At 32.3% G+C, this 72089-nt stretch overlaps 3 protein-coding genes across 7 annotated transcripts in view; 2 read left to right on the top strand and 1 right to left on the bottom strand.

The window, feature by feature from the left end:
* LOC134710093 (palmitoyltransferase ZDHHC22-like) overlaps positions 1-1743 on the top strand; it is a 5204-nt gene extending 3461 nt beyond the window's left edge. Inside the window, exon 2 of the mRNA XM_063570283.1 lies at positions 780-1743. Coding sequence (XP_063426353.1) covers positions 780-1334 — 555 coding nt within the window. The 3' untranslated portion in view covers positions 1335-1743. The remainder of the gene's footprint in view (positions 1-779) is intronic.
* A 15344-nt stretch (positions 1744-17087) lies between these two features.
* LOC134710092 (UBX domain-containing protein 1-like) lies at positions 17088-29672 on the bottom strand. The gene is made up of 11 exons (XM_063570282.1): positions 29508-29672; positions 28565-28618; positions 27920-27999; positions 27093-27219; positions 25986-26117; positions 24939-25058; positions 24270-24341; positions 23664-23715; positions 21825-21932; positions 18671-18851; positions 17088-17212 (listed from the first exon to the last, which is right to left on the bottom strand). Exons 1-11 carry the CDS (start codon positions 29561-29563, stop codon positions 17169-17171), a joined length of 1026 nt encoding a protein of 341 aa, XP_063426352.1. The 5' UTR covers positions 29564-29672; the 3' UTR covers positions 17088-17168.
* A 3952-nt stretch (positions 29673-33624) lies between these two features.
* Positions 33625-70927, top strand: LOC134710089 (filaggrin-2-like). Of its 5 annotated transcripts, none has more exons than XM_063570279.1 (13): positions 33625-33686; positions 43661-43745; positions 44774-44887; positions 45785-45877; positions 46763-46879; positions 49822-50457; positions 52762-52941; positions 56932-57107; positions 57509-57549; positions 58441-58503; positions 59877-61700; positions 63686-63742; positions 67996-70927. In XM_063570279.1, exons 2-12 carry the CDS (start codon positions 43734-43736, stop codon positions 63721-63723), a joined length of 3294 nt encoding a protein of 1097 aa, XP_063426349.1. In that variant the 5' UTR covers positions 33625-33686; positions 43661-43733; the 3' UTR covers positions 63724-63742; positions 67996-70927. The 5 variants fall into 5 exon arrangements, with proteins under 5 accessions (XP_063426349.1, XP_063426347.1, XP_063426346.1 ...); XM_063570277.1 differs by having other exon boundaries at positions 49753-50457; positions 58441-58497; XM_063570276.1 differs by having other exon boundaries at positions 49753-50457.
* Positions 70928-72089: the final 1162 nt, after the last annotated feature.

The following is a 72089-nucleotide window of genomic DNA, read 5'->3' as shown; positions in this document are numbered from 1 at the left end:
CTTTTACAAAATCTCCACTGAAACTACTAGGCCACAATCATCTTTGGGGTATCTAGTTTGAAAAATGTGTCCGATGACCTGGCCATTCAACCAAGATGGCCGCCACGGCTAAAAATAGAACATAGGGGTAAAATGCAGTTTTTTGCTTATAACTATGAAACCAAAGCATCTAGAGCAAATCTGACAAGAAGTTAAATTGTTAATCAAGTCAATATCTATCTGCCCTGAATTTTTCAGATGAATTGGACAACTGGTTGTTGGGTTGCTGCCCTCCAATTGGTAATTTTTAAAGAAATTTTGCCGTTTTTGGTTATCTTGAATACTATTATAGATAGCGATAAACTGTAAACAGCAATAATGTTCAGCAAAGTAAGATCTACAAATAAGTCAACATGACCTAAATGGTCAATTGACCCCTTAAGGAGTTATTGCCCTTTATAGTCAATTTTTAACAATTTTCATTAATTTGGTAAATTTATGTAAATTTTAACCAAATATAGTTCTCTGTTACTAATGGGCAAAGTTCATGATAGATATAATTGTAAGAAGCAAAATCGTTCAGTAAAGTAAGAACTTCAAACACATCACCATCACCAAAATACAATTTTGTCATGAATCCATTTGTGTCCGTTGTTTAATATGCACATAGATCAAGGTGAGCGACACAGGCTCTTTAGAGCCTCTTGTTTTTCAAAATTGAGAAAATATACCGAGGGTTTTTGTTAACTTCAGCCTTTATTAAGCTTCAAGTATATTTTAAAATCTTTATTGTATTTCAGGTTGATGTCCCACCAAGATCGTTCCACTGCAAGTACTGTAACAAATGTGTTCTGAAAAGAGATCACCACTGCTTCTTCACCAATTCCTGTATTGGATTCTATAATGAGCGATTCTTCATTATAATGTGTATATCATTAGTCTGGTGCAATGCATTCGCCTCGTTTCTACAAGTTTCCTACCTCAACCAATCAATACCGCTGTCTCTTTTTGATATCCTGAATTACTTTGCGCCAGTTGCATTTTTCCAGATGTTATTCGGGAACATGACATTTTTCCAGTTTTTCTTAACACTTCATTTATTTTTCACGGTTGGATGTTTTTTCAGTGCTATATTTTTCACATATTATCATTTGTTCCTGATCTGTTACGGTATGACCTCGTTTGAGAGTACTAAGAAAATGAACATTTATTCACACGATACCGTCTTGGATAATTTAAGATCTGTATTTGGCGCATTGCGCTTGATTCCTCTGCAATTCATTTTTCCGTTTAGAGTGGATCAAATTGACGATGGCGTGAATTGGAACATCAGGAAGCGAGTCAAGGGGAATTGACCTTCGGATAAGTCAGATAACTCTTAAAATTCGTCGATGCGTTTGTGTCGACCATTCTCAGAACTTTATTTATTGTAAGCTTCTAAGTAACGTAGATTATGTTACTGCTGTTTCATATATATGTTTAGAAGCATAGAGAAACTGCCTATTACAAGCGCATAAATGATTGCAAGAGTTATCTCCTATTTACCTTTGGCTTTCCCCTTAAAAAACACTTTGCTCAGCGTCAAGTACATTGTGCATAATATGAATGTGTTCGAACAGTCCCAATATGGCTCATTTCGACAGTCGTGTTCAGCTATGAAGTCATTGACCATTAAGGATGTACTATTTATTTATCAATCTGTTTATATTATTTGTTCGTACATTTTCATATTTATATTTTGTTAATAAACACAATGAAAATATACGTCTTAATTTTAAGTTGCACGGTTGCCAATGGAGCTAAGTACTATCTGACATAAACCAAATTACGTCTATGTTAGAAAAGACATATGTCACCAAATGACCTTTAATAATATCAAGCAACTCAAGGCCCGGTAATGACAAAATGCACTAAGATTGAACAATTCAAAAGAAAGAACCGATCGCTGACGAGACTGATTTATGTACATAGCAACAAACGCTAAAAGAAATATGTCATACAGCAACTAACAAATGTCAATCCCTGAATTACAAGTTCTAGGTAAAAGCATAACGTGGCGGGGTAAACACTATTTGCAGTGCCAAAAGAGGGGCGAAAGCTACCAGAGGGACATTCAAACTCATAAATCGAAAACAAACTGGCAACGCCATGCATGGCCAAAAAAGAAAAGATAAACATAAATAATAGTACACCAGACACAACATAGAACAATAAAGACTATGCAATCCTCTTACGATCAGGGTAAGTGGTACTGCACTGAAAATCCGTTGAAAAGCACAAAAAAAGTAAAAATTAGCAAAAGGACAGTGCCATTCTGAGAGTACTCAAAATTACTACAATAGCTTGTTCAAAGTCAATAACAAGGGGTACAATCAAAATACACACACCGGAAGTAACAGTCGAGCAGACCGCTTAAAAGGTTAGTAGTCGTATGTACTTGTTTATATCAATAAAATTTAATAAATAAGGTAGTGCATCGAACGTTGGATACTATCTAGTTTTGAAATACACAATTATCCTTGCTGGAAAGCGTGCAGTTAATGCTAACACTTCGACACGAAAATTTGGAACTGTGTCGAAGTGTTTGCAATAACTGCACGCTGTTTAGCAAAAACAATTGTGTATTTTAAAACTACATACTATCCGACATTCGGTGTGCCAACGTATTAATCAAAATTTAATTGATATAAACAAGAAAATGCAACTACTAACCTTTCAAGCGGCGAGTTCGACTGTAACTTCCGGTGTGGGTATATCCATCACGTGATGTTGATTGTACCCCTTGAATAACAAGATGCAAAAAGGCATATTTCCGAAACAAACAGCAATCTATACACATCTGATGGACTCGTAAATATTTCCTAACATTCCGAGAAAACCATGACCAAAAGTCCACTGCTCGAAATTAAATGCGATAGTTACTTTTTGGTAAAAGATGTCAACCCTTACCGAAAAATAAGCCCTGCGGCAAACATTTGCCGCAAGTTTGCAGCAAACATTGCCGCAAGCTTGCAGCAAACGTTTGCTGCAAACTTGCCGCAACCATTTTACCATGCAAATGAAGTTTGCTGCAAGCTTGCGGCAAACATAATTATGCAAATTAGATTTGCCGCAAGCTTGTGGCAATTGTTTGCTGCAAGCTTGCGGCAATTGTTTGTTGCAAACTTGCGGCAAACTTGCAGGAACCACACATATATACCAATGTCGTGTGTGTAGACACATTCAATTTTTTCTCTTTCAAGTTACACAGCAACATTTTAAAAAGTCAATTCCTGTCTTTATTCAAACAGTCATTGAAAGAATTCTTGCAAACTCGTGAGATTGAAGGGAATACATACATGTACATGCATATGAGTTTTGAAAAGTGGCAGAAGTCATTCTCAAATGACATTAATATACCTGTATTAAAAAATGAAAAAGGTAAAATCTTAAACGTGTATTGAGTATAAAGCTAGGTAATAATTGCATTAATTTACAGAATTTAACTTAATCTTAATAAACATGATCATGATGGTGCAGTACATCAGTTACAAATTCAAACTCATAATCGCTTAAGTTTTTCAATAACACATACATACATGTATATAAAGTTGCTTACTTAATTATGTATGATGATAACATCAATTAATTTATTAAAACATGCAGTTCTATGAATCATTTGTACTTACACAATTACATACTGATTATCCCATATATTACTGAACCATAACGCCTCCTTAATCTCTTATATATGAAATGCATTTCCAAACACAACCAACCTGACCTAGCCACAATTTCAAATTGTTAGCATCCAGGAAGTGCCAACTAGGCATGCCCAGTCAATATTGTGTAATTCCTGCAATGTTCTGGCAAACATATAGCATGGTCAAAGTTTTCTGCAATCTTGCGGCAAACATATTGAATAGTCAAAGTTTTCTGCAATCTTGCGGCAAACATTCTTTATTATTTTAAACTTTCTGGCAATCTTATGGCAAACATTGATGTTTCTGCAAACTTGCCGCAAGCTTGCAGCAATGTTTGCCAGAAGTTTGCAGCTAGCGGCAAACATCTGCAAACACTGTTTTATGTGTTCCTGCAAACTTTTTGTTTGCCGCAAGCTTGCAGCAAGTCTGCTGCAAGTTTGCGGCAAACAATTCAGTTTCATAAGGGAACTGAACTGATGAACGAATTGTGTCACACCTGTAAGTAATATTGTCAGGACAACATTTAAATGTCATGTAAACAAATGTATGCAAGCTATGCAGAAATTAATGTTAACCTATAATGACTGGAGACGTTGCCAACCGATATCCATGGAAACGACATGTGCCATCGTTAAGGAAAACATTAACTTGCCGTCAGTGTTTCTCTTTAAAATTACAAAATCACAAACGTTGACATCTAAACTATGGAAAAATTTCGAGTCAATGAACCATGGCTGACGGAAGCGGGCCAAATAATATCCATAGTTACAAAAATGTATCTCAACTACATAAAGCCACACGGTTAGTACTGCGTTTGAGACCACACGGTTAGTACTGCGTTTGAGACTCACACTATTGACCCTTCCAATATATCCGAGTTCAATTCGGTTTTTTTGTTGTTGTTAGAATTTGACCATTTTTATATGTGTTCGTTTTTGTTCATACTTTTGACTAATTATTTACTGTCATATCTTTGCTGGGCCAGGCTTTTGACTTATTCTTGAATTGTCGTTCTTTTCGGGGCCATGCTCTTGACTTTGATTATTGGACTATGTTTTTTTGTGCTTGTCCATGCTTTTGATTGTAAATAAAAAACTGTCGTATTTGATTTTCGTATTGTTTTTTTGTGTTTGTCCATGCTTTTGATTGTAATTAAAAAACTGTCGTATTTGATTGGTCATGCTTTTGACTGTAATTATTTGATTTTCGTATGGTCTTTTTGTCATGCTTTTAACTGTAGTTTAATACTGGATTTTGTTTTCTTGTCATGCTTTTGGTTGTAAAAATTGGATTTTGACTGTAATAATTAGGGTTTTCGTATTGTTGGGTTTTTTGCCATGCATTTAACTGTAATTACTCGATTTTCGTATTGTTTTGGGTTTTTTCTATGCCCCACCTACAATAGTACACGGCCGACAATCGGCTTACCGAGAGATAGGTCAATTAATCTATATTGAGTATGCGGCTATATCGGCGGTGGGTCTGTTAATCGGGTTGGCTAAAGTCTGTTAATCAGGTGTTATCGTGAAAATCAGTGCAAGGTCAGCATGTTTCACTGTTTAACTTTTTAATTATATTAATATCATAAAAACTATTCATGTCTGACAAAATGATTTGGAGTACTGAATCCAGTGGTGTAATTATTATTTTTCTAGCTTCAATAAACGATCTATAAAATGAAAAGGCGAGTTACTCATCAGTAAATTAATACACATTTTACACACACACAATGTATACAAAAATGACAAGTTGGTCGAGTTTACTTGCATGCAATCTTTTGAACATCAAAAAAAGACAGGCATTATGTTTGTTTACCATATTAACATCAATATGTGAAAAATCTACATGAAAACTGTATTTTGGTGACATAAATCAATTTTTGATAAAAAAAAAAAAAAAATATGGTCTGTTAATGGGTCGGATGTATAAAACTCGGTCTGTTAATTGGTCTGTTAAGAGTTATGAATGACATTACAAGTATAATTTAATTGCTATATGGGGTGTTATCTGAATAAAGATATAGGCCCAAGATTAATGGCTAGAATAAATGGAAACAACACACGAACAATGAAAAATAAATTTAGACAATGGAATCTGAAAATTGAAAGAAATGGTTTTAAAAAGTGTAAAATCAAAGTAATATTAATTTCATCAAAAAATGGTCGCATATATCATGTGAATTCTGTTTCATTTATATGAATGGCACGAATTTTCTCATTTACATAGCTAACAAGTACATTTATAAATCAGAGATAAACTTCGTTATGTTTTGATTTTTTTTTATCAAATGAACTGAAATATGTTTATAATGCAAACAAATATAGACAAACCTTTCAACATCAACCTTTCTCTACACCACCTCGAAGGTCACTCAATAGAAAAACAAGCACGTTTGTGGACTGCGAGTCGGCTAAATGACTTACGATATCAATGAAATACAGCATTACTCGAAAAATAAAATTAATATTATGCATTTATTGTGATTTACAGGAATATAAAATTGTCTTGTTGTTACATATGAAATCAGCACCCAACACTAATATAAAAAAAAACTTACTAGTGTCTATTTTTTGTTTAGAACCACGGTTTAGAACTTGGTACAGACATTTTCTTAGGCGGCAGAAAATGAGAATGATGACTCGGTACAAAAGGAAATACATACCGGAAATAAACTCTTCATAGATACCAGGATTGAAATTTGATATTTACGCCAGACACGCGTTTCGTCTACAAAAAACTCATCAGTGACACTCAAAAAAAATGTTTAAAAGGCCAAAAACAAAGTTGAAAAGCATTGAGGAAATATGGGCGTACTAGAAAGCGTATCTAAGGCTTTAGCGTTTATCCAGCGTTCAAGAAACGTATGTTGGCGTATGTTGTATGTTTTTATGCTGCATACACATTTCCTCGGGTTGTAGTGTTCATCAAACGTATTTACTTATTTGCAGTGGCTAGAGGTATAGGGGGAGGGTTGATATCTCATAAACATGTTTATCCCCTCCGCAATTTTGCGCCTGTCCTAAGGCAGGAGCCTCTGGCCTTTGTTAGTCTTATATGATTTTTAATTTTAGCTTCTTGTGTATAATTCGGAGTTTATTATGACGTTCATTATCACTGTACTAGTATGTATATTTTTTAAGGGGCCAGCTTAAGGACGCCTACGGGCGCGGGAGTTTCTCTCTACATTGAAGACCCATTGGTGGCCTTTGTCTGTTATCTGTTCTATGGTCGGATTGTTGTCGCTTTGACACATTACCCATTTCCTTTTTCAATTTTATCTTTGTATTTTGACGTACTTCAAACTTATTCAACGCGCTTTGAACGATGGCTAAGCGTTCCTATGGCGTGCAACTAACGTATACCGACTTTTTCAGTTTTCTCTGTACGTTTGGTGCACGCTCACGCCTGGTAAACCATCTAATCTCAACTAAAATGTTGAGACGGAAAAAAGTATTCTGGCACTTCCTGTTGAGTCTTTCTGGTTCAAAATATTCAAAATAAACACAGGGTAGGTCGCCTTTTCGTCAAAATACTGAAAATCGATGAGTTTTTTTGTAAAATAGGAGAATGTCATGCCATAGATAATTGAATTAGGATTTGTTTCGTGTATAACACGGACCAATATGATTTAAAATGACATCGGAATTACTTTTCTCCTGCAGGTAACTGTGGCCAGTGCACTCAGCTATTGACAAAATGACAGTGAAATCATTGATAAAACTAACGTATATATCAGTAAATCAGTATTTTTCTAAAACCTTATAAACATAAAATTACAGTTTGCTCTTTTTCTTTACTAATATAATTTCATTAAGCTAAATATGTTACAAAGTAGATCATGTTGAGATTTTCTGGTATCGGTTGAGATATTCTGGAACAATGTTGAGATCTTCTGGTGATTGAAATTTTCAACTAGCTTAGTATCAATTATACATACAAATGTACAACCGCCAAAATTCATAAACTTGCCGTATACTGTTTGACATTTCAACTGTCATTTTTTTTATCGTGTCTGTATAGTTATGGCAGCAGCTTCTAAAGAGACCTTTGGTTGTAATAAAGTGAATACTGGTAGTGAATAGTGAATAGCTGTGTTTTTTCTGTATTAAAGTTCTAGCGCTGGAGATTAATAGTCTAGCGCTGAAGATTAATAGTCTAGCTCTGAAGATTAATAGTCGAGCGTTTGAGAAGCAGTTTTGCACAGAAGCTAGAAAGTCAATAATGTTGTAATTGATATCTCCAGCGCTAGAACTTATTCCTACATAGCTTAACTTGACATCCCAATAGCTATCTTTTCAAAATCTACATCGCTATACTTTACATTGCAGTGCTGGGGTTTACATCAGTACTAAACTTTATCTACAGAACTGAGTTTTAAATCTGGACAATTTGCATCCCCTGTGCTATATTTACATAATCAGTGCTTAACTTTGAATCTTCAACACTAAACCTTTATTCTGCCTCATACCATGGTAAATGATTCCTTCTTTATAAAGAATACATAGACGTACCGTAGGAATGGGTCTCTTTATTCATAGATTGGTAAAATTATATCAACTGGTAGCAATTTCATAAAGTAAAATGTCAGTGGGTCAGTTATTTTTCTATTACGTTTTTTTCTATGTTTATAATCAACATGAACAGGAGTAAAACAGTGCAGATTGTAGTATTGATGTTTTAATGAGTCATTAAAATACTCATTGTCTAACTAAATGCATATGCAGGACGAGTACATGAAATGTAAACATGAATGTTATATGAACATAAACCCTCCTTTGTACTAGATTGACAAGCCGTGTGTGCTTTTGAAATGAAATTGATATATACGTCCACTTGTATTTTTGTCAATCTGATGAATTAAGCATTTTCCAACTGATTTTTATAGTTTGTTCCTATGTAGCACTGTTATTCTACTGTCCAATGTTAGGGGAGGGTTGGGATCCCGCTAACATGTTTAACCCCGCAATATTACGTATGTATGTGCCTGTACCAAGTTAAGAGCCTGTAATTCAGTGGTTAACAAGGTATTATCCCGCAGTTAAGATTTGTACGGACTCGTCGGATTTTTATTACAATACTCGTCCGTTCTGTGTTCGTTTTGTATCTGTTACTTGTCCGTTATACATCCGTAGGAGGTCCGGTAGACAGGTTCACTAACGGATTTTATCGGACATATAAAGGATAAAACGGATGTGAGACGCACATGAACAGAAGGATAACAGAACGATAATTGATTATAAAACGGATACATACCAATTGAAAATCGCGTCAGAAAAAAACAATTATTGGTATGTTGGTTTTCTTTAGTATCATGAATATTTATGGCTTTTTATAGCTGACTACATGTATGCTGTATGGGCTTTGATCATTGATGAAGGCTGTATGGTTACCTATAGTTGTTAATTTCTGTGTCATGTTGGTCTCTTGTGGAGAGTTATTTCATTAGCAATCATACCACATCTTCTTTTTTATATGATCTTCTAAATCATGATCAGGCAAATTTATTGGGTTTTTTTTATCTGACATTTGTTTTCTTATTTCTTTTTCTATCCTACCATTTCTCGGAATACTACACGTCCGTTTAATTTGTTCATTACATCGCGGACTCCTAACAGATGAAAATGGTGTAAATTGAAAATTTTGGACATCCTTTCGGTGTCCGTTCGAGCTATCTGGTAAAGTGTGACCACAGTTTTAAGCAGAACTTGCATGCTAAGCATAGACACACACACATATGTTTAGCCTTTTTCTGTATCATTGGAACAAAAACATACTAGTAGAAGTAGTAGTAATATATATATATATAGTGGTAGAGACAGATGTCCTCGGGCGTTATTCGCCTGATCCAGTAAAAATGTTGGACCGACCAATCCAACCTGAATCACAACATATTGCTGGTCAATGTAGATTTGTTTTAATGAAAGATAGTGGAAATGACACAATGAAATGTGTAATGCATGGTTGGGCCCATTGGAAAAAAGAGACATGAGGACCAACGAGGTCCAAAATACATATAAACAAAACCTGGAGAGCTTTTATATCTTCATGTGAAAATGACAATGAGCGCGACTATAGAGCTGGAAATCGTCGTAGTAATATGATCGCAGTCAGGTCTTAAGAAGACCGTGATGAGGACACCGGGCTTGATCGTACTAGAATCGACTTTTGTAAAGGATGCGGTCTTGAACAGCTAAGCATAACCGTAGAATGGTCGTAGTGGTTATGTCGCATTATTAAGGTATAGTCTAGTGTTTGTATTAAGGTATAGTATAGTAACATCGAGAATTACATGTGTCTGCGACTTGAATCGCGCTCAAGATACGATGGCACAGCAATATTTGTGGACTACGACATTAACGCGCTCCTACTTAGACATGATTTTGCAACGACATATCACGATTGTCTTGAACATGTTGGCTACTCTCAATACGAACTACAAGACCTCAAGACCGTATACCACGACAATACTGCGATCTACACAATCACAGGGGCGTGTTTTGTTGGTCTCTTCTGTACATCACCAGAATGTCTTCTGGTGAAGATTTCAAAAAAATGAACCTGGACCTCTTTTGGAGATATTCTGCGGAAGATCAATAGAATAAAAAAATAAATTGCCGTCGAATACAGCAGGTTCTTGTTATGTTGGATGAATTAAAACTAAGTTAACGATTTTTTTTTAGAAAATTAACATACGTCCAGTAGACATGACTGTAAAATTGTGCTCTGTTCGTTACAATGTTCTTTATGATTTTCTTCAATTCAATGTTTCTAAACAAATCAGGCTTCTGTTCGTTACAATGTTCTTTATGATTTTCTTCAATTCAATGTTTCTAAACAAATCAGGCTTCACCCCCCTCTATTTGATTTTTAAGAATAATCTTATCCTGCACAATAATGTGTTAATATTTGTCTGGAAAATGACTCGGATCAATTTACAAAAAGGACATCTTAGTCTATCCAAGGATTTGTATAGTCTAACTATACAAATCCTTAGGTTATTTATTCATTTTTTTTAATGTAACCGACCTGGATTATTTTTGTTTAAAGCAAAGCTTTCAAAAAGTTCTCAAAATCGTTTTTTTCTGGTGGTCCTTGGAGAAAATCTTCTCAGGTCCTAACTATTATTTCTAATGCAAAATTTCGATGATCAAAGCCTTCGGACTACCACTTTTCAAATGCTTTCATTATACATCGATCCATATGTTAGTATGCAACGTAAAACAGACGTTTCCTGTACTTTTCTCTTTAATAAATGTTATCAGTTGGTTGTGTACTTATGTCTGGGAGAACAAAATTTATTTCAGAACTAGTTGCAACTTGCTTTGAACAAACTTCCAGTAATTGCAAATACTCTTAGTTCGATGTTTTGAGTCTATGGTCTTACTGTTAGTTGGCCGGTTTTTGAGTATCTCGTATCGATCTTTCCAGTTAATTAAATTGCAACTGATCTGCACAGGTTGTTCTTATATTGTACTACTAGTCTACTACACTACTGTTTCAGCTTCGAGGAGGATCGAGCGCTCACAAACTAGGAGTTGTACTATTAAATCACTGTCCCTGGTGAGGAAATGGTTGGGATCCCGCTACTATGTTTAATCCCGCCACATTCTGTTTGTATGTGCCTGTCCCAAGTCAGTAGCCTGTAAGTTAGTGACTTACAGGCTATTGACTTGGGACAGGAACTCGGTGGTTGCCGTTTGTTGCTGTGTTACTTCTTTGTTTTTCGTTCACTTTATTTTATTAATTAATTAGGCCGTTAGTTTTATCCTTTGCATTGTTTTACATTTGTGATTTCGAGGCCTTTTATAGCTCACTATGTGGTATTAGCTTTGCTTATTGTTAAAAGCCGTATGGTCAGGTGACCTATAGCTGTTAATTTTTGTATCATTTGGTCTCTTGTGAAGAGTTGGCTCATTGGCAATCATACCACATCTTCGTTTTTATATGAACAACTTCTGCCAGATTCTTTATGAACCTGTCCCAAGTCAGCAGCATGTAGTTTAGTGTTTGTCGTTGGTTCATGTCTCATCTTATATTTGGTATTTTTCAAATTGTTTTGTTTTGTATAATTTATATAGGCCGTATTAGTTTTATCGTTTGAATTGTTTCACACTTTCATGGCGTTTTATAAACGGCTTAACAGTATCGTTTTTTTTTTTATTTTTGAAGGCCTTACGGTTTCCTATTATCGCTTCCATCCACTACTTCATATTATGATAGTTGCGTCATCAGCAATCATATCGCATCTCTTCGTTTTAACATTATATACCCGACTTTTTCTCTCGTGTTTTCCTGAACATGCATGAAATATTTGTCACTGGGCGTTTAAAAAACATCTGATATATATTTATTTGTTTGGATGAGGGACAGGAGATTTTCGTTTATGAATATGGTTGCCTGGTAAGAGCAAAACAAAAATAGGCATGATTAGCTACAAATTAAAATGAATAATGATGTCCTCTTTCCTTCTTCATTCCTCATCTATTGATTTAAACTGACTACTAGCCCAATCAAGAGTGTTGAAATTAGCGTTAAATTTGATTACGGAATCGAAATCATCTAAATAAAAACATAATAATAAATAAATATAATAAAACAATCTTATTTATACTCATAAAGCATACATTTTTCTATCGGCAATTCTAGAAATTGTATCAGTATTTAGATTTTAACTTATATCAGGTTAACCGCAAAAAGGTAAACTCGAATAGTACCGCTCACTGATATAGTTTCGTTGTTCATTTTGGGAAATAACTTTATTTTTACAATAGAAATTACATCTAATTATTTAAATTAAACTTTAGCATAGCTGTTTTAGCAGTTTTTTTTCTGTATATAGTTATATTGCACGCGTGTTGGATTGCTAGTCATAGTTAATTTGAACTTTGAAACCTCAGCGCCTATATTTTAACAATAATATACTTTATGACACAAAATAACCAGAATGTCTCAACATTGTGACAGAAAGACTCAACCAGTACCTGTATATCTCAACCATTTAGAATTTTTCATTTTCCTGCTTAGAATAGGCTTGACAAAAGATATTTTTGCAATTAACAGACGTGGTTATCGTAAAGCATAAAAAAAAACACAAATAATTGACATATTTTCTTGCTAGGTCATTAAAACCATAGCAGTTTTATCGGATTCAAAGAAAGTAAACATGATAATCCGTAGGAGAAAAGTGATTGTGACTTAAATTTCAGATATTTTGAACCAAACAGAGACATATTAGCTACAATTATCATTTATCTATGGCATGACATTCTCTTATTTTACAAAAAAGTCATTGATTTTAAGTAAATTGACGAAAATTCGACCTACCCTATGTTTATTTTGAATATTTTGAACCAGAAAGACTCAACAGGAAGTGCCAGAATACTTTTTTCCGTCTCAACATTTTGGTTGAGATTAGATGGTTTACCAGGCGTGACGCTGGTCTATCCGCCAATGTGTGACGCCGGCATAAGGTAATATATTCTTAATGTAGAAAAGCCTTAGTATTCCAAAGAAAACGCATGGAATTTAACCAGCTGAATTGCAACACATGACAGATTCATAGATGTTACAGACTTTGAATAAACAAAAAAATAAGGCTGATTGATAACTTGGCGTAAATAATAAATTCATGCGAATTCGAGCGGCCAATCAGTCCATATAACGCTAATTTGAAGTGACACACCCTTTTAATGAAATGCAGAGAAAAAATAAATAAGATAAAAGTGCTCTTTCTATAAGGATAAAAAACAAGAGGCTCTCAAGAGCCTGAATCGCTCACCTTAATTCTTTTGGTTAAATCTCTCATCGATGATTATTTTGGCTTATCAATTTATTTAAATCGTCCTATTTTCTTCAAAAGCCAAAAAAAATAATCATTTTCTCTTATGTTCTATTTTAGCCATAGTAGCTATGTTTCTTGACATACAAGGAAATAAAATATAAAATTTATACTAGATACTCTGAAACTCATTTAGCCTAAGTATGGCTAAGTATGGCTAGAAATTGATACAGCAGTTTCAAAGGAGAAGATTTAAAAAAAAAAAAAAAGTCTTTAAAGGGCAATAACTCCCTAAGGGGTCAATTGACAATTTTGGTCAAATTGACTTAATTGAAGATCTTACTTTGCTGAACATTATTGCTGTTTACAGTTTATTTCTATCTATAATTATATTCAAGATAATAAACAAAAACAGCAAAATTTCCTTAAAATTATCAATTCAGGGGCAGCAACCCAACAACAGATTGTCTGATTCATCTGAGAATTTCAGGGCAGATAGATCTTGACCTGATAAACAATGTTACCCATGTCAGATTTGCTCTAAATGCTTTGGTTTTTGAGTTATAAGCCAAAAACTGCATTTGACCCATATGTTCTATTTTTAGCAATGGCGACCATGTTTGTTGATAGATCATAACTTCGAATACAATTTACAAACTAGATACCCTAAGGAACATTCAGTTAAAGTTTGGAAGTATTTGGCCCAGTAGTTTCATAGGAGAAGAATTTTGTAAAAGATTACTAAGATTTACGAAAAAAGGTTAAAAATTGTTTATAAAGGGCAATAACTCCTAAAGGGGACAACTGACCATTTCCGTCATGTTGACTTATTTGTAAATCTTATTTTGCTGAACATTATTGCTGTTTACAGTTTATCTCTATCTATAATATTATTCAAGATAATAACCAAAAACAGCAAAATTTCCTTAAAATTATCAATTCAGGGGCAGCAACCCAACAACAGGTTGTCTGATTCATCTGAAAATTTCAGGGCAGATAGAAATTGACCTTATAAACAATATAACTCCAGGTCAGATTTGCTCTAAATGCTTTGGTTTTTGAGTTATAAGCCAAAAACTGCATTTGACCCCTATGTTCTATTTTTAGCAATGGCGACCATGTTTGTTGATAGATCATAACTTCGGATACAATTTACAAACTAGATACCCTAAGGAACATTCAGTTAAAGTTTGGAAGTATTTTGCCCAGTAGTTTCAGAGGAGAAGATTTTTGTAAAAGATTACTAAGATTTACGAAAAATGGTTAAAAATTGACTATAAAGGGCAATAACTCCTAAAGGGGTCAACTGACCATTTCCGTCACGTTGACTTATTTGTAAATCTTACTTTGCTGAACATTATTCCTGTTTACAGTTTATCTCTATCTATAATAATATTCAAGATAATAACCAAAAACAGCAAAATTTCCTTAAAATTACCAATTCAGGGGCAGCAACCCAACAACGGGTTGTCTGATTCATCTGAAAATTTCAGGGCAGATAGATCTTGACCTGATTAACAATATTACCCCATGTCAGATTTGCTCTAAATGCTTTGGTTTTTGAGTTATAAGCCAAAAACTGCATTTGACCCCTATGTTCTATTTTTAGCAATGGCGACCATGTTTGTTGATAGATCAAAACTTGGGATACAATTTATAAATTAGATACCCTAAGGAACATTCAGTTAAAGTTTGAAAGTATTTGGCCCAGTAGTTTCAGAGGAGAAGATTCTTGAAATAGTTTACGACAGACGACGACGGACGACAGACGACAGACGACGGACGACGACGGACGCCAAGTGATGGCATAAGCTCACTTGTCCCTTCGGGACAGGTGAGCTAAAAATGTGTGGCGCTAATACACTTCCGTAGGATACTGTTGCACCGTATTGTAATTTTTTCGTCATAAGTACATCTCATTTTTTTCAATGTGAAAATATAAACTCAAGGTAGTAAGACTATTGTCGTGGCTAAATAACTCTTAACTGACACGATTTAAATTGTCCAACCCATTAACAGACTGTATTCCCCTAATATTCATTAAAATGTGGTATAACTCAACTTATATAACAATTATGAAATATTTATCAATGACAATTGATTTTTTAGAACCAAAATACTACTTTGTGTCCTTTAAATCATATCTAAAAATGTTTTTTGGCCTTTTATCTGAAATATTGCTATGCATACAAGCATAAAAACCACATACACACCGACGCCTTTTTGTTTTACTTAAAATTGCGCAGGCTATGCATTTTTTTTAATGGTGGAAAATGTTCTATGATAGACATCATTTTGTCAGACACTTTTCTTTTTTTTATGTGATTCTCATAATGTGCCAAAAAATGTGTATATTTAACAGAGTTTAACATTAAATTGTGAGTTTTACTCCTAACAGACGTATAACCAACCTGATTAACAGACCCTCCGCCGATATAGCCACATACTCAATATAGATTAACCGACCTATCTCTCGGTTAGCCGAGTGTCGGCCATGTAGTAGAGGGGAACTATGTTTTCTGGTCTGTACGTCCGTTTGTCCCACTTCAGGTTAAAGTTTTTGGTCAAGGTAGTTTTTGGTGAAGTTGAAGTCCAATCAACTTGAAACTTAATACTCATGTTCCCTATGATATGATCTTTCTAATTTTAATGCCAAATAAGAGCTTTGATCCCAATTTCACGGTCCTCTAAACATAGAAAATGATAGTGCGAGTGGGGCATCCCTGTCTAATGGACACATTCTTGTTTACCATGCTTTTGGCTGGAACTGAAAGACTTGTATTTGTCTTAGGCCATGCTTTTGATTGAAATTATTGGCCTGTCGAATTTGTTTTGGCCATGCTTTTGACTGTAAAGATCGATCTGTCAATTTTTGATTTCGTTTCATTTCACTTGATAAATAAGGGAATGACCATTTAGCCTCAAAAGGGGTTACATTTTTCTCCTAACAAATGTTCTAAATTCCCTATTTGATAGAAAAAAATCATACTTACCGGTAAACCCAAAATATCTAAAACTAGAAGATTAGAATGCACCCTCTTTTGTGGGAACAATCTAGTTGATTATATAGGGAATCACTGAAGTATGACTTGAGTAGGGACCTCCTTATGAAAATTATAATAGGGATCTTCCACACACATTATAATGTATCATGTATAATTGCAAACCTATATAGAGTATGGGGGTTATGACCTGGAAACAAAAATGTCAGACAGACAGACAGATGGATAGATATAAAACTATATACCTCTACCATTTCTTAGAATGGGGTATGATAAAAATTTATTGATTGCATTGATTGATTGGTGTTTAACACAATTCCAGTACTATTATGTTATTTCATGGCAGTCAATTTTTATTGGTGGAGGAAACCATATTGAACAGAGAACCACAACCTTTCGTAGGAAAACTGAAAATTCTACTCAATCAAGATTGAAGTCTAACACACCTGCAATGTTTCAGATTCAAGATCACAATCTGTCTTGACAGGCTGTATTTGACTATTTAGAACACTCAGCCACAAAGTCTCTCTGGTGAAATAAGGAAGCATTGATTCAAGGGTTAAACATAACAAAGGTTATCAAACACTGTTGGTCTGATATTTTAGCCCAAATTACACAACACTCTACAATGAAATTAATTAAGCCTTTTCTTTACATAGTAAAACATTTATTTAGAGCTTAATAACATAAATAACATAAAATATCTTGTGTCACTGTAAGTTGGCATCACACTGCCTTGGTTACAATTAGAACAGCAGACGGGACCAATCCTACAATAGAAAATCACATGTTAGTCACATCATACAATTAGAACAGCAGACGGGACCAATCCTACAACAGAAAATCACATGTTAGTCACATCATACAATTAGAACAGCAGACGGGACCAATCCTTCAACAGAAAATCACATGTTAGTCACATCATACAATTAGAACAGCAGACGGGACCAATCCTACAATAGAAAATCACATGTTAAAGAGAAAGTCACAAATAATTTTTATGGTATAAAAACCACAGCATTTTTTTCTTTTTATTCAGAGTATTTTTATACTTTCTTTTTTTTTGTGGACCCTTTTGTCCATCAGTCATTTTATCACAATTTCTCTACATTTATTCATCTGCTTATTGTCTTTAAATAAGATTAATTCATTTGCGTCTCATTTAAAAACTTCAAAGAATATTCAAGGACACTAATTTTTTTTAAAGAGTGATTTTTTTTAATTATATATAATATATTGATTAATGTAAATTAAATGTATACCACCTTCTGAGATTGAAAAAAAAGCAATTAAAAAAGGTCTAGTTGCTCAATTCTGCAAATTTTTTAGCACAACTTGTAGCTTGTCAAATACTTTTCTTTTATGTTTAACAAAAACACTGAAAAATCTACTTTCTGGCAAAGTATAAGAAATTTCTCTGAAGAAATATTTACCAATGATTCACCATAACTAAACAAAATTATCTGCATGGTTGTTAAGAAACTGGCCAATTTTGTCCAAATAATTTAAGCTTGTAAATAACTTATGTGTTTAATCTTAAATTTCACATTAATGATTTGAAAACATTGATGAAAAATATTAGAAACTGAATGTGTCAAAGTGACATGAATGACCCAGTCTGAAAAAGTTGAAAATCTGCAATTTCAATAACACATGTGGACACAAACATGATGGTAGTCTGACATATCAAAAATCAGCTCCAAATGGGGAGGCATATAGAAAAAAAGACTGTATAACTGTGATTTTCAAAGTTGTAAACCCTTAATTTTGGCAGTAATTAACGGAGCGGAACAAAACTTAAGCTTTATCTGTTACTTATCATGAGTAACTTACATACCAAAAATCAGCCCAATATCTGAAAGCGTTCAGAAAAAAAGTCTGTATAACTGTGATTTTCAACAATTTATCAAAGTCCAAAGTCCGTAATTTCTGCAAAAATAAGGGGATTGAAACTTAAACTTGATTTGTAACTCATCATGGTTAACTCGCATACCAAAAATCAGCCCAACATGTGAAAGAGATTAGAAAAAACTCTGTATAATGTTTTTTTGCGGAATGACGGAATGATGGAATTATGGAATTACAGAATTTCAGAATTATGGAATTTCAGACATGGGTAAAACTTTATGGCACTGACAACTTCGTTGAGGGGCCATAAAAAACAGTAATGAGTTATCTCCCCTTACCAATCCTCAACATCCTAAAATGATCCTTAGAATTTTACTTACCTAATTGATCTAATGGTTTTTCATAATCTTCATTTTGAAATACTTTTTTAGGAAAGTTTGTCATCAAAGAGAATGGTCCTGATTGGTCAGTTCTGTTCATTTCTATGTATAATCTTACTGCTGCTAGTGGTTCCTTGGCAGAAAATGTTTGTGTTAGGGGTTGTCCTGAAGGGAACCTTATCTGTAATAGAGGAAACAACATCTTGATATAACTATATGATGTGACTGGCTAACTGATTTTTTTATAAATAAATAAATTGTTTATAACATCAACAAATCAAAGAGCTGACAGCTCTGAAGTGGAAGAAGGTGAATAAAAGGTAACTTGAATTACCATAAAAGCAGCCCCCACTTACCCAGGCTGCTTTGTTCCATTATCGTTAAAATGTATTTTTTTTCTTCAAACAAGAAAAGGTCATAAGTACATGGATTTCCCATCCGTACAATCATTTTCTATGTTCAGTTGACTATGAAAATTAGGTAAAATCTTTAATTTGGCAGTAATTAAGAAGATCATATCAAGAGGAACACATGTGTACTAAGTTTCAAGTTGATTGGATTTCAACTTCATCAAAAACTACCTCGACCATAAACTTTATAACCAGAAGCAGGACGGACGGACAGACTAGAAAACATATTGCCCATAAATGGAGCATAAAAATAGTAAGACTTGTTACATAGCTGCCAACTTTTGAAAGTTTCCATATGGGTTTTTACTGCACAACAACAATTTTAAAGGTTACAATTTTTAGCGACGTATTTTGCAAGATCTGGATTGTCTAGAAAAAGTGTCATATTTGTATGATGAACTTACATGCCTTTTCCTTAAGTCTGTTTGCATGATTCTAGTTATATATTAAATCGGTAGAAAAAATATACATGAAGCTAGCAGATCAGGGTTTATTTTTCAGATTAAGAATATTAGATGCTTGTTGAAATTTCCAATTTTGAATTATGCACAAAGATGGACCTTTAACAAGTTGGGAACAACACTCCAAATGAGGGTAACCTAACTGGAAGATCATCACAACCCACTGAAAAAAATGAGCACAAAAAAAGTCATTTATATTCATATTATTTGATGAAACTTTTCCCCAAGAACTATGCATCTATTAAGTACTGAATGGTCAAAACATCATGTTTTTTTATCGACATAAATTTTGTCGTTAATGTAACCAAATGATGTAGAAATTGTGTTTTTTCATCAAATTTCCATCAAATTGTAATGTTTATAGTTCCCTTATTGCCTCTCTATTTGAATTAAATAAAATAATAAGAAGAATCTGTTTCTTGTTTTGTTTTATTTTGTTTTTGACAAATGATTGTTCACTGCTTGCAAATGAATCATTATATTTATATATCTTATCTGTATATATTTTTGTTCGTGTCTCCATCTCCTTATCATTTGTAAATGTATAGACAAATAAGAAAGAAATAAGCTCCACATGTATATTTGCAACATCGTAAATTAATTAAAAAAATAACATTCACTAACACTTGTACTGCATGGATTTTAAGCATTATGAAAGTCATATTTGTAGAAAGCTTAAAAAGACTTAAAAACAGTGTAAAATGTCTTGCTATTTACTAACATTTACAAATTTAAATTTCAAAATTTTACTAGGATCTAACTACTAGACCTTTTATTAGTCTAGTTGCACATATTGTATGTTGAAGTCTAAACAAATGTAAACAAATTTATTATATAAACTTCAATTTAATCCTTGAAAGGAGGTCTAGATTGCTAAAATAATTTACAAATTTTAATTTTTTTATTTGTCTAAAATCATTTAAATTCATTTAATCAACATCCTTTTATGATTATTTGATTAAAATATTAATCATTTTTAGTCTTTTATCAATTTACATTTTTAAAAGCAAAATAACTGAAAACAGGATAAAACAAAGGGAAGTAACAAAAAAGTATTTCAATATTCCCAATACACATCGTTTTGATAACACAACGGCAGTTAGCCGGAGGTAAACATCGTTGATTACCAGTATGTTTGACACCCAAGTTGTCAAGTGAAGCCATATAATTATACATCTTCTTTGATGTTCAGGTAAAATTTGACACAGGTGTCAATTACACCCGTACAGTAGTAAATGTTCAAAAATGGAGTCTGAAAAATTTCATACACGGGAGTTTTTGCTCCTAAACGGGAGGTTCACTTGTATGTTACGAAGGGCATCTAATTCACATGACAAAAGAAAACCATGAATAAAGACAACACTTTATATATCCTTTTTATTTATATAAAAACAAAATCTTCTTGTCTGCAGGATTGCAAATTCGTAACTTCAAGGGCGAACTTGTAAACAGGGCGAGTTGTCCCGATACCAAATTCACGCATGCGTAATACAAATATCTACAGTTAAAACATCCTGTTACAAGTAAACAAATAACGTTCATGTGGATGAGATGAAATCTAGTAATTTACATTAATAAAAAGGTCATATTTACGATAGTGATTGTTTTACAATCATAATTTACAAATTAAATGATTCAGATGCCTAATCATGTGTAAAAATCGGTGTCAGGAATCTAAGTTGTTTTGAAATTGTAATACACAGAAACGAATGCGGCATACAGAGACTCAATGCCAAGGGTCGGCCCCTTAAGTCTTCAGAAGACTTGACGTCTTCTTCCACTAAAAAAAGTATAAAAACATTATACCAGCTGCAGGACGCATCCTGATGAGGGAATTTCTCGCTGCATTGAAGACCAGTTGGTGACCTTCTGCCGTTTTCTGTTCTATGGTCGAGTTGTTGTCTCTTTGACATATTCCCCATTTCCATTCTCAGTGTTATTATCTTGTGGATTCATCATTATTTATTGGATACCAATAATACATGCTTTTCGTGGGTACAGATGAAACACAAAGTTAAATGTCCAACAAATTACATTTTTTTTATCTTTGGCAAAACCACTAAAGAACATTTACACGAAAAGCCAAGTTTTACACCACCCTTGAAAATTAGTACCCATGAAAAAATAAATGAAGCCACAGTACCAGTATTTTTTTGTAGGTCCACTCTCAATAAAATCAACTGTGAGCTATTACTCACTAATGATAGCCCTCTTTAAGTTTTGGGTAAACAGGAAGTTGATGAGTGATGGATATAAGCACATATTATTCTGATTTTTTTTTACCTGTAATCGACAGTCTGTATATTCCTTTTTAACAGCAGGTGTAGCTACAGATGCAGCAGAAGGGGATGGTGCTGTATTGGATTTTGGTACATCTTTATCTTTGGCAAACTGAAAAAAATAGTTCAGTGTCAACCCATTGGGAATTTGTATATCAATGGACTTACGTAAAATACACACTATATTTTTCATTACATATAACTTTTTAGTATAAAACACTAGTATTTGTTAAAATGGCTTACTTAACTGGTTTTATGCATTAAACCAAATCATGATTTGTTTATTGTTGAAGGCCATACAGTAAACTTTGGTTTTTAACTTCTATATAATTTGGAAGTGGTGGTGAGTTGTCTCATAAACAATCATACCATATCTCCTTATATTCATGTAACAAGTTTAACCCTGAAACAATCTTAAATCATTGGCTAAGCCGGTCTATTTTAAAACTCAAATAGATCTGACATTTCTTTCACATTTTTCATGAAATAATTTTTTAAATTAATTTCTATTTACATGCTTTGTTAAGGTGTAATACCACCAAATCATGGTACGTCACATCCGGTTGTATAAGTAGGTCAAAAAAATATTTCCTTGAATTTGACAGTTGTAAGTAATTAATCCTATATTTTATTGCAGTAAAACATTTCTATGTCATAAACATATGTCTTGCATATATCAAAACACCATTATTTTTTATTTGGGATTTCTGTAGACGATTTTGTAATCTTGAGTTTACAGGGTGACTAAACCTTGTACACAGATAAAATAAGGGGAGAAATTTGATTGGTTAACTTCCAATGATGGAAGCTGTACATGCACCTTTGACCTTGTGAGTAATCTCATGTGTTAATTAAAGTTTCTTGCTATTTAAGTGAAACAATTCCAATCTGTCCTGAATATTCAGTTGACAGAACAAGCCATACTAAAGGGGGTGGGGTGGGGGCTTTTTCTCCTTATTTCTTATATTCTGCTAAGATAGACCATTTTCCCAGGAAATACTTAAATAAATATATAGTTATAAGTAGATGAAATTATTTTTAATGCCGTAACAACAAATTATTTACTAAAAGAAAAGCCTTTTATGTCCCTCTTTGGAACACAGGGTAAATTTGATTTTTACGTAAGGACTTATTGGAACCTCCTTGGAGTCGGTAAACTTTTATATGGATTATTCATTCTGCTAAAATGCTTCAATTACTCATTTCTCATAACATATCTACCATAACTGAGTGAAAGTTATCCCATTATTTTTAATAATTGGACTGAAAAATTGAAATTTGGAGGAAATGAGAGGTATTAATTGACCAAAAGAGACCTTTCAAAGAAAACAAAGAGGTCGACTAGTGGTATTTATCTTCCAAAAATCATATTGTGTATCTTATTCAACTGTTTGTAGGCAGTTAAAATAGATATTTGATCATTTATTGGTCCACACTCTATTCTATCTTGATGTGGCTTTGTTTGGATTTGTCAAAGAAATTTTGCTCGAATCCCTGTAGATGTCGCTTTCATTATACTAGATTTTTCTCAAACTATTGAACTGATTATGACAAAACTTAACAGAAATGCTTGAAATAACTAGAATTACAAAAGAAAAAAGTCACATTCAGTTTATTGAACAAAAATGTCTTCTTTAATAAAGAATCCTTTTAAGTGTTATTTTCATCACTAAAATTTGACAATTTTTTAAAAATGTTTAGACCTGATAAGCAAGCACTCAAAATTTACATAATTTGGATGAGATATAAATATCAGAATAATCATTAAAGACCTTTGTCAGATGCAACTTTTAGATGATCATCTATTAAATTATAATCCTTATTATCACATCCCTAAACAAACCTTTGCTGCTCTATCTCTTTTATCTTTTTCTATCTGATCTTTCACTCTTTGTCTGAAATAGAATTGGAATTGTTTTCAAATGCCATCATTCATCAATTAATGTTGATAAAACATTCAAATCTAAAATCTTCAGGATGTAAAACATATTATTGCTATTTTGTGCATTTTTCCTATGAACATTTTTTATGATAATTTTTCATATCATGCTACTTGCTTGAGATGGAAAAATTTTGCTAGAAACTAAGCAAGCGTGTGGCGTTGCTTTCAAAATTGACATGAAATTGACATCATCATGATAGGTAAAATATCAATAAACAGATTATCATTGGTCATCTCAACTCGATAGCATTTCTCGCTTTCGCTGTCCTAGCTCAAGCGAGAAAATCAATCTCGTTTAGATGATCAATGATAATCTATAATTATATTTTAGAAAATTAAACACTTTTTCTTCAATTATATAGATTAAACCATAAAGGGTCCTGGTGTACTTTGTCAATCTCTATTATGGTAATAAAACTTTAATTATTATTATTATATCACTTCATGTAATATCAAAGCACTCAAAGATCAACTTTCCCAGAGTCAATCATTTCAAGTTGATTTTACCTTGCTAATTTATCATCCATTTTTTCTCTTCTTCTTTGTTCAGCTATCTTCTTAATTTCATCTTCTTCTATTCTAAAATTCCAAAAGTGTTATAAGATTAAAGAGATGCAAATAGTAATCTGAATTTTTCATCTTTCTTTGTGACCTCCTGTTTCCTACTGGAACCTTATGTAAATAGAAAATGTGTCCAAACTTAACACATATAAGACTTAATAGTTTGTAGTTTACTGTTTATAATAATAAAAATCCTACTAAACAGTTATCTGAATGGTTATAATTAATTCCAGTACAGATCTTTATCTAAAAAAAGTTGGTTTACTGCACAAGAATACTAAACTTATTCTACCAATAATTGTGCCTGTCCCAAGTCAGGATAATGTTATTCAGTGTATGTCATTTATCATTTTTGTCACAAATCAGGTTTTTTCGTATGATTTGGTTCACATTTTGTCATGTTTTTCAACATAAACATACTTATAGTAATGGGTTTGCTCATTTATAACAGTTGTACGCTTATCTATAGTTGCTTATTTCCTAGTCCTGAAAAAAGTTGTCTCACTAGCAACCATTCCACATTTCTTTTTTCAATGTTGATGTTAATACTACTTTTTAAGAAAGTAATGTATTGTAAAGTTTAACAGCACTTTATCATCATCAGTACATACTAACTTTGATTTTATAGATACTATTTCTTTTCCTTGTGTTCTTCTTTGTTTCTCTCGTGCAGTCTGTTCTTTTTTCTCCTGCTCTTCTCTTTCTAGTCTTTTCTGTTTTAATTTTTCTTGTAACCTGGCATGTCAAAGTAAATAATAATTTTAACTGGTGTCAATGACCTTCAAAAGTGGAGGGTACCAATCTATGTTTTCTTTTTTTTAAACATGAATATGTACTGGGTGTTCATTATTTTTCTTGGAATATAAATTTTCGTGAATTTTGTGGATACAAGCTAAAGAACAACAAATTTTTAATGTTAAACGAAGAACATACATTCTTTACCTTGTAGGCTTGTTTAAAAAAATTCATGATCATACACTTTTTCGCGATCTATGAATATTGATAAAATTGAGAATGCAAATGGGGAATGTGTCAAAAAGACAACAACCAGACCATAAAAAATACAACAGCAAAAGGTGACCAACAGGTCTTCAATGTAGCGAGAAATTCCTGCACCCGGAGGCGTCCTTCAGCTGCCCCTAAACAAATATACTCTAGTTCAGTGATAATGAACACCATACTAGACTTCAAATTGTACACAAGAAACTAAAATTAAATGGACATTTTGTATTGACAAAAATAAATGAATCCACAGTAAATGTCAGATGTTAAATTATGCATTAAAATTTCTGTTATTTATAATGTATTTGTATGCAAACTGTCCAAAAATTATAATAAATAAACTCATATTTTGGTCTTATCTCCAAAAATCCCTTTAATAAATGTATAATATTTTCTGAAATTACATTATTTTGAAAGATAGATAAAAATGCTAAACTAAAAGTTGGGATTCTAGAAAATGTTGCAAAAAATAATGCCATTAAAAATTACAATGCAATTCTTTATTTTTTCTAAAACAAATACTGTTGCAGTTTACGCAATAAAAACACCATATCAATATCCGAATTTACAGTGTTGGCAATTTGAATGGGTGGCATACCTTATTTTGGCTTTATATCTTATAACTTATAACACAAATATATTTTTTTTAAAGTTAATTACTTATTCATTTGTTCTTTCTTTTCCTCTGCTGTTAATGGTTTAATGACCTCTGTGGACTCAGAGAAACTGGAATGTTGTGTTCTGGCTGCATGGGCTTGAGCCTCCATCTCAGTCCTTAGGAACTTCCCACACCTGTAACATAATTAGAAATACCTTTTATTTGAATAATAGCACAAAACCTGGATTTTCTTTATAAACAATGAACCAGAATGTGTCCATAGTACAGGGATGACCCACTCGCACTATCTTTTCTATGTTCAGTGGACCTTGAAATTGGGGTAAGACTCTAATCTAAATTGGCTTTAAAATTAGAAAGATCATATCATAGGGAACATGTGTACTAAGTTTCAAATTGATTAGACTTCAACCTCATCAAAAACTACCTTGACCAAAAACTTTAACCTGAAGCAGACGGACAAACAGAGGAACGATCAAATGAAGGAAAGAATAAACCTTAACCCTTAATTACTTAGGTAAATAAAATAAGGATAAGTGAGTCAGACAGTGACCACTTGTTTTAACCCAATTTTTTATTGAAACTATTTGAATAACTCTCCAGCTTCATTACACTAGTCAGCACAGTTGGCCACTAGTCTGATGCCCTTGACTAGTAAAACTTTATTTAGCCACTAGTCTGATGCCCTTGACTAGTAAAACTTTATTTAGCCACTAGTCTGATGCCCTTGACTAGTAAAACTTTATTTAGCCACTAGTCTGATGCCCATGACTAGTAAAACTTTATTTAGCCACTAGTCTGATGCCCTTGACTAGTAAAACTTTATTTAGCCACTAGTCTGATGCCCTTGACTAGTAAAACTTTATTTAGCCACTAGTCTGATGCCCTTGACTAGTAAAACTTTATTTAGCCACTAGTCTGATGCCCTTGACTAGTATTTATTTAGCCACTAGTCTGATGCCCTTGACTAGTATTTATTTAGCCACTGGTCTGATGCCCTTGACTAGTAAAACTTTATTGAGACTAGTAAGCATTATCGAAATTTGGTTTAGACACATAAGAAAATTATAAGAATATTGGTCTTCCACTAGTAGCTGGAAATGATTCTGGTGGATACTGTTAAACCAACTGGATCCTGTTTTCATACTTACTCATCACACTTGAGTGAGTTTGCCTGAACTGGTCCTACTGGTTCACCAGAAGGTTCCCCTCCAGCTGCACTGTCACTAGGTCCTGGTTCTTGGTTGGATGTTTCCATTGGTTGACTACTCTCTGATTCTAAAATATTTAAAAAAAAAAAAAAAAATATTTACAGAGCATAATAAAATACTAGGAATTGGTTAATTCAAATTATACTAAGTATGACTTCATTGAATTTGTGGTAAAGCAAGGATTTAAATATTTATAAAAATACTCATTTCCTATAGGTTCTTTGTAAGAATTTTGAAAAAAAACAAGGAAATCAAGTCCAAGAAAACTATCCTCAATCCACAAATATTTCTATGCATAATTAAAGGAATCCACAGAGATAATAAGGGTTAAATTAGACTAAAGGCTCTAAAGAGCCTGTGTTGCTCACCTTGGTCTTTGTGAATATTTAACAAAGGAAACAGATGGATTCATGACAAAATTGTGTTTTGGTGATGGTGATGTGTTTGTAGATCTTACTTTACTAAACATTCTTGTTGCTTACAATTTTCTCTATTTATAATGAACATGGCCCAGTTAGTTTCAGTGGAAAATGTTAGTGAAAGTTTACAAATTTTATGAAAATTGTTAAAAATTGACAATAAAGGGCAATAACTCCATAAAAATTGTGTGTTCTGTCCAACACCAACTGTATGCAATGATTGTGTTCTACTTGTGTAAATGTATTTCAATGTTTATTAACCATGCTGACTGATTGATTGATTGATGGTGTTTAAAGCCACTTTCACATTTACTACATGTGTACTCCTATGATGCAATGTTAATTTACCTGAAGATTTACCAAGTGTGTGTCCTACAGGTGCTACAAAGGGTTCATCAATATCAGCATCACCTTCATGTGCAAACAACCTATGAATAACAAGCATAAAAGTATTTTATTACAAAATGTAAATCATACATGTAAATGATATCATCCCATTTAAAATTCACAAGCCAAGAGTTTGGGAAATATGATATACATGATTGTTCATTGAGAATAATCTGAATATTCACAATATTATTGGAAAGATACAGCATAGCAGGTTATTTTTGCTAACTAAACTTGTTTCCCAATCCACAATAAATAAATATGTTTTAAAAAAACCTAAAATAATGAGACAGCAATATTACAACAATTTTTTTCTCCTAAAGTTCATTGATAAGTTTATATATTTAAGACTATCTTTGTCAGCCTTCAAATATTTGAACGTGTGCATGGTCTGTATTCATCAGACAAAACCAAAGGATTCCATGATGTCTTTTTAACAATGTTAAACAGACATGACAGAGCGTTTTCTACGGAAGGGAATATCCCACATAATTAAACAATTCTTAAAATAACAAATGTTTATTAATATGGCAGATATTCTATTCCATATATTCTAACATCTTAGCTTTTACACAGGATCATTATTTTTAATCAGATTAAACTTACCAGTCCATCGCTAGCTGTACACCTTTGTAACTTGTTTTGGCAAGTGCCCTTTCACTGAAATATAGCATGTATAGCAAACATCATTATAAGAAAAGTTCTGAGTAGTTGTTGTTTCAATGTGAAGTCATTACAAAAGTGGTATCACTTGTCATTTTCTATGCATATGACTAAATCTTTACTGACGCAAATTAGATATTTAATATTCATAGATATTTTGTAACATTTTTGTTTTGTTAACCTACTAATTCACAGATAAAATTTCTATGTCCATGTCAGATCTCTATCATGTGTCTATTGAATTTTAACAGTATAGAATCAGCTAGTGTTTATGGTGTTGGGGCAGAAATTGTAATTGCAAATTTTGTTGTAAATATCATGAATATGTTTATGTTACATTATCATTGACACTTATCCTCCTTAAAAGTCTCTAGGCCTGCTTTGAATAATCATGATAATGGTTGAATTTACCAATACACATGCTAGTCCGAGATTACTCTGACGTCCGACGGCTGTTTTGTCTAGCTAAACAGCCGTCAGAGTAATCTCGGACTATACACATGCATGGCATGATGTGGTACTCCATGTATATGCACTGCTCAAACTAGTCCAAATAATTATGACATCTTGGAAGGTTATTTTAAATTTTTGCTTTGACATTGACGCATTCCAACAGCAGACACTGGACATGTCAGACATGCTAGACGGCATATGATGCATGATTATTGGTAAAACTGGACATCCTTCAATATAATTCAATGCAACACAAACACTGAAGCAGGTATGTACATTCTATTGGGGGCATCCATAACCTTTTTTGGTTTATTTCCCTTATAACATGAAAAGGTAAGTCATGATAGAAGTAGTGATTCAGGGAAATTGAAAGTGGACTGGATCATTTTTTTTTAAATAAATTGGTCCAAATAACACTTATCATATAACATACGCTCTGTTTTGGGTAAATCCCATTTCCATCAGTGTTTGAACATCAGTTGAAGACATGATTAGGTTTTGTTGAAGTTATAAGGGGGTAGTATTGTAAAATGTAATTTCAGGAGTTTTCAAGTTTCATTTCAGTTTAGAAGGGAGGCAACTCCGGTTAAAATATAAAGGTAGGAAGTTATTCCGGACTCGAAGCGGTACTTAATTCGTAATTTTAGTTCTGAAAAAATTAAAAAACACCGTATAAAATCGGCCGCACATTTCAACTTGATGACATTTGTGCAATTCAAAAAAAAACGTTCATCAATAAAAATATCCTCATTCTGGAAATGATATCACTCAAAAACCACACTCACAATTAAGACTTTAATACAATTTTTAAAATCAGATGATATAACTGTTATAAAAGTTGTAAACCGTCAACCTGTCAACAGGACAAAATCTTGGAGTCAAGTTGCCGGCATTTGAATCAATAGTACTAGAGCACACACATGATATCGCGGATCCGTGACTGAATTAACGTATATAACTATTCGCAAGCCTTATTTTAGTATTAGTATTGTCATCTGATAAAGTCATGGCGATTATAAGATACACAGTTTTCAGTCTGCTTTCAAATCTTTCTGTTTGAACCCGTCGAACTGGAACTTATCAATTATTGGTAATATTAATTATTCGGAAAACAAAAGGTCCTGGAATGGAGTATTTTTTTAATCAACAGCATTGTCCTACATTAGTTATAAATAAAGATGAATTCTTTGATTCGCTGTTTTACGTCATGCCCGCTTACAAATTGAAAACTGTACCTATACGCCTTTTTTTTTAGTCGAGATTTTTAGTATTCGTATTGTTATCTTAGGAAGTCTTACTGATTAAAATACTACAATAGGTAACAATTTGACAATTTAGTAGTGTCAAATTGTTAAAAATTTACTGTAAAGGACAATAACTCCTTAAGGGGTCAACTGACCATTTGGGTCATGTTAATTTATTAGTAGATTTTACTTTGCTGAATATTATTACTGTTTACAAATTATCTCTATCTATAATAGTATTCAAGATAATATTCGAAATTTCTTTAAAAAATACCAATTGGGGGCAGCAATATTGACTTGATTAACAATATAACTCCTCAATAGATTTGCTCTAAATGCTTTGGTTTCAGAGTTATCTACATTTCCCCCTTATGTTCTATTTTTAGCCATGGTGGCCATCTTGATTGGTTGGCTGGGTCACCGCACATATATTTAGCTCACCTGGCCCATAGGGTCATGTGAGCTTTTCTCACCACTTGGCATCCGTCGTCGTCCTGCGTCCGGCGTCGTCCGTCGTCGTTAACTTTTACAAAAATCTTCTCCTCTGAAACTATTAGGCCAAATTTAACCAAATTTGGCCACAATCATCATTTGGGTGTCTTGTCCGATGACCCGGCCAACCAACCAAGATGGCAGCCATGGCTAAAATAGAACATAGGGGTAAAATGTAGATTTTGGCTTATAACTTTGAAACCAAAGCATTTAGAGCAAATCTGACATGGGGATAAAATTGTTAAATAGGTCAAGATCTATCTGTCCTAAAATTTTCAGATGAATCAGACAACGAGTTGTTGGGTTGCTGCCCCTGAATTGGTAATTTTAAGGAAATTTTGCCGTTTTTGGTTACTATCTTGAATATTATTCCAGATAGAGTTAAACTGTAAACAACAATAATGTTCAGCAAAGTAAGATCTACAAATAAGTTAATATGACCAAAATGGTCAGTTAATCCATTAAGGAGTTGCCCTTTATAGTATTTTTTTTACCAATTTTTCGCATTTTTTTTTTAATCTTTTACAAAAATCTTCAACTCTGAAACTACTAGGTCAAATTTAACCAAATTTAGCCACAATTGTTATTACAGGAACATTAGAACACTTAAAAAGGAAGCATGTTATGGATATATAGATTATTTTTAAAAGAAAGAATTTAAGTAATTAAGGAACATATAGAACATTAAAACAAGGGGAAATTATAGGAACATATAGAACATTTAAAATGGGAATAAGTGAGGAACATTCAGAATATATAAAAGGAAAACAATTTCTCTATAAATTTGAAGATAGAAGTTTAAAGAAGGAAAATGTTGTTGTTTTTTCGAGAGAGTAAAGATTTAATTATTTTTAAACAAGTGTATGTGACTGCTATTTTCTCACACTGCTGCCAAATGCATAAACATTTTAAGATGGTAAATGGCAAGGTAGTACACATGTAGTACAACATAGCTTTTACATAATTTCTTAACGGATGTAAATGACTGTGCATAACAAAAATTTATCACGACGGTAATAAGTATAAAAAAGAAATGTGGTACGATTGCTAATGAGACAACTCTTCAAAAGACATCAAATGGCATTGAAATTAACAACACAAGGATACCGAACGAACTGTAATGATAAGCATAGCTAATATCGCATAGTCAGCTATAAAAGGCCCCTAAATGACAGATAATTTTTAAAAATGAACGGGTAAACTAACTATGAATGTGTTGTCTTTTTTCTCTTCCTATAGCCTAGCCTATAGGTGTTGTCTTTTTCCATTCCTTTGGCCGAAGTGTTATCTTTCCTTCATATCTATTGGCCTAAGTATTGTCTTTTTTTTCTTTGCCGTTGACCTGTTTTTCTTCAGTACGATTTTCATTTCCCATTAGCATGCATGCATGTTGTTCTTTCTTGCTTGAGGGATTACAACTGTCGGAACTCTAAATACTATAAGTGGACGATACCTATGCAGACTAAATTATGGTCCTTCAGCAACAGAAAGTACTCAGCTTCATCTACAGAAAATAATAGAATTATGAAACATATAGTATATGTTTTATTAATTCACAAAAAAAATGATAAATCTATATACAAGTATATTCATGTATACTAGTATATATACATTTGCAAGCATTCACGATATGTACATCAATTTGAAACTCGATGACAACATAACTGGTTAGAAGCAAATCTTAACCAAACTAAACTGAATCATGTTAATGCTTTTATTTTGAGTTAAAGGGTTCAATCAACGTAGTCACTAAAGACTACTGTACACACACATAAAACATGTTCTCGGTTAAAGTATGAATGGTAAAGCATATGAGCACCTCGCTCTATTACAAAATTTGAGCCGAGATTATTGGGATATCAGACAATTTAAACGAGAAATCTAATGGGGCCTAATCTATATACAATTTAAGGAATGAAACGCAAATATTTTATACAGCATCTAACGACAACATGCAATGAAATAGAAGCTTGGAACAGGCACATACAAAATGCCCGGCTGGGTTAAACATGCATGGATTAAAAAAAGTTTGCACTGAGTCGCCAAACCCTACCACTAATTGGGATGTGGAGAAGTGGTCTTCAGTATAGCTCAACAGAAGTAGGAAAAATGATCAGTTGAAAATGCAGTGTCTTGACTTTGGGCTATTAAAAACTGCCCACTGTACGAATTGATGTAAACAGAGACATATATACACATGTATATATGTCTCTGATGTAAACGTGAAAAATCTGAGAAACTGAAAATCTCTCGAGACAGTAATAATGAAGAAAATTATGACTACTGTTGATATTCGTATATATCTCGTTTTGAAAGCAATTATTAAATTAACGCTATAGTCCATTATAAGCTGGGAACAGTATATGTATATCTGTTCCTGATTATAAGTTATTACCAATTTCTAGAATAAAAAGTAGACTCCATCAGAGACATATAATTATATGTCTCTGACTCCATGTACTAACAAAGCGGTATATCAAAAAGATGCAGAGGATGAAATACATTTTTTTGTTACAATACCCCATTTTAGAAAAACAAAAGAAAAGAAATAATTTTAGAAATAGAAACAAAATACGTCAAATATTAATATTATTGTAATCTGAGAAAGTTATTGATTTTTTAATCAATAATTATGTTCAATATTAATCATGTAATCATGTGTACATATCATAATTTCTATTAATTATTCTGCTCTTCTTGTGCATCGTAATTGGCAAAAACATCTTATTCCTATTCTTCGTATTTTTATACCATTAAACATATTCAAATTTTCCCGCATCAAACACTTTCCTATCTTTACCTTAATTGGCATGTGAACTCTCCAATGTGAAGGTAGAAGTGCCTGGGCTGTCATAGGATTTGGCAGGCTAATTTTCGTAAGTAAAAAAATGTGAAGAATTTCTTGTATTAATCGCATATTTAAAAAGAAATGCAGGTTTGCTTGCATTTATATATACAGTTTTAGACTACAGCTGTCTAATGCTGCATTTAACCCCAAAATCAACCGTATATTGCCTTCAAATACCATGTGTGTATTTCCCAAATACTGAAAGTGAAAAAGTCAGTACTTCACAACATGCGTATTAAACTCAGGTAATGAGGTATAGCCTAGACTAATACATGGATGATTTTTTTCGCATTCAAATTATAACTTTTCCTTGGTATCTTTTGCCTTTATTTTTCAACAGTAAATTAACAATGTAAACAAAGAAAGTTGTGAAATTTTATTTATTCCAATTTCCAAAAGATTTAACACAGGGGTCTATGACAAGGTGTTTTTCAGGTGTTCCTATGGATAATTAACACGGCAAATGGTTATATTATTATAATTTATCACATTTTGAAAGGTTAACCGCTGTCACTTGGTGACCCCCAATGGATCCGTAGAGGGTTATTAAATTTCAGAGGGGTTTCATGACGTCATGATTTGTACTAAAAAATTCAGAAAAATTCCAGCGTGCGAAAAAAATGTTATACCATTTTAAAACTACTGACCCCCTATACATTTGTAGCTATGGATCATTGAGGGTGATTAAAATCCACAGGGGATTCAGCCTGTGGCCTGACCCTCTATAGAATTTACCATGACCATGATGACTACAGGAATATATACCATAATATAATAATTCAGTACACAAATTGCATCCCAGGCAAACAAAGCAGTGGAAATCTTACAAGCTTTCTTAGAGACAAACCATTTGTATTTTTATGATTTGGCATTTACAATGCATCTGCACTTTTTTCACTTTATATAGATATAGAAATAGAAATTTAGATATATACACAAAATGTTCACATGCAGTATTTTATAAATATCAAAAATTAAAATCTGCTGAAACATCACAATGGGACATTCTAAAAAAGTATACTTACATTATTTAAATAAATATGCGATAAAAAAGCAGATAAATGTGTTTCAGGGATCCATTTCTTACATGTCTTAAAAAACTGGATAAAAAACAAACATTGGACATTTGGTTATACCATTTTGATGTATGCAAATTTAAACATCAATTCAATTTGGGAACTCCTCTGGAGAAGAAACCCAATTAGGAAAAGATGGCTTATAATTATTCCCAAAAAGACAACTTTTTTACCAAACAGTGCAGTCTCAGTAGTAATTGTGCATGAATACAAGATGAGAAACACTCATTTAAACATTTTTCATGCCTAAAATGACTATGTTTGCAGATTTTAGGGTCTATTTATGTATCATCACTGAAAGTAAGGGGTCCTATTTCAAATGAGGGTTTGCCTCTTGAAAGGGATTTATAGACCGTAAATTGAAGTTCCATTCAAATTCAGGGTTTATTATAAATTTCCCAATTTGATAAAATGATGCATATTTCCAAATAAAAAAGGGTAGAGTAAGGTAGCACTCCACAGTTAGAAAATAAAATTGAAAATGAACCACAAAATGTTTTATCATATCCTATTCCTGGATTTCTAATACATAAATTAATTAAACCTAACTGTTTGTGTTGTACATTTTGTACATGTGCATATGCTTGTATAATCAGTATCTTCCATAGATTTGATTTTCAAAAGTTAAAAGGGTGAAAAATAATTCCTTTTATGTGTATCTATGGCAACATTCTGCATTTATTTACCATAAAATATTGCAAAAAGGGGAGTGAACATCATGTCCCATTCCCCCAAAAAATTTGGGTCAAACTAGAATTTCAATGCCTCTGAGTGATACCTTTTCAGAAACTGTTTACATATATACATCTTCCTAATGATCAAATAAAAAATGGGTGTCTTTCGCCTCATTTTCCCATAAAATCTAATCACAAAGTTTGTGCGATAAAAAGTTGGAAAAAAACATTACAATAGTTGCTGGACCAATTTATGGTACGAATATGCAAATACGGACTGTCAAACAGAAAACAGTCTATATTACATACATAACATAATCTTGATGTTCATATAAACCCAATACGAGGGCTATTTGATACTCAACTATCCAAAAATGAATTTTATTGCACACTAGCTCTCATATTTGAAAAATCTACAGTTCTGTGAGAAATGAATTATCTTAATACTATCCAATGAAAACATATGACTTCACTGGCTTGATACTTAGGGAAATATACATCATGATAAACATTTGACAGTGTCCTAGGGAAATCTTTCTCGCCATAAAGAATGTTACTACATTGTATTTATCTATAGAAAAGATAGAAATCCCTACATATGAAACAACATACATACATTTAAAGCTTGAGCAGGAGTTTATCTCACAGTAACTCTATCATATGTGTGGAATATCAAATGTATCAATATGCTTTCATGGTTAATCTTTTCAGAAAACTTTAGATTTTTATAACAAGCACAATACATGTATAAATTATGCTATTGAAATTTATGAATGAAAAAACATTGCTGTATTGGATGATTTTTCTACAAGCCCTCCAAAAATTGTTATCTAGGAATAAGTTTATTGTGACACTTTCTGGAGAGAGGAAGTGTTGATTCAGATATAGATATCTTATGATTTTATTCAATGGTTCTGATGAAAAATACTTAACTTTAGGAACACTGATCTAACAACATGGGAAACATCTAAGACTATTGAAACACGGAAAATTTGAGCGAGGGCTTTCTTTTTCTCTTTTTTCATTATAAAAGATTAAATAGTAAATGTAACCACTCTCATGAATTGATTTGAAGAGAATCAGGGAACTGAACAAAATTTGATGAAGAATGTGCAAAATTAGAACCTTAAAAAATAAAACAACTAAATATCAGTGTTTGATTTGTCACTTGCAATTAAACAATCAAATCGCATCTTTGAAAATGAAAAAAAAAGAGATAAATAAATGTGCAAACACCTTTTAAAACATGTTATGTCTTTGTTGAGTTTTTATATGTACTATAGATAAAAAAAAAATATATTCATTGTACATTTACAGGTTTGACATTTGAACACATGAATGATAAGTAACACCAAACTACATCTAAAATTTACATAATTTTAATAAATTAAAATATTTTGGCAGTGGTTCATGAGACATGTATTATACCTGTGTACAGGTATGTTTGGATACTGTCCAATCATGACTAGATGTGTTGACCTTAGGGTCATTAATACATCAATGGACATGTACAGTCCATGGTCCATTAGTTCAGATATACATGTATGTTCAGAAATATTTATAGGTTAGGATGCTAATTGATTTATGATGCTGTATATGTATAAATGAAATAATATATATATCTATTACAATAAAGTTTTATATTAAATTAGTATAATTATTCACAACCCCAAAAGGCACTAGTTAGCCAGGGCGACTATGCGAGTGCTGTATGCATGTAGCCAGTCAAGGTCGTTAAAAACTCTCATCATCATCATATTAAAGGTAGATTAACATGACGATGTACATCATTGTACATGTATCACTATCAGTGGCATATTCAAAGTTTTTGAACGAGGGTAGAAAGAGGGGCCTGTGCATGTAATTCCCAATAGTAAAAAATTATTATTTGAAAGATTTTATACTAAAAAGTAAAAACAGTTAACCTGAATACATGGTATTTAAAAAAAAGTATTATTTGAACAGGGGAGGGGGGCTAACAACCTCTACTCCCGATGGACCAGCCACTGTCTGTACATGCATGTCATGTGTATGCATAAAAATATAGCGGTAAAGAAAATTTCTCATTTTATTACTTGGTACATGTACATGTATGTATAGATACTGTAACACTTCTGATAAATTCCTTTCCTGATTTTGGTTTAAAAACAATAAAAACCGAGATGTGGTGTTGATATATATATGCATTTTCAGTATTATAAGCATGATAAGTGTTAAAATATTTATTTGGTAACATTTACTTCAATATTACAAGGATTATATATGGCTACCAACATTCAGAAAATCTGAAATTTAAAGAATGTGAAAACAGTCATTTTAGTAATTATCAAAACAAGATAAAGATTTAGTTCCATTAAACAATTAGAATCATTATTGATATATAATATATGAACAGAAAGCTACAATACATGTATATTTTTTTTAAAGCCATCCCAATCCTTTCTACATGTTCCTACTTGAATACCTTTCAAATTCTGTCAGTATTTTTTTCCTTCAATTTTTGAAAGACTGTATTGTTTAGATAATGTTACTAATTGATTTGTTTATTTGGTTTTAAATGTACAGTGCAACCTGTCTAGCTTATCCAACATTCTGCTTTAACCGACACATGTTTATGGTCCTAAAATAATTTATATGCATATCCTTGCAGAAAAAAAAAACAGTATTCTGACTCCCAGCTTAGTCTGTCTTTCTTTCTGGTCCCGTAGTGTGTTGGATAAGACAGGTTACACTGTAGTGTATGTGACTTTTTTTTGTCTCATTGGCATTTATTCCACTTCTACTTACTATCATTTGGCAAGAATACATGTAAGATTGATTAAAATCAGTAATATCCTGTGATAAAAAATATATTTTTCAGAATACAATTTTCATACTAAACAAAGATCTAGAATATGCCAGGTCTAAGAACATAAACATGTAGTGGCTAGCCTACAGAATTGTCAATATTTTCTTGAATTATTGACATAATGAAACTAAATTATTTGTAAATTACAGTTGTTTTATTGTGCGATTATATAATTTCCTCACTCATGTACAGTGAAACCAGCATAACTGATACTGAACCCTTAGTAGAAGTTGAGGTTTTTTTTCTGTTTAGAGAGACATGTTCAGTTGATATATATATATTGCGAAGGTTCAAATTGATGTTAATATACAATGTACTTTGGAGCACGTCTGGATTAGTCAAGTTTCCAGTTAATTTTAGTCAAAGGTTCAATAATGTAGGTTTCAAAGTTGATTGATGTGTCATTGACCTTTACCCCTCAACTTCAATGTGCTAAATGTGCATGTAAGAATAATCAAGTGCATGTTGATCTGTCAAATATTTACATGGCCTTGATATTGTTATACATGTACATTTACAAAAGGTTCTTTTATTGAAAAAAATTGTGCACCCTTTCATCCCTGGCCTTGACTTAAACCAATACATTATAAGGTCAAATTTAATCCAAGTCATAACTTGGACATGACCTTGACATAATACACATGTAATATTAGGTTAAAGAAGCAGGTTTATGCCTCAAATACAAAATGTAGTGAGTTTCAAGCCAAATATTGAATTGGTTTCTCATTTAACAGTTTCTTATCTAGAAATGTATGTTATAAAGCTTTCTGTACATTCTAGCTAAAGATTAGGGATTTGTAACCGTTTTCTCAAAAGACTTTGCGCGATATAGCCTTTTTGTGCTAATGCGGCGTAAAGCAACCAACAATCAATCAATCAATCAATCCAAAGACTTCGGCTTTTTCAAACAAAAAGACTTGCAGCTGTAATACATCTAAAAGTGCTGGAAGTGAAGTGAAACAAATGAACTTAATGGACTTTTTTCAAAGGTTCTTTTGAATAGTGATAAAAAAAAATGAAATAAAATAAGGGGCATACATGTGCATGCCCTGTTACTCAGATCAGAAATTAATTTAAAATAAATGATTTTGAACTTCTAAGCTCAGGTAATCGGCTGTAGGCTCTTTTTTGAAATTCAATATGTGTTGAATTACCAGGGTAGCAAAGCTAATGCTAAAGTCACTATGTAGAAGTGTGAAAGGTATAGACATTTTGAATGGTTTGGCCTCAGCTTTTTATTTTGCTTTATTCAGAATTTGATTGAACTGGTCAACAAAAAATGCAAAAAACAAATTTATTATCCCATTAACAATACTGTGATTATTATCTCTTAAGTTTTAACAATTACTTTACAAACTAAATACTTATTTAAACCAGAGTAGGTGACAATTGGAACAAGGGGGTATATATAATGACCACATTGATATTACTTATTGCTAAATATTTGTTCCACTCCATCAATTACATCAAAAGAATTTAAAAATTGAACCTGTAGGCACATATTTTATTTACCTATGATTATTACCTGGGAAGACTTTGGTATGTGACCTGCCATGTACTTATTGTCAATAGTATTTTCATTGATAGGTCAAAATAATATGTACCTACATATACATGATATACGAAGCTGAAAACTTTTTGAGTCTTTCATCTGAAAATAAGCTAGGGATATAGAAATCTGAATGAAGAAAAATGTTTTTGCTTTTTTCGTTTTGAAATGCATTTTTTTGCTTTCATTAAAAAATAAGTCGGTCATCTAAATAATCTTAAGAATGTACATTTTTTCTGGATAATGTATATCAAGCAAGGGTAGCTGATAATTAAATTCAGGTCATTCATAAAATATCTTCAACACTGTGTACAATGTAATGTTATAAATTCCTTTAAAGAATTTGAACTTAACTTCATCCCTCAAAGCTGTGCTGTTTCACCCTCAACTCAACTCTACTTTAATGCACATGTTTCATTGTCTTTTGAAAAATTCTGGTCTAGCCTTCTAAAGAGGATTTAGGTCTTTTAAGGACTTCAAACACCCTAAAATATATATATATAGTGAACATTTATAACCTTCTTTTTCTGACATCTAAGATCAGTTAGCTGAAGCTAAATTTCCAAAAAATATTTTTTCATTTACTTTGATTTTTAATAGTCTTATTTTACAGTCAGTTTGATTTCAGATATTTTCCATATTATTTCTTTAGGAAAGTCTATGTCTTTTTGGCAGACAAACAAGTTGACAGAGTTATTACTCATGCTATGAATGTAAACTTGGCCATCATTTCATTTGTGTTGACTGTACTACTGGCTTTACAATAATCTCTTTCCTATTTTCATATGTACAAATAAAAAATGTAGCTTATGTCAATTCTTTCTTGATTTTATCAAGAGTTATGAACAAATAATTACATTAGATGTAAGTTTCATTATAATACGTTATTCTGATTGGCTAACATGTTATTTTATAAACAATTGCATCAGACAATAACATTTATCATGCAGGATGACACGAGGTCCCACAAAAAAGTGCACAGGTGAATTTAATAAAACTGGATAAAAATCGTGTTTTCATGATTTTAGCTAAAAAAATGTAATTATAAGTATTGAATACTTCTTTTTGAAACTTTATAGGGTTGTAAAAGCGTTAACAGTGCGCTTCATACAAAATGTACTTCGGTAAACGCTTTTACCACCCAATAAATTTACAAAAAGAAGCATTCAATTCTTAAATGTATAATTACATTTGTTAAATTATTGCTTAAACTTAAATCTTTTAAAACAGAAGTCAAGTCCTTAGACCCCCCCTTCCCTCCCTCTTTTTAAGTATTACAGATATTAAAGATTATTAAGTAGGTAGTCTCATGCTAGATAATGTCTACATATTATGGCTCTCTGAGTTAAGGTCAACCTCACATGGAAGACCCTCCATTTTTCTTGTATCATAGATGATATAAGATTTAGAAGTAAGTCTATAATTGTCAGATAATGCTGTCATATAGGTCGACCTTAAACCTCATCTTTAAGAGCCTTGTTTTATTTTTTCTTTGTACAAAATGTGGTGTCTACATGTAGGTCAACTTATAATAATTCAGACCCGCCCCTCTTTCTGTGAAGTTTTTTTTGTAGTATATACATATACCGGTACATAAAGTACTGGTTTAGTAGGTAGTCTTGTGTCAAGGTCAACTTTTAAGGCCCTCCTCTCTTTCTTTGTAGTATGTACAGATATAAGTGAAGTCTCGTGTCTAGGTCATGTATGTCACCCCTCCTCTCTGTGAAGTTTTGTTTGTAGTATATACAGATAGTAAATATGATTTAGAAGATAAGTTTATTCAGTGCTCTATGATAACAGATGCACATCTGTTAATTATGCAGATTTCTATTTTCCCAGCTGTTCCACACATTGTATGAATGAATGTATCATCTTTGTAATGATGATATTAGTTTAATTAGCTGATGAAAATGTAATTATTGTCTGTAATATTGTACAATAGAGAATATATTTAAAATTGATAAATTGTGGCTAGGTACAATGAAATTTTTAAAGGGCCTAAAAGGGGGGAGGGTGTTGATCTTGGCCATTTTATCCCCTTTAGAGTTATATGCAAATTAAAGGCAGTACATGTACAAGGTGAGATAATTACACTTTACATTATCAATTGCAAACTGTATACAAAAATTAATATTTATTTAAAATTTTCCAAATGTAATATTTAAAATTTAATTTAGATTAGTTCTTGTCATGGTACAAAAATGTGTAATTTTTTTTATCAAACCCCAAGGTGGAAAAGCAATAAAATTTATGATAAAAATGCTGATTTTGTTTCTTCATTTAAAAATAATTTCAACAAATTAAAAAGAATTTATATTATTAGTTTATTGTTGTAGACTGGTCATTTAAATAAGAATCATCAGTATCATGGAGGGGATATTGTATTTAAATCAGTTACATGTAGATTATAAACATAAGTAAAAGTTTACCAGATAGATATTTAATTGACCTGCTGGGGTGAGTAATATTTGGCAGAATATATTTGAATAGATAAGTAAATTTGTCAGTTTCTCAGTCAGCCTGAGGATCATGTGATAAGTAAGTAATGTTAAAATTGAAGGAGAGGCATTTTACAAGATGTAGGATGTTATACATTTGGTTGTTTATTTCATATGTTTTTTGCATTTTATAAATGGCTCAAAGGTATTGTTATGAGGTGTACCAGATTTCATTGGACTTTGTTAGGCCACCCCTTAAAATGATTGTTTTGGGGCCCACACTTACCTGACCACAGTTAGGAGGTAAGCAATTGATTAATCTATAAATTAATAATGTGTTTTTACAAAAAAAGATTTAAAGTAATTATATAGTAAAATTTGTTCAAAATTTTGTAGCAAATGAGGTTGTGTTTATTTTAGCGATTGCACTCAATAAACCCGAATATCCAATATCCTAGATTCTGTACCAAAAATAGCAAAAAAAATAATTTACCCCAGCCTCACTTTGAACAAAATAGGACAACAATCTAACATTCTTTTATAATGTCCTAGACATTCTAAATGAATTTATAATGTCCTAGACATTCTTAATGAACTTTCATATTATTTTTTTTGGCCTTTATTTTTGTAGATGAAATTGGATACCCTACGTACATTAATCATGCTTTTCAATAACATATGATCAAATCGCTGACCCCCCTTCCTAAATTATTGAAAACAATCAAAACAATCAGTCTGCATAGACAATAATATCTTGGTGTAAATTAGAAATAACAGATGGAGCTAATACACTCATAGGTGTATCTCACATATATTGTCACAGCTGTTAGTCTGCCTACCTTTATAGATAGAGCAGATTCTATGATTAGTTGTGGAAATTTCTTTAATGTGTAATAAGACCCATTACAAGTTTGTGCAGTTCTCTGTTATTGATTAAGTCTGGGTTAAGATTTGTATTACAACATACATGACATAATACAATACAATAAATAATATATATTTAATTTTTATACTGTAGAAATATTTCTTTATATATTGAGAACTGCAGGTTCTAAAAATTCCTGTATAAGTACATTGTATTTGTCTTAGCAACATACTTTATGTTTGTCAGAATGTCAATGGAAACATATGTATTTTTGTTGCCATATATTGAGCAACCCCTAAACATGTAAAAAAAATAACATTCAGATGCAAAAACATGGTCCTCAATGGCAAGCAATCAATGTTGCCAGATATTTAGTGTGAGATGGGACTTTAAAGTTTAAGTTGCAGTTAGTGGGTAATTTTCTGCATTTCAGAAAATCTTACTACGGGTGTAAAGATTTTAGCTACAGTAATGTTGTGTAGAAGTTTTGGCACTATTTGTAAGTCTAGCTTGTAGACATTTTTTTGTATAATTTTGTTTTTTTAATTTCAGGAATGGGCTAGTCTCCATACTAATGGCCATCTGCTGAAACTGTTCCCACTTTGTTCCCGTATAGATAGAAATCATGGCTAATGAGGTGGGTAAACAAACTGAAACACAAAACTGTAGTACTTCTTTGAAATTCTCTTCTTAGAATATGTTTATAAAACACATGTCTTTACCTCAAATTTACATAGGAGTTGCATTTATTTCTAATGTATTTTATTATGAATTATACTATATGGTTTGCTACTGACCCCCTATATATATATATAGCTACAGTTCCAAAGAGGGTGAGTCAAATCAATTAAGGGTGATGCCTAACGTCATTATGTACGTGTGGTGCCAAAATATGGTAACATGGTTTTTTACTGACCCCGTATGAATCCATTTTTAATTTTCGCTTATTTTTGCAGGATAGAACAAAAATAACCAAAATAAATTCCCCGTAATTAAAAGTGTACATACAAAGGTATTAATAAAAGTTTTGAATATGCCAAAATAATAACCACCAAAATGAAAATTAAATGAAAATTGTGTTTTACCCCGTGAAAGTAACTGACTTTACAGTATCACAAATCTTAAAATTGTTTACACACATTTTTTTTTAAAAACAATAATATAAGTCCTAGACAGTTACACAAATGGGAAACATGTATTTCTTTTTTAAGAATTCTAATGAATAAGCACACATTTTTGACATTCTTTCAACAAATCAATTTATAAATATCTTTGTGTTTCCCATATATTCTTATTGATAGAAAAGCAGTTTTGAATGACTGTACTTTTCTTAAAAAATAAACATACATATATTAGTGGCAGCATCTGGTCCATATAATCAACTGAAAAATGTTAACTTGTATATTGTATATTCAGTGTGACTATGTCCTGTGCTATTGGAGTTTCATTGATATTTTTAAAGGATAATAATTGTCATGGATTTCATTGGAATATTTAACATAAGATTTAAGTGTTGAACAATATTCAAGTTTCCTATATGCTTGTATAATTTGTTCATATAATGTTCATCAAAATCATGATATCATTAAGTATTCATGAAAAATACATTTTTTGTTGAGTCAGCAAAAATAAATGTAATCAATGGTACTATTTTGTGGTATTCAGGCATCTGCAGAGCTGTTCCTTGATATCCTGACCAAGGAGGAAAGGGAAGCCTTACTAAATAAAAAGATGGAAGAAATAAGAAAAAAGAATGACGCCTTAAGAAAAAGACATGAGGTAATGTGGTTTAACACAGTGGTTATGTTCAGACTTTTCACTGAACTAGTACGCAATTTTATTTAGGGGCCAGCTGATGACTGCCTCAAGGTATAGGATTTTCTCGCTGCATTGAAGATCCATTGGTGGCCTCTCACTGTGGTCTGATCTGTAACTTCTGTCGGGTTGTTGTCTATAAGTAAGCTTAAGGTCAAATGATTGCTGACTACATTCTCAAAACCAATTTTGGAATTTTAAAGCACTGGTTAAATACCTAAAATAGGAATTTTTCATTTGTTTATTGTGAAATTTGGACAAAACTGAAGTTTTGTTGAAAAATCCCAAATTATACATATATGTCAAGAGACTCAAGACGCATTCTTTCACACTATAAGTTATGCATTTAGTATTCTAACAAAAATTTACTTTTAAATTCATATGCTTTATAAAAATTGATTCTTGTTGACATGATTGATTTTTGTGATAATTATGTTTGAAAGGGGGGGGGGGGCGGGGGTAAATTTACAATGAAAAGCATGAAATTTGTTCAAATTTTACAGATTTTACGAAACATCAATTTGTTCTAGGATTTCGATAAAAAAAATATTATTTAATAAAAAATATTAAAAAATAACCCATGCTGATTTCAGGTGTCAAAAGAGATATTATTTAAAGAGGAGGATCAATGTGGTAAAAACACATTGAGAATATTTCTCATACATTTTTCATAGAATTACAATAAAAATTGGAAATATAAGTTTAATTTCAAGTAATTGACAATTTAAGGTGCCAAAAAAAGGATATAAATTGGTACATTGTACATGTATTATAACTGACTTTTTCTTAAAAACAAAAATCTGTTTTAACCCAGCATTGGTATTTAATAGTTAACCATTTATATTTGATTTAATTTTTTAGGAAATACAAAAAGACAAGAAAGTAGCAGCTTCCTTGTTCAAGCCATTGCCAACAGAACCCTCCGGCAGTAACTCACCTACGAAAGAAAAACAGGTAATATCCCACACTGATCCCCCCCAACAGATCCCTCTGGCAGTAACTCACCTAAGAAAGAAAAACAGGTAATTTCCCACACAGATACTTCTGATATTACATAACTTCACCAGAAGATACAAGTCAATACAAGCCAATCCTTGAACAGGTTCCAGATTAGTAACCAGGGTTGCCATGCACCCAGGAAAAGATAGAAAGTATATAATAGGTGCTCTTGGCCTGAAAAATGTAAAAATGCAAAACAAATCTTTGAAAATTAAATTGAATTATCTCCCTTCTGCTCATTGATTCGTTCCTGAAAAATGGTATCTCATTCTGTATGTGTTACACTTGTACTCATGAGCCAATTTTGTACATATTGGACAACTTGACATAGGTGAATCTTAGTCTCAATTATACTTCAGCAATTGGTATTAAAAATGGTGTGCAATGTTATTTATCAAGTTCAATTTCAACCATGACATAAGTACCGCTATCCTTGAAAACCACTGATAATTCAGGAAAACGCTGGGACAACCATTGAATTTCATGTCTGAAAAAAGTTGAAACCCTGAGTAACTCTAAAGAAAATCAGCTGACAGAAAGAAGACTACTTTAAAATACAAAATAATTAAGAAATAAAATCACCATATGCAAAACAAAAATGGCTGCCTTCTTCTTGACCAATTTTACAACAATATTCAATTTACTTATTCTAAAGCTCACTTAACACCTAAGGGTACCAAGGGAACTGTTCTAGGGCCTTATAGTGAGTCAAGGTCATAATACACCCCCATCCCCAGCATGATATTGATAAACATCAGAGTAAAAATGTGTTAAAATGTAATTCTGTAACGCTTTCTGTTTGTAGATTTTATAATTTTCAAAAATTGTTTATTTTTGCAGACATATCCAAATGACAGAAAGTATACAGACAATATGGACCAGCCCAGGAAAAATAATAAACCTGTTGGAAGAGGGAAGCCACGCCCTAAATCAGGGGGAGATTTCAATCATGTTCAGGTATAGAATCAAACCGATGTATTTTATCTGGTCCCTTTTTTTTTGACAAAATATAAGCTGCTTTGGATAGAAAAAGGATTATCAATACATCTGGTTTGGGTGTTAACAAAATCCATATGCAAAGTCTGCAACTGTTTAAAAATTTGGTTGATAATAAGAACCGTTCTAAACAGTCCAAAAAATTATCATTTGTGTGGTATTTGAATGTTACAAAATCAATCAAAGTTGTACATGTATAAGTGCACTTGCATAAGGTCAACTTCTATCTTATGCAGCTCATAAATATATAAATAAATTATGAAATATAATTTTACATAGTTTCAAAATAATTCTGTAACTTATTATCTGAGTATTCTCTTCCATTGTGATCATTTCAATGATACCTTGTTATTCATATATGCTTAATTAGGGCCCCGCCGAAAAGGCGGGTCGCCCTATAGTGATCAGTCTGTCCGTCCGTCCGTCCGTCTGTCCGTCTGTCCGTCTGTCCGTCCGTCTGTCCGTCCGTCTGTCCGTCCGTCTGTCCGTCCGTCCGTAACACTTTCGTGTCCGCTCCATATCTAGAGAACCATAATGATTTCATACTTTATACTTTACATGTATATTAACCACCACCAGAGGGTGTGTCATGATGTATGTACAACTTCCTAGGTCAAAGGTCAAGGTCAAAAACTTTGGTTTCAATTGACAACCCTGTGTTCTTTGGTGAAGATCGTGTCCGCTCCATATCTAGATAACCGTTATGATTTTATACTTAATACTTAACATGATTATTAACCAACACCCAAGGGTGTGTCATGATGTATGTACAACTTCCTAGGTCAAAGGTCAAGGTCAAAACCTTTGGTTTCAGTTGACAACCCCGTGTCCTGTGGTGAAGATCGTGTCCGCTCCATATCTAGATAACCGTTATGATTTCAAAGTTTATACTTGTCATCCATTTTAACCACCACCAGAGGGCGTGTCATGATGTATGTACAACTTCCTAGGTCAAAGGTCAACGTCAAAAAAACTTTGGTTTCAGTTGACAACCCTGTGTTCTGTTGTGAAGATTGTGTCCGCTCTATATCTTGAGAACCATTATGATTTCAAATATTATACTTGACATCCATTTTAACCAACACCAGAGGGTGTGTCATGATGTATGTACCACTTCCTAGGTCAAAGGTCTGTCTGTCTGTTGGTCTGTCCATCGCTAACAAATTTGATCCACACTATATTTTGAGAGGACAGCTGTTATTATTTCATACTTTATACCTGACAAACATTTTCAACTTAACATATATATTAAATGTGTCATAATGTATGCATCCTAAATCAAAGGTCAGTCCGTTGGTCTGTCCATCCGTTCGTTGTTCTTAACAAATTGTGTCCGCTTTACCTCTCGAGAACCGTTAATATTTCATACTTTATACTTGGTGGGTCATAATATATTGAAGGCATAATTCTAAAAATATGTGACAAATATCAATTGGGCAGCATCTTTAAACATTGTTCAAACATCAATCCATATATCCAGAAGTCACCTTAGAGTAGTCAACAATGAGTTCACATCATGCAGTCATATCACTATTATACTATGAAAGTAAGTTGAGAATATTTATCAGTTTTAACTTAAAATCTTAGATTAAAATCACATGTGAGACTATGTAATAACTTCCAAATAATGCTTCATATCAGATTATCCATACAACTTATTTACCCCACATTATTGACAGCGGGGCCCAAAGAGATGGCTCCCATCTCAATGAAATCTAGTTATTTCAGAAAAAATATCAATGACAAATTTTAAAATAGAAAAAATAAATATGAAATATTACAGGAATGTTTATATTATCACAGAGTACCCCATAAATGGAATTAGGCAAACTTAAAATTCCTAACTGTGCCTTAATTGTTCCAAAGGTAGATCACATAGATGTTTTTATCAAACTCTATGAGAAATAGAATTCAACTGTTTGTGTAAAAAAAAATCACATTTCTTGACTTTCTGCTCCCAAATTAAAATATTGTCCATTTTAACAGTTTGCTTTGGAACTTCTGAGGTGCAGTTGAGTGTATCATGTTAGTATTGTAGATAATATATAGATATTTTACTAACACTATGAAATATAAATTAGTATATGCATTTAGTTTCATTTAATACATATAAGTAACATACCTGGAATGGTACAGTATTGTGAAAAATAAGTATTGGTGCATCTTTTAGTACCAATTGGTCATTAACATTGGGATTAAATTTTTGAGTTCAAGAGGGGTCATACCTTGCCAACTTGCTTGTCTGTTTTGCAGGAAGTAGGGGATTGACCAACAAGCAACCAACAACTGAAAATAGTTATAAATGGTTGGATCCAAGTCTGAATACTGTGAATTCAGATTCGGCAACAGCTGTATTTTCGTTGATATATGATTTTATGGTTTTGACATAGTTTGCAGATAGAGTGTCCATCATGAACATTAGAATTAGTGGTACACTTATACCCATGAAAATATATAAATCGTATTCAATCAATCAAAAAATTGGTAACCTACAATAATCTTATTGTCAATTACTAATTTGATTCTGTTATATTACACACCTTTTAAACAAATTACTTCCCTTTGGAAATCATAGACTGGCTTTATACCCTAGCAAAGTATGATAAGTTGAAAGAAATAGATATCAGCATTTTAACAAACTTTGAGTGAAAAACAACTTATGATATCTAAATGATTTAAATGTATAAACTTGACAATTATAAACAATAATGATCAACATTGTGTAGAGTAGTAATTCCATTAGCATGCTAGTTTGTTAACCAACCCTACATCCTTTACTAATAATTAACATATGATTGCATGTATATACTAACTGCACGTTTTCCTTGGTTTAGGATATGCATATAACTAGAAATTCCGAGTCCAGAAATGTGCAGCTAAAGGATGACAATAATCGATTTCAGAACTCTGGGGATGACGAGTATAGATTTAGACAGGACACACCTAAACGATTTAGTTTTGGGGAGAATGATCGACCTCAAGATTTCAGATTTGGTGAACATGATGACAGGGATGCCAGTCCAGAACATAAACCTTACAATAACGACAGACGAGGAGGTGGAAATCGTAGAAACTTTCGTGGTCGTGGATCAAGGGGAGGAAGGGGTGGCAGTAATGATCATTACAAAGAGAACAGATCTGATGATTTTAATAGGCAGGACTCTTGGAACAGTAATGAGGAGTATCACGATAAAAGGGAATTTCGTAAAAGTGGCGATTTTAGCCACAGACAAGATTCTCGTGGTCGTGGACGAGGGAGAAATGACTACAACAGGCAGGATTCTAGAAGTAGTGGAGAAGATTTCTATGACAAACGTGACTTTCGTAACAGTGGTGAATTTAGCAGACAGGAGTCAAGAGGAAGAGGTGGTGGGAACCAGTACAATAGACAGGGATCTAGTAATGGGAACAGATACAGTGGGGAGTTTAAGAGGAACAGCTACCACGATAACAGGGAACAGTTTGATGATTCTGAATTTGATCAACCAAGGAAAAGACCACATGGTGGGGCACAAGATTACCATGACGATAGACCTGAAGTGAGTTTAATTAAGACCAACAACTGCCTCTTTACTGGTCAGTTGAGAATATAATTGACCAACTTTGTTCTCCAGTTTATAAAACTTGACCAGAAAAATTATACTGGCAATACGTATTACTGTCTACTGATTCAATTTAAAGTGCTGCAAACAATTTTGCTTGTCTTTATTGTTCTGATTTTGTTTTTTGGAATGAAACATTGTTGAGGCATGGCTATGTTTTGTTTTTATGGCAGCCGGCATTGCTTTTACCTTTTAACTTGCTGACTTAAAGTTCAGTACTAATCCATACCTTAAGTAAGAGGGTTTCATGCCTTAAGTATTTAAAGAAGTTAAGAAATCAAGAATGATACTTATAGTTCAAAATAGAACTGTTCTTCTTACATGTCTTATCCTTTCAGAAAATCATGATGGTAAAATACAATAGTTTAATGTTTCTTATCAGTCTATCAAGTTAAGACTTTAATATAGTTAAGTTCTTTTTTGTTAATTATTCTGTCATGAAAGTTGGTTGCATGTACTAGTCATACATGTTGGCCATTTTTATGAGTTTTCAGTTTCTGTTATTCGTTTTATTTCATCAATTGAATTTCAAAAAAAAGTTGTAAAAATGAATCAAATGATTTATAATCAGACAATGTTATGGTAAAAGGGTTTAAATAAGGGAAGTTTGCTGCTCAGTTTCAAAATAAATAATTTTTCATAAAACTAGTTTATATTGATAGGGGATTAACTAAGGAATTAAAAGAGCAAAAAAAATATATAGGTCAATGTCTCATTATGTGCTTGTTTTCGAGAATTTAGCCATTGAAATTTTGGCAGGAAAATGTTCCCTCTTGACTTCTCATAGCTTTACCATTGACAAGTTTTAAGTTCTCAAAAACTATTAGAAAATTATTAGAATTGTATAAGACTTTGACAGATGGCTTATCATTATACATGTAAAAGATTCATTAAAAGAAAAATGGGGGTCAATGGTTTTAAAAGTTTGAAGAAGAAATCTTTAAGTGCACAATATTGCCAATAGATTTGTAAGATCTTGACATTTTTTTGTGTCAGAAACTCTTATTATGACAAGAATTTGATCACAATCCAAATGCAGAGGTGTATCAAGCTTGAATGTTGTGTCCATACTTGCCCCAACTGTTCAGGGTTTCGACCTCTGCAGTTGTATAAAGCTGCGCCCTGTGGAGCACCTGGTTTTAAGGTTAGACTGTTGGTTTTCCTGTTTCAAAAGTTTTTTACTAGCCATTGTTTTGAGCCCTTTATAACTTGCTGTTTGGTGTGAGCCAAGGCTTTATGCTGAAGGCCAAATTTTTACATATAATGGTTTACTTTTACAAATTAAGACTTTGTCAGAGAGTATTTGCACTCATATCAGGTTTCTTACTTAGAACAGGTGCAAACAAATGCAGTTAAAGGTTATTTAGAACAACTTTTAAATATATATCACAGGAACAGATTGTAACTGTCAGTTGGTATGTGAACCTCTTTAGAAATCATTCACAGAATATTAGAATTTTATATGACTTTCATACATATGAGAGGTTCAGCTATCTATAAAACCAGGTTTAATCCAGAGTTTCCCACATACCAAAATGCCTGTACCAAGTCAGGAATATAGATTGTAAGTTATACTAAAATGAAGCTGACAGGTGTTAATTAAAGTTGTTTTGAAGGAATTTTTAGGAAGAACTGCTGGATCATAGGAAGTTAAGGATTTACTTTGGTCACAACAATTGAATATTAGAATAGCGTCTTATTATAGCTACAACATTATTTTGAATATAATATATGATTGATTGAAGTAATTTTATGTTTCTTGCTCTTTGTTCATCCTGGAGACTTATATATTTATATCAAAATAATGGTATTGTGGTGCTAATTTTTCCCCACACTGCTATCTGTATAGGTTTTATTACAAAAGATTTTATAAACATTGTGCTATAATTTTAATGGAACAATGCTTATTCAAACCTCATGTTAGGAAAGACAGGAGAGAACACTGTAATAGGGTGTTGATGTGATTTATAAATGTTTCTCATTACTTGTTTTTCATATAGATTAGACCGTTGGTTTTCAAGTTTGAATGGTTTTAAACTAGTATTTTTATGGGCCTTTTATTACTTGCTGTTTGGTGTGAGCCAAAGCTCCATGTTGAAGATCGTACTTTGACCTTTAATGATTTTACTTTTACTAATTGTGACTTGGATTGAGAGTTGTCTTTCATATCACATCTTCTTATATCTATATATCATATTTTACGTATATTATGACATGACACTTTGACAATTACTTTTTCAGGGACCTCCTCCAGATCCCTCATATAACTTTTTGTCAGACAGATCAAGGGAGGGAATGCAGCATAAACAACAACAAGACAGATCAGATAGGAGAGAACCTCCTAGAAGACACCCTAAAAATTTTGGTGGTCAGGATTTCAGCAATGTGAAGAATCAAATGAAAAATGTCAAAGAAAGACAGGTAAGTAGTTCTCAGTGACACTCATACAAAATCTTCTTATTTATATTGACTATATATTTAAAAATCCTCTACTCTGAAAACACTAGATTAATCTCATATAAATTGGGCTAAATGATTCTTAAATATCTTCATTAATTTACCTGGTTTATTCATTTGTGAAAAAGGGAGGGGTAGGAGTAATTATTCCCTAGCCAATATGAAAAAATTTTCGTCGTATATTGCTATCACATTGGTGTCGTCGTCGTCGTCGTCGTCGTCCGAATACTTTTAGTTTTCGCACTCTAACTTTAATAAAAGTGAATAGAAATCTATGAAATTTTAACACAAGGTTTATGACCACAAAAGGAAGGCTGGTATTGATTTTGGGAGTTTTGGTCCCAACATTTTAGGAATTAGGGGCCAAAAAGGGCCCAAATAAGCATTTTCTTGGTTTTCGCACTATAACTCTAGTTTAAGTTAATAGAAATCTATGAAATTTTGACACAAGGTTTATGACCACAAAAGAAAGGTTGGGACTGATTTTGGGAGTTTTGGTTTCTACAGTTTAGGAATTAAGGGCCAAAAAAGGGCCCAAATAAGCATTATTCTTGGTTTTCGCACAATAACTTTAGTTAAAGTGAATAGAAATCAATGAAATTTAAACACAATGTTTATGACCACAAAAGGAAGGTTGGTATTGATTTTGGGAGTTTTGGTCCCAACAGTTTAGGAATTAGGGGCCAAAAAGGGCCCAAATAAGCATTTTCTTGGTTTTCGCACTATAACTTTAGTTTAAGTTAATAGAAATCTATGAAATTTTGACACAAGGTTAATGACCACAAAAGAAAGGTTGGGATTGATTTTGGGAGTTTTGGTTTCAACAGTTTAGGAATTAGGGGCCAAAAAAGGGCCCAAATAAGCATTATTCTTGGTTTTCGCACAATAACTTTAGTTAAAGTAAATAGAAATCTATGAAATTTAAACATAAGGTTTATGACGATAAAAGGAAGGTTGGTATTGATTTTGGGAGTTTTGGTCCCAACAGTTAAGGAAAAAGGGGCCCAAAGGGTCCAAAATTAAACTTTGTTTGATTTCATCAAAATTGAATAATTGGGGTTCTTTGATATGCCGAATCTAACTGTGTATGTAGATTCTTAATTTTTGGTCCCGTTTTAAAATTGGTCTACATTAAGGTCCAAAGGGTCCAAAATTAAACTTAGTTTGATTTTAACAAAAATTGAAACCTTGGGGTTCTTTGATATGCTGAATCTAAAAATGTACTTAGATTTTTGATTATTGGCCCAGTTTTCAAGTTGGCCCAAATCGAGGTCCAAAATTAAACATTGTTTGATTTCATCAAAAATTGAATAATTGGGGTTCTTTGATATGCCAAATCTAACTGTGTATGTAGATTCTTAATTTTTGGCCCAGTTTTAAAATTGGTCTAAATTAAAGTGCAAAGGGTCCAAAATTAAACTAAGTTTGATTTTAACAAAAATTAAATTCTTGGGCCTCTTTGATATGCTGAATCTAAACATGTACTTAGATTTTTGATTATGGGCCCAGTTTTCAAGTTGGTCCAAATCAGTATCTAAAATTATTATATTAAGTATTGTGCAATAGCAAGTCTTTTCAATTGCACAGTATTGTGCAATGGCAAGAAATATCTAATTTCACAATATTGTGAAATAGCAAATTTTTTTTTAATTAAGAGTTATCTTTCTTTGTCCAGTATAGTAAGCAAGAAATATCTGCAAAAATTTTTTTTAATTGGAGTTATCTTTCTTTGTCTAGAATCAACTTAAATCTTTGTTATATACAATATACAATGTATATTCACATTTTACTAATGACTGATAAATTTAAATAATCTTTACCATTCAGTGATAACAAGCAGTTTTTTTTACATCTAAATATTTTATGATGTATTTAAATGAGTAGTAATTGTTGCAAACTCCATTAGAATATTTTAATTGAAATTAGTTTTGGAATAAGGGAAAGGGGGATGTGAATAAAAAATTGGGTTCAATTTTTCTCATTTGAAATTTCATAAATAAAAAGAAAATTTCTTCAAACATTTTTTTGAGAGGATTAATATTCAACAGCATAGTGAATTGCTCTAAGAGAAAACAAAAATTTTAAGTTCATTTGAATACATTCATTCTGTGTCAGAAACCTATGCTGTGTCAACTATTTAATCACAATCCAAATTTAGAGTGGAATCCAGCTTGAATGTTGTGTCCATACTTGCCCCAACCGTTCAGGGTTCAACCTCTGCGGTCGTATAAAGCTACGCCCTGCGGAGCATCTGGTTTAAGTCTGCTTGTACCACAGGTACGTTTGGCTTGCATACCCATAGCCAGGGGGGTTCGGGGGGTCTGAACCCCCCCTTGAAAACAAATAAGCACTGTTAGAGTCAATGTTCTTTTCGAATTGTGACTGTTAAAGTCGAGTTTGTGAGTCAAACGAACCTCCCTTTGGAAATTCCTGGCTACGGGCCTGGCTCTTCTCTTCATTGACAAGGATTGCAAAAACTTTGTGAATCTTAAATTCCATTATAAAAAATATATTATACAGGTACGTTTGGCTTGCATACCCATAGCCAGGGGGGTTCGGGGGGTCTGAACCCCCCCTTGAAAACAAATAAGCACTGTTAGAGTCAATGTTCTTTTCGAATTGTGACTGTTAAAGTCGAGTTTGTGAGTCAAACGAACCTCCCTTTGGAAATTCCTGGCTACGGGCCTGGCTCTTCTCTTCATTGACAAGGATTGCAAAAACTTTGTGAATCTTAAATTCCATTATAAAAAATATATTATATCAGTGTAGAAAGTAGATTAACTAAAATACAGTTGAGGTTTAAAATAACCACATAATTTTGTTAATCAAAATTTATTTAATTATGATCGAAGTTATCGGAATTGTTTAAAGTTTCTTTAAAAACTCATAAGAAAGACATGAAGGATATGTTTTATCTTTAAGGCAGATAATTATTACTATAGATTAATGGTAACTCCATTAAGTACCCATTATATACATGATATATCTATGGAAATGTAATTACTATCCAAACTTATTACTTTAAAAGAAACTGTCTTTTATTACATAATGCTGTTTTTTATAAATTCAGAATATTTCGATATTTAGTTTTAAAAGGTTTTGAAAGCATTTTATTTCAAAAGATTTTATGATTAATCTAAGTAAAATATTGAAAATTAAATGAAATGGGGTTGTGTTGGAAGTTTTAAAATCTGGATCTATTTTAATTTTTATATTACAATTATCATGATTATATGGTGCAGTGATAATGAAAATATGAATGAATTCTTTTTTTTTTTGGAGATTTTTCAAATATCAACAAATTCTCACAGCAAGTTGAAATTCAAGGAAGGAAATGCTGTTCTTGAACTTTTTTTTAACATTAAGCAATTTTGTTTGCACTCATAATTGCCAACTGTCACTATTTACAGGGGTTCCCCCCATGGAGGCTCCCAAATTGAAATTTTGAAAGAGCAATTTTTTCCACAATTATAAACAAAACAGTTAATTTACAATGACTCTTGGCTTATATAAGCATGAAGAAGTTAAAAAAAACAAACATTAAAATGTATTTGAAGGCTCCCTTGAAGGTTTTTTAGGACTATGACAGCCATCTTGCACGCAAAACCCCCATTGGCATTTTCAAAAGTTAGCAGCTATGTGCACTCATTATATTTTGTGTGCAGAGTGGAAGTATTGCTACCAGGGTATTTTCAACAACAGAGAAACATTTGAAATGGAAAGTAAACTTTCAAAAACAAAATTACAAAAAACTATTAAGATATGAATACCAAACAAAGTTAATGACTTGGGACCAGGTGAAACTTATTTGTATAAGAAGTTAGAACTCAACCCTCCCCTTTAACATCTTAACAAAAGGTAGTTAAAAGGGTATCCCCCCTTTAGGTATGAAACAGTGGACTTCATAAACATAAAATGTACATAGAACTTGATTTATAATTGATCTCATTACAGAATAGAAATGGACCTCCTAAATCAAAGTTTGAAATGACTGTCACTATGACAGGGAAAGAAAGACGAGAGTACTTTGAATGGAAAGCTGACCGGGATCGTGTAGATAATGCCAGGATAGAAAGACAAAAATCTTCTTCAGGAGAATGGAAACGAGAATGGGATAAAGAAAAATTTGAGTAAGTTACAAAAAAAGGATCTTAATGAGAAAAATTAAATTAAAAGAAATTCTAATATGTATAGGATTAAAACATTTTCTTTTTTGTATGGCCTTTCCATCATAAACAATTTTAGTTTGTTTTCAGTGCCAGACTCAGAAATCAATCAACAAAATTATGGAGTTGGTAATTGGAGCCCAAAATTTGTATTAGGAGGATTCAGTGAAGACCAAATATCACACTAAGTTACATAAGACATTATATTTATATTAAAAGAAAAAAAAATCAAGCTGGATTTTGTAATAATTAAGATACCTTAAGATTGCATTTTGGATGTTTTTATTGTACATGTTGATGTTAAATTGGTTTTTTCTTAATTCTATTCTATATACATATTTAGCATTATCTTGTTATATTTTCAGATCTGATGAAGCAAAACAAACAGAACCAGCAAAAAGACCCGGTAAGAAAGAAATTTGAATTCAAATCACATTCCTAATTCAGAATTAAAGTGAAGGAATCTGTGAGTTTCCACACTTGATTGACTTGTTAAGTTTTTCTTTTAAGCTCATTGTTTGAAATCTGATCTTTTGAAACACACTTCAAATTTGTTACCTTTTTCTTTTATTGACCATAACAAATGTTTTGGTTGGTCACAGATCTGTTCTGAGTATTACTGACAAACATTGTTGTCATAGGATTTCTGTGGATTCATTTATTTCCGTGTGGACCAATTTCGTAATTAGAGGAAAACTAACAATTTTGTGGATAGTTGATTTCATGGTTTTCTCAAAGTCAGCAAATTAGTAATCCCTTGAACATTTAAATTTCATGAAAATTGATATCCACGAATGATAATGAATCCACACAGTATTCATTGTTGTTGTATATAAAAAAAAAAAAAGTTTGTAGATTTCATATATTTTTTTCTACCCTACATCTTTTAAGTAATGTCAATTCTTTTATTAGAGGTCAATATGGTGAGTGTTTGTTTCAAAAGTATATAAATGGTTCATAAACATTTTTTATCACAAAAATATTAATTGAAGAGCTAGAATCTACAAATATAGTATATACTCAGAAACCAGTGATTTGTTACAAAGACATAGTGAACAGTTAATAATTTACAGATCAGAGGAATCGCTAACTAAAGGATACAATGATTTATCAATCCTAGAGATATGATATTCACTGAGGCCAATGGCTGAGGTTTTATGTGCCAATGGCTGAGGTTTAATGTGGTATCTCTTGGGTTGATAAATAATTGTACAACTTATTCCCTATGCTTTTAGCCAATGAGAAAAGAGAAATTTTATAATCATAGTATAATATTAAATATGATTTCTGGTTAAAGCTGGTCGTATTGGAAGTGGTCGATTTGACCGAGGTGAGATGGACGAGCGACATAAAGGTACAGGTACACTGGCATGGCTCCTTGACCATTCATGTTTTTATTTAGCCACATTTTTAACTTTGAATGTAGAGCATGTGACATTTTTTATAATCACATTTTTAGGCTCTTTTATTTAGTCATCATTAATTTATAATTCCTCATAATTCATATCAGTTTGGGTATTAGATATATTCAGTCATACTCAGTTAATAAGTATTTCCTTAAACAGATCTAACAGCTTTTCTTAAATATTATATATGGCAGTGGCTTCATCAATCAATTTATATCCTTCTAAAACAATTAAAGTAATACTGATAACTTGGAAGATTGTTGTAAGATTTTTTTTTTTTTAACCATTTACACTTATGCAGTTGATTCCGCTTAAACCTGAGCTTGGGGCCATCTTTCAGTGACGTGAGAGCATTTGATCTGTGTTGAATTGAAAGCCTCACTGTGACTTTAAGATGAAGAACACCAATAAAATCCTGTTGTTTGCTTTTGATTTTGTCTAGTGCATGTAGAGATTTAGTGTGATGGATTGATATTCCTGATCCTTTTTTTCTTCCATGTATTGTTTTGAATACACATGTACACTTGGGAAAATATAACATTATTTTTCATTTTATTTTTTTGCTGTTTGTTTTTATCCTTATGAGCCAGTTTATGTTTGAAATTATAATTCTTGTGGATAGTTGTCCCATTATCAATCAATCCACACCTTATATATATATTAAATGCTTGAATGCCAAGCAAACAGAACTCAGAAGAAGGAGCAAAGTTTTGTTTGAGTAGGATCATATATCTTCATGAGAACATTAAAAATCTGATTCAGAATGTTTGGCTAGTTTAAATCAGAGTATATTATATCCCATTAACATTTCATCAACCTGATATGCATGAATCTGCTAGACTTTAAGTAACAGTTAGGAAATCAAAGTTTTCTTTTATTTGTATTTGAGTTTTTTTTACAATTAGCATTGAGTTCTGTGTAAAACTTAAAAAATTGTGTGTCAAAAATTTGAATTAAGCAGAAAAAGGCAGAATAAAATAAAGTAAAAAAAGGATTTTATTTTGCATTGAAAGCTATGAATTTTCTTCAGTCTTTTATGGACATTTTGGGGTATTTATTCAAACTGATCTTTAATTAATTGGAGATGTGGTTAATATGTCTATCATAATGAGGAATGGTACTTTTTTAGGTGTGGTTACTAGCAAGTAACTTAGATTATAAATATTCAGTAGGTGTTTTCTTTATATGAAATTTGTTCTTTGACCGTTCAGTCTTCCTTTAGTAGTTAATCTAATGTTACAAAATTCTTTGAAGAAAACTTCTGATATTATCTCTTATGGCTATATATTCTCATTTTAAACTATTTCTTATTTTATTTTTTGTTCAGCTTCTCCAGAAGAGGCCCCTAGGGTAAGTTCAGAAATGGGACGTCAAAGACCAGAAACACCGACAAAGTCAAGAGGAGAGGCACCACCTAGAGGACATGGAGAGCCATCACCAAGAGGACGAGGAAACAGACATCCTGATACCCCACCAAGAATGGCTGCTGGGCGTGGCAGAGGCAGGGGAAGGGGTAAAGCCAAGTCTGCCAATGAAGCTAAACCCCAGAGAGTTCGGTCAACATCATCAGGTGACGATCGGGTGGTCAATTGTGATTCAGATTTACTGGTCATCAAATTAGAAAATACACCTGGAGATAACAGTGTAGAGGTGGAATATTCTGATGGTGAAGCCCCGGTGAGGAAAACTTCAACTGGCAAACAGAAAAGGGGCGGAGCCACTGGAACAGCTACCCATGGAGCTCAGACAGAAGAGTTATGGTGGGATGAGGATGATGATTTGACGATGAGTTTGATTCAGGATGGTCTTGAGGGGGATGATGTCCTGGAACACCGACCTCTCTTTGATGATGGGGAGCACAAGGGTGATGAAGACACACGTGACCTTGTTGTTGGTGAGGATGAGGACGAGTGGGAGGATTGTGACGATGACTCATTTTACTCGACAGAAAAGAGTCAAACATCAACAGATTCAAGGGAAGGTTACCATGGTAATCAACTAACAGTAAATACTCAGCTCAATCCAGATGCACCAGAATTTACACCGACATCTCCATTATCATCACCCAATTCAAGGTCACCCAGAGAAAAACGTTTAAAAACTAAACACGCACAAAATGGGCAGAGATCAAAGGCAGAGGAACAAAACAGAAGCAGCTCCAAGAAAGATGAGGATAAAAAGGGGGGACAAAAGTCTAAAACAGGTCAGCTTGTTTCAGATAATGAAACAGCTAAGGACCAAAAGGGAACAGAGAAGAAAAAGGAAGGTTGTGAAAAAAGCGGTCTAAACACCACTGACCAAAAGGTCAGTGAAGACACTAGTGGTCAGGAGGCCAAAGATGGAACTGACCAAAAGGTCAGGGAGGACACAGAAGTGTCAAAAGGACTAACTGACCTCCAGGAAGGAGGCAAAGTTGAAATGGATAGTTCAAAAGAAACTGATTCACTTATAAAATCCAAGGAGGACTTAATTACTTCATCAATTGATGATGATGTTAAGAAGCAAAAAGCCCATTCGGAAACTGCCAGTAAAGGCAGAGACGACACCTCTGCAGAGGGTGTTGTAACAAAAGAGGTAGAAACCTCTGGATCTGTTAGTGGTGAAGATAATGCCACTACGGAGGAAAGTGTTGAAGACACTTCCAAATCAGAAGGTGGTTCTGAGGACACCACATTATTGGGTGACAAAGACACTACATCAGTTGGTGTCAAGGATACCACAGAAGTTGATATCAAGGACACCACAGAAGTTGGTGTCAAGGACACCACAGAAGTTGATGTCAAGGACACCACAGAAGTTGATGTCAAGGACACCACAGAAGTTGGTGTCAAGGACACCACAGACGTTGTTTCCAAGGACTCCACAGAAGTTGGTGTCAAGGAAACCACAGAAGTTGTTTCCAAGGACTCCACAGAAGTTGGTGTCAATGACACCACAGAAATTGTTTCCAAGGAAACCAAAGAAGTTGTTTCTGAGGACACCACAGTAGATGGTTCCAACAACACTTTAGAAGTTGGTGTCACAGACACCAAAGAAGTTGAAGCAGAGGACACAAAGACCAGCGATGACAGCAGTTCAGGAGCTGGCACTATGGAGCAGATGGCCGACAAAGAGACTAATGAAGACGCTGTCAATGATAAAAAATTAGAAGGTAGGAAAACATTAATATTTAAATGAATTATTATTTTTTTTTCGTATTCAGATCATTTTGAATTATGCCATACTTGACTAGATGTAATAATTTTCCTTTTGATTTATGCAAAGAGTTACTTGACTATGACTTCTCTTTACTTTGGAATCAGTTAGTTCCACACAGAATTTATTCATGTTATTTGTATGTTGCATTTCAACATATCTTAATAATTTATCATAGAAATAAGAAGATGTGGTATGAGTGCCAATGAGACAATTATCCAACCATGTGACAATTTGTAAAAAGTAAACCATTATAGGGCAAGATATGGTCTTCAACACAGAGCCTTGACTCATATGGAACAGCAAACTACAAAGGGCCCCAAAATGACAGGCGGAGAACAATTCAAACAGGAACACCAAGGGAATAATCTCCATATACAAAAACGAGGAATGAGAAACACTCATGAACCACGTCAACAAAATACAACCACTGAAAAAGAGGTTTCTTTGTAAAATAATTTCAAAAGTTTCTTAATTTACTGCAGTTAAACATCACCAATGGAGGTAGAAAACAAATAAAACAACTGCCGACATTTTATTTCTGATTCTTATGTTTGTGCCTTTACATTTTATTTAACGTAGAATTAACTGGTTTCCTAGATATTCTATCACTTTCATTCAAAGGTTGCTGGTAAATTGTAGATGATAAGGTAACAGCATGAAATAGTGACTATACTTGGAAAAAAACTCACGTTTCTGATTTGACAAGATGTGGTTGAATTTTTGAAATACTAAGTCTGTTCTACGGTTCTACCTTTTTTGACAAAACTTTTAGAAATTTTGATTCTCAATGCTCTTCAACTTCGTACCTTATTCGGCATTTTTTACTTTTTTTGGATTCGAGCGTCACTGATGACTCTTTTGTAGACGAAAGGCACATCTGGCGTTTATACAAAATTTAGTCCTGGTATCTATGATGAGTTTATTTACTGGCGGAAATGTTGAAAAGCACTTTTATAAGCACTCTACTTGAACTTTTTTTTGTTTTGCATATGACCAAAGTCACAATATGGGAGACATAGGTGTTAATCTACTAAAAAGCTTTATATTTCAGATAGATTTCATATCTAGTAATGTATTCAGATCCCTTATGTTACAAAATTTCCACAATCATATCTCAATTGAACTAATTTTCCTGGTTCATTGATCATTGTTAAGTTTTTGTGTCTTTGTCAGTTTTCCAAGTACAATAAGCAATAATGTTCAATTTTAAGTTTGTGTTTGGTCTTATTTTCAATAGTAATGATTTAATTTTAGATGTGTCGCATCCTCTGATTGGCTAACGTTATTTTGTTATCAGCCCATATACATGATTTACTCATGTGACCTTGAAGTCATCAATGTTTTTTCATGGTTTTCTATGGTTTAAAATGGAATTTAGATTAAATTATAAGAAATGACTGTAATATTTTTTCTGTCTATTTGAAATAACATAAAAAATGTGATGCACACTGTTAAATAACCCGCTACATGCGTTATTCAGTGTGCACCACATTTTTTATGTTATTTCTTCATAGATAGAAAAAATATTACATTCATTCCTTAAATAGATCAGCTATATTTTGTGTATAGAATATTTGAAAGGTGTACATGCCTGTCTTAGGTATAATCTGTCCTTGGCCTCATTTTCATGGTTCATAGGTCAATGTATAGTTTTATGTTTTTTTCTGTTTTTAGATAAGCATTTAAAATTGTATTTGGTGTATAAATTTTTTTTTTAAGATTCATTCATCAATGTTCATATCTGTCTTACAAGATTTATCTGACCTTGACCTCAATGTCATACATCTTTAAAAATGTCAATTTTCTGTAATGCTGTTTGTAACACCTTTAAGAATTTCAACATAAAATCAATGGTCAGTAATTTCAGCTTGTGCACTCTTGTTATAAATATATATAGTCAAACTGACGATATGAATCAGCATATTGTTTATTTTGTAGAATCATCAAAAGATGACCAAAAGGAACCTGACCAGTAGTTCCTTTTCAAACTGACCGGTATGTTTTAAATACTTCAAATACTTGCCACTGGAAGTTAATTAATCACCAATCAACCAACTAATCTTGTATTATACCTGTTCTTGTTATTTTCTTGTCTTTGCTTTTGTCTTGCTTATCAGGCTATGGTGTCAATGATTATTTTTTTCAGATTTCTAAATTATTGCTCAATTTATATCTTTCAAAAAAAGGGAGCGCATATATGTGATCAAAAATTAACAATGACTGTATTATATACTCAAAACCTAAAGAAACACATCACCTTTGTAAGTTTCGTTGGGAGTACAAGTTTCAGTTGCAACTGATTAATATTCAAACCGATAAAAAAAAATGACACAAATACATGAACATCTTTATACATCGTAGTGAAAAGAAGTATTTTTCTTAATTTTAATTTTTAGCTCAGCTGGCCCGAAGGGCCAAGTGAGCTTTTCTCATCACTTGGCGTCCGTCGTCCGTCGTCGTCCGTTGTCGTCCGTCGTCGTCCGTCGTCGTTAACTTTTACAAAAATCTTCTCCTCTGAAACTACTGGGCCAAATCAAACCAAACTTGGCCACAATCATCATTGGGGTATCTAGTTTAAAAAATGTGTGGCGTGACCTGGTCAACCAACCAAGATGGCCGCCACAGCTAAAAATAGAACATAGGGGTAAAATGCAGTTTTTGGCTTATAACTCAAAAACCAAAGCATTTAGAGCAAATCTGACATGGGGGTAAAAATGTTTATCAGGTCAAAATCTATCTGCCCTGAAATTTTCAGATGAATCGGTCAATCAGTTGTTGGGTTGCTGCCCCTGAATTGGTAATTTTGAAGAAATTTTGCTGTTTTTGGTTATTATCTTGAATATTATTATAGTTAGAGATAAACTGTAAACAGCAATAATGTTCAGCAAAGTAAGATTTACAAATAAGTCAACATGACCAAAATGGTCAGTTGACCCGTTAAGGAGTTATTGCCCTTTACAGTCAATTTTTAACCATTTTTCGTTAATTAAAGTAATCTTTTACAAAAATCTTCTCCTCTGAAACTACTTGGCCACAATCATCTTTGGGGTATCTAGTTTAAAAAATGTGTGGCGTGACCTGGTCAACCAACCAAGATGGCCGCCACGGCTAAAAATAGAACAAAGGGGTAAAATGCAGTTTTTGGCTTATAACTCAAAAACCAAAGCATTTTGAGGAAATCTGACATGGGATAAAAATGTTTATCAGGTCAAGAACTATCTGCCCTGAAATTTTCAGATGAATCGGTCTATCGGTTGTTGGGTTGCTGCCCTTGAATTGGTAATTTTGAGGAAATTTTGCTGTTTTTGGTTATTATCTTGAATATTATTATAGATAGAGATAAATTGTAAGCAGCAATAATGTTCAGCAAAGTAAGATCTACAAATAAGTCAAACATGACCAAAATGGTCAGTTGACCCCTTTAGGAGTTATTGCCCTTTATAGTCAATCTTTAACCATTTTTCATAAATCTAAGTAATCTTTTACAAAATCTCCACTGAAACTACTAGGCCACAATCATCTTTGGGGTATCTAGTTTGAAAAATGTGTCCGATGACCTGGCCATTCAACCAAGATGGCCGCCACGGCTAAAAATAGAACATAGGGGTAAAATGCAGTTTTTTGCTTATAACTATGAAACCAAAGCATCTAGAGCAAATCTGACAAGAAGTTAAATTGTTAATCAAGTCAGTATCTATCTGCCCTGAATTTTTCAGATGAATTGGACAACTGGTTGTTGGGTTGCTGCCCTCCAATTGGTAATTTTTAAAGAAATTTTGCCGTTTTTGGTTATCTTGAATACTATTATAGATAGCGATAAACTGTAAACAGCAATAATGTTCAGCAAAGTAAGATCTACAAATAAGTCAACATGACCTAAATGGTCAATTGACCCCTTAAGGAGTTATTGCCCTTTATAGTCAATCTTTAACAATTTTCATTAATTTGGTAAATTTATGTAAATTTTTACCAAATATAGTTCTCTGTTACTAATGGGCAAAGTTCATGATAGATATAATTGTAAGAAGCAAAATCGTTCAGTAAAGTAAGAACTTCAAACACATCACCATCACCAAAATACAATTTTGTCATGAATCCATTTGTGTCCTTTGTTTAATATGCACATAGACCAAGGTGAGCGACACAGGCTCTTTAGAGCCTCTAGTTTATTTTAAGACCGCAAAAAAAAATTTGCGCTCGTCAGCGTCATCGTTGTCGTCTAAATACATTTGTCTTCGCACTATACCTTTAGTTTAAGTGAACAGAAATTTATGAAATTTTAACACAAGGTTAATGACCACAAAAGGAAGGTTGGGATTGATGTTGGGAGTTTTGGTCCCAGCAGTTTAGGAATTAGAGGCCCAAAGGGTCCAAAATGAAACTTTGTTTGATTTCATCAAAAATTGAATACTTGAGGTTCTTTGATATACTGAATCTAAATATGTACTTAGATTTTTGATTATGGGCCCAGTTGTCAAGTTGGTCCAATCGGGATCCAAAATCAAACTTTGTTTGATTTCACCAAAATTAATATGTGGGTTTTTGTCGAGCCTGCAACTTTTGTTGCAGAAAGCTCGACATAGGGATAGTGATCCGGCGGCAGCAGCGGCGTTAGCTAACTTGTTAAAAGGTTTATATTTTAGAAGGTGAAAGACCTGGATGCTTCATACTTTGTATATAGATGCCTCATGTTACGAACTTTCAGTCAGTCACATGTCCAATGTCCTTGACTTCATTTTCATGGTTCAGTGACCACTTGAAAAAAAAGTTCCGAATTTTTGTAATGTTGAATTCTCTCTTATTATAAGTAATAGGATAATTATATTTTGGTATGTGCCTACCTTGCAAGGTCTGTCACACAGTTTTCACTTGACCTCGACCTCATTTCATGGATCAGTGAACAAGGTTAAGTTTTGGTGGTCAAATCCATATCTCAAATACTATAAGCAATAGGGCTAGTATATTTGGTGTATGGAAGGACTGTAAGGTGTACATGTCCAACTGGCAGGTGTCATCTGACCTTGACCTCATTTTCATGGTTCAGTGGTTATAGTTAAGTTTTTGTGTTTTGGTCTGTTTTTCTCATACTTTATGCAATAGTCCTACTATATTTGTTGTATGGAATGATTGTAAGGTGTAAATGTCTAGCGGGCAGATGTCGACTGACCTTGACCTCATTTTCATGGTTCAGTGGTCAAAGTTAAGTTTAAAGTTTTGGTCTTTTTATCCAATATTATATGCCAAAGGTCAACTATATTTGGTGTATGGAAATATATTATGATCTACATGTCAGTCCCGCAGATTTTTTTTTACCATGACCTCAATTTCACGGTTCATTGCACAGTGTTAAGTTTTTGTGTTTTGGTTTATTTTTCTTAAACTATAAGTAATAGGTCAACTATATTTGTTGTATGGAAGCATTGTTAGCTGTACATGTCTGCCTGGCATGGTTCATCTGACCTTGACCTCATTTTCATGGTTCATTGGTCTTTGTTTAGCTATCTTGGTTAATGTTAAGTTTATGTGACAGTTGTAATAAAGCTTTATACTTAGGACTATCAACATAATATCAATGATTAGTAAAGAAGGTGAGACTCTTCAGTGTGTGCACTCTTGTTTTTATATATGCTGAATGGAACCGTGTATTTAGATTTTTGATATTTGGTCCCAGTTATCAAATTGGTCCACATTGAGGTTTAAAGGGTCCAAAATTTAACTTTATTTGATTTCATAAAGAATTGAATTCATGGGGTTCTTTGATAAGCTGAATCTAACCATGTATTTAGATTTTGGATATTCGACCATAAAAGTTAAATGTCCAATTAAAAAAGTTTACGTTTACTTCAAGTTTAAGTTCTTAGACAACATTCATTCTGTGTCAGAAACCTATGTTGTGTAAACTATTTTATCACAATTCAAATTCAGAGCTGTATCAAGCTTGAATGTTGTGTCCATACTTGCCCAAAATGTTCAGGGTTCAAAATCTGCGGTTGTATAAAGATGCGCTCTGCGGAGCATGGTTTTACTTCTTAATTGATTTCTTGTCAAAGGCCAATTAGAAAAGGACTTATCTCAGAAAATTTCCACTGTCACCACAATATTGAAAATAATGAGTTATGCCCCTTTTTAAGTTACAAAGCTTAAACAGGAGAATTTGTGTCCTCATACACACTCTTATTTCATTTTAGTATTGTATATTAATCTCTGGCTCACCAGCTGAATAAGTTTTTTTTAATATCTACTTTCAGATTACATCCAGGAGAAGATTGTCAGTTTACTTTTCGATGACTGATCTATAACAGATATGGTCCTATAGTTTCTTCCATATATATATGATTTTCTCTATAGAGTTATCCCAATTGATACTACTAATATCTATACTGCTGTATTTTAATTCTAGTTTTATTACGCTATATCTATTATGTAAACTCTAGTTTTCAAGTATGGTATCATTTATTTTAGTATCTTTTTAATTATTATTTAAACAAAGTTTATACTCCATATCTTTTTTATCATTTAAAAAAAATTGCACCAAGTTTTTTTTATCGTTTATAAGTGTCTAGTTCGACATAATTTTAACATATCTGCTTCAAAAATATCAATTAAAAAAAACATTTTATATAAAAAAAAATGTTTGAATATGAATCCTGAAATGTCAGCTTATGGATGTTCTTTACAAAAGAAATGAATGTATTTTTATTAACTGATTAAAATTATAATTGAAACTGTCAGTTAAACTGAAATTGAATAATTATAAATGTATAAAAAGATTTAATATTTACGAAATTTTTTACAAGTCTTTTTGTTGTTAAAAAATTTCTTCAAGAATTTCCTTTAGACTTTTTCTTTTTTTTTTTATGTCTATCTGTGATACAAAATTAATATAAATAATCTAATCACTTGTGATTTTTTTTTACAATACTCACCTGAATAAATGTTCATAAAAGAATTTTTTTGAGCGTTTACATTTTAAAGAAGACTAACTGCAAAGATCTGAAAATATTTACAATTTTTATTTTTTTTTAGATGCAAAAAACTTTTACATCTTTGTAAAGTTTTAGGACGAATACAATTTTAAGTGTTTTTCATTATTTTAAAAGTGCCTTTTACTTATACAAGTGGTTGTGTAGTGATATCATGACAGTTTCGCATATATTTCTTATTTTATGACACAAACCTTAAAAGCATATACAGTTTTTGAAATTTGAACTGAAGTAATCGAAAAAAAACTGCTTGCTATTGAAATTCAGCTCAATCATCACATATTCAGATGTATTCTACATATAAAAGTGAAAACTGAATTAAGCCACTGTTTTCTCACAAATTATTTTACAAGAAGTCATAAGTCATAAGTCATTTCATCCTACTCATCCTAAAACATGTTTTTTGGTGTGAAAAGATTCACAGATTTCCTTACTTAGAAAATAGTACATGCCATAGGTTTGGACTAAAATTTATACTTTAAAATTGGTGCTTAACTTGCATTTGTTGACTGACTTCTGCAGGTTTTGATGTTGTATTCTGCATATAATTGCCAAAAAATGTTGTATTTTAAGTGTTCAGCAAACTATTGTTACAGCAAATCTGCCCATTGTTTGTTGTTTAAACTGTTATTGTGTGTTTTTTTACTATTTCTTTTGTTGCTTTATACCTTTTGTGTATTCTGACTATGCTGATAAGCATATGGAAATGAAATGAAATAATTCTGAGAAATGAAAGAATTAAAATCGTTTCATTTGCTTATCGGGTTATAAATTAGCTGTTGATTAAATTTGTAAATGAAGTTTTTACATGTAATTTAAGTCCGTATGTTTTAAATTTTTTGTTGATGTAAGCATAAAAGGTACACATTTGAAAAATATAAACATGATAAAAAATAGCTTAAAGTTGCTTTTAACATTTGAAAAGCACAAAAAGTACCATTGTAAAACATTTTTTTTTTATCTGAAACATTTTCTCATTATAAAATTAAGTCTTATGTACATGTATTTAAATTTTAATATATAGAGCAAGATTGTACATATTTAATTTTCAGAACCAAAATCTAAGTTGAGGTTTTGTTATTTATTTGCTATTTATTTTAAATTCCTATTTTTTTTTTTTTCTATAGTTTTTTACAAGCTTGAAATATCCAAAGATAATTGTATCAGAAAAGATGTGTAAAAAATGCTTTATATTTGATTCAAACACTCCATTAACAAAGAAGAGACAAAAAGGAACAAATTAATCATTTTATTGTAAATTAGAAATTTAAAAGGGCATTATTTCAAAGGTCTAATTTAATTTTATCATGCACATCCTCATTATAACATCTATCTAAGTTAAATTAAAAAAATGCCATTTTTAATAAGGGAAAACTGATGTGTATTAAATATTACCCAAATTTTAATTTTTCAAATGAAATACGAGGGGAGGAAATAAATATGTTTATTGAACTATGAAAAATGTACAAGAAATAACGAGAAATTGGAAATATTTTGTCTGACATGTATTTCAGTTTCATACTAAATCAAATGTCTGTAAAACATGGGATTTACTTGACAATTTTTTTAATGCACTTTCTAGGAAAAACTCAGAGGTTAAGAGAAACTAATGAAGTAAACAAAACAACCTGAAGAGATGCACACATTTATTTCTGACTATACAATAATACATTTGTACATCATATTATTCATACATTTGATCATTTAGTAAATCATAAGTCATATATAAAATGATATTATTACCACCAGATATTTTTATGTTACAGGACTTTTTTGTGTTACAATTAACAGTCATTGTTTTGTTTTTTTGTCATATTTTCTTATGTTGTATACCTGAAAATAAGGCTAGGATAGAACAACACAATTATCAAAGTTAAGCTATATTATTCCAAAAAAGTTTATGGATATTTTGATAACGATAGCTTGATAGAACATTTATAATGGACCATTAGAAAAAGATTTTGTTTTTTCCATGCCTCGTCTCGTTAGGAGTGTTATATGTAAGATCCACTATATAAGTAAAATTAGAAAAAAAATGAAAAAGCATAAATATGAAAAAAACTCATTGATACATACATTTTGTTTGATGAGAAGTATATTTTATACTGGGCAGATGGTACATTGCATTCCCTATCATTGGGTCACATCATATCTTTGGATATATTTTATCATTTGTAATAAAATGCAACTGATAGTTTTTATTGTTTTGTTATTTTTCATCTTTTAAAGAAAGAAAAAAAACATGTTAGTTCTATGCTTTCCAGGATATTATTGTCGAGCCTTCGACTTTAGTCGAAAAAGCGAGACTAAGCGATCCTACATTCCGTCGGCGGCGTCAACAAATATTCACTCTGTGGTTAAAGTTTTTGAAATTTTAATAACTTTCTTAAACTATACTGGATTTCTACCAAACTTTGACAGAATCTTGTTTATGATCATAAGATAGTATCCAGAAGTAAATTTTGTAAAAATAAAATTCCATTTTTTCCGTATTTTACTATAAATGGACTTAGTTTTTTCTGCGGGGAAACTAAACATTCACTCTGTGGTTAAAGTTTTTAGAATTTTAATAACTTTCTTAAACTATCCTGGGTTTGTACTAAAGTTGGACAGAAGCTTGTTTATGATCATAAGATAGTATCCAGAAGTAAATTTTGTAAATAAATAAATCCATTTTTTCTATATTTTACTTTTAAATGGACTTAGTTTTTCTGCGGGGAACCATTACATTCACTCTGTGGTTAAAGTTTTTAAAATTTGAATAACTTTCTTAAACTATCCTGGGTTTGTACCAAACATGGACAGAAGCTTATTTATGATCATTAGATTGTATCCAGAAGTAAAGTTTGTAAAAAAAATACTCAGTTTTTTTCTGTAATTTACTTTTAAATGGACTTAGATTTTCTTACAATCATAAAATAGTAACAAGAGGAATATTTTTTTTTATTTTTTTCCTTATTGTTGTTGAGCCTGCGATTTACAGCAAAAATAGGCGAGACACTGGGTTCCGCGGAACCCTTACAAATTTTTACCTTTTAATATACAAATTTCCTTGTAGATACCGTCACATAATGAGATTTACGAATGTCATTTCCAAGATATTGTCACCTTATTATACCTGTACAAATATCCTATTCTAGATATCTTCTAATGATATATACAAAAGTCTAGTTCCAATATATTGTCACCGGCTTGTAATAAATATACAAATTTCCCTTCAAAGACATCTTTGTCTAATGAAATATAAAATTATCCTCTCTACATTATCGTCTCCTAATAAAATATACAAATATCTTTTCAAGATATCTTCACCTTATGAAATATACAAAACTCTAGTTCCAAGATATCGTCACCTTGCA

Source organism: Mytilus trossulus, chromosome 3 (genome assembly GCF_036588685.1).
Source record: "Mytilus trossulus isolate FHL-02 chromosome 3, PNRI_Mtr1.1.1.hap1, whole genome shotgun sequence".
In the NCBI taxonomy this organism is placed as follows: domain Eukaryota; kingdom Metazoa; phylum Mollusca; class Bivalvia; order Mytilida; family Mytilidae; genus Mytilus; species Mytilus trossulus.
This window is presented reverse-complemented; position numbering and strand designations above follow the sequence as displayed.

What these genes read in the sequence shown, in the direction of transcription:
- LOC134710089 (XM_063570276.1), top strand. An exon ending in TGGGATAAAGAAAAATTTGA is followed by an intron (nt 57,108 to 57,508) that starts GTAAGTTACAAA and finishes TTATATTTTCAG; the next exon opens with ATCTGATGAAGCAAAACAAA. An exon ending in CGAGCGACATAAAGGTACAG is followed by an intron (nt 58,504 to 59,876) that starts GTACACTGGCAT and finishes TTTTTTGTTCAG; the next exon opens with CTTCTCCAGAAGAGGCCCCT.
- LOC134710092 (XM_063570282.1), bottom strand. Translation starts at nt 29,563, where the DNA reads ATGTCTTCAACTGATGTTCAAACACTGATGGAAATGGGATTTACCCAA. An exon ending in AAGAAAGAACAAATGAATAA is followed by an intron (nt 25,059 to 25,985) that starts GTAATTAACTTT and finishes TTGACATGCCAG; the next exon opens with GTTACAAGAAAAATTAAAAC. An exon ending in ATGGATGATAAATTAGCAAG is followed by an intron (nt 23,716 to 24,269) that starts GTAAAATCAACT and finishes ATTCTATTTCAG; the next exon opens with ACAAAGAGTGAAAGATCAGA.